Source organism: Erythrolamprus reginae, chromosome 1 (assembly GCF_031021105.1).
Source record: "Erythrolamprus reginae isolate rEryReg1 chromosome 1, rEryReg1.hap1, whole genome shotgun sequence".
Taxonomy (NCBI): Eukaryota; Metazoa; Chordata; class Lepidosauria; order Squamata; family Dipsadidae; genus Erythrolamprus; species Erythrolamprus reginae.
In genome coordinates this window covers 101859545-101931633 of record NC_091950.1, presented here as the reverse complement: position 1 = coordinate 101931633, position 72089 = coordinate 101859545, and the positions used below count along the sequence as shown (strand labels likewise).

At 38.7% G+C, this 72089-nt stretch overlaps 1 long non-coding RNA gene across 1 annotated transcript; it reads left to right on the top strand.

Annotated features, from left to right (window-relative positions):
* The first annotated feature begins 59186 nt into the window (after nt 1–59186).
* On the top strand, nt 59187–68070 carry LOC139157797 (uncharacterized). Its single transcript, XR_011557568.1, has 3 exons — nt 59187–59206; nt 64585–64636; nt 68013–68070. It is a non-coding gene; the product is annotated as an uncharacterized lncRNA (long non-coding RNA).
* Nucleotides 68071–72089: the final 4019 nt, after the last annotated feature.

Below are 72089 nucleotides of genomic sequence, written 5' to 3'. Positions count from 1 at the left end.
TCTGTATCTATTTCTATCTATCTATTTTTCTATCTAACTATTTTTCTTTCTATCTATCTATCTATCTATCTATCTATCTATCTATCTATCTATCTATCTGTATCTATTTCTATCTATCTATCTATCTATCTATCTATCTATCTATCTATCTATCTATCTATCTATCTATCTATTTTTCTATCTGTCTGTCTGTCTGTCTATCTATCTTTCTATCTATATCTATCTATCTATCTATTTCTATCTATCTATCTATCTATCTATCTATCTATCTATCTATCTATTTTTCTGTCTGTCTGTCTGTCTATCTATCTTTCTATCTATATCTATCTATCTATCTATCTATCTATCTATCTATCTATCTATCTATCTATCTATCTATCTATCTATCTGGTTTTCTATGCTGATAACCTCACAGCAGCTAATGCTGAAGCTCTTCTTTGGATACACTTATTTGTTTGTTTGTTTGTTTGTTTGTTTAATTGGATTTGTATGCAATCCCTCTCCAAGGACTCAGGGTGGCTCACAGCATATATAAAAACAGAACAATAATGTAAATCCAATTAATGATGAGAAGGAATCCAGTTTTGAAGGATTTTAACTCTTAGGTTTTAGCTTTGTTCCTGATCGAGCTACTTTTTTTACTTTTTAATTTATTGTTAATATTGTTAATTTGTTTACCCTCTTTTAAATTTACAGAGCTAGTTTACTGGTTTTCTTTAAAATAAATATTCTAAAACATGTCTCAATTAATGTAATTTTATTGTTTTCCATTTTTATAAGTTACCAGTAGCCACTGCATTTTCTAACCTCGGCTTATACTCGGGTCAATACGTTTTCCCAGTTTTTGTGGCAAAAATTGGTGCCTCGGCTTATACTCGGGTCGGCTTATACTCGAGTATATACGGTAATTAAATACTGCTTCCATCATTCCTTTTATTTCTGAGAATTGTTCTGGATCTGGTTCTGGATCTTAAGTGAGAGGTTGTGAGAAATTGAGGTAGTATTATAGTTGTGTTTTTTAAATTTTACTTATTCAAATAGAATAGAACAGAATAGAACTATTTATTGACAAAATGTGATTGGACTCAGTGTACATAAAAGAAAAGATACATTTGTCAAGAATCATGAGGTACGGCATTTAATTATTGTTGTAGGGTTCAAATAAGCAATCAGGAAACTATCAATATTAATATAAATCGTAAGGATACAAGCAACGTTACAATCATATAGTCATAAGTGGGAAGAGATGGGTGATAGGAATGATGAGAAGACTAATAATAATAGTAATGCAGCCTTAGTGAATAGTTTGACAGTGATGAGGGAATTATTTGTTTAGCAGAGTGATGGTGTTTGAAGAAAAACTGCTCTTGTGTTTAGTTGTCTTGGTGTGCCTTGCTCTATAGCATCATTTTGAGGATAGCAGTTGAAACAATTTATGTCCAGGATGCGAAATAATACAGCCACCAACCTAACCAAACAAGTGATTCTGGGCAACCCTACAACAAATCTAAATAATCAATAAATGCTCAATTGCCATTATTAATTATTAAAAATATAAACCTTAACAGTAAGAACCAGAAATAGTAGATGAAAGGATGTTAACAACAATGGAACTATCTTACTACTTCACCCTCCCTAGTTTTAAAGTTGGATATATCTACGATGGACACTATTTTTTGAATTGGCAAGGTACACAATATTCAACATTTTCAATTTTCCCCACTAAGCCAAAAACAGTGGGAAGTTCTGATTTAGACTATTAATATTATAAAAACTGTACTTTCTAATAATGAATTCGTTTTTTCTAAGGGCTTTGGGTCAGGTAGATAAATGAGTTCTCTTGTTTTAGATATGTATATGTATTTTCTATAGGGTTACTGTTAATGTATGCCCAAGGTTAAATGTTCTGGATTTCCTTCCCCCACAATTTAATGCTTGCAAAACACTCAAAGACACTATTTAGACTTTGTTCAAAAGCAATCCTTGTTGAACTTTATACTCAAATTAATAAATATGTTAGTCTGTTTCCCATTCAGATTTTTAAAAAATCAGTTACATAAATAATTGAAATGGTTAAAACTTTTCTTTGGAAAAAAAAATACCAATTTGTGCCCAAAATTTTACGTCTTGTCTAATGTTTACCTCTGGTGGGTAAATGTGATTCCTATGTGACATTTTAGTTAAAATCCTGCCAAAACCTGAATGTGATTTTGCAAAAACCTTGCAGAAAATCTCTAATCATATTCCATTCCAAGAAAGAAGTAGATAAAACACAGGATATTACATTTTACAGATTACTAAGTCCAGCAACCTCATCATCTACAGTAAGCAAGCAAGCAAACAAAGAAACAAAGGCATCAACAAACCTGGAATTGGATTGAAATAGTAGCTTTGATTTATCCTGAGATGCATGTGCATTTTTGCTTATGGACTGAATGAATGAATGTGAAGACAATACAATGAGTTTTGTTGAATAACAGTGATCAGGCTCATTTGCAGGAGAGACGGAGTAACGACACGGAAACAAGAGCTGGATTTAAACTGGGTCATTTTTATTAATAATAAAATTAGCATAATTTATTTAATTAAATTAGCATAAATTAACATACCAAACTATGACCCAAACAATGGACCTGCAGGGTCAAACAAATACTTCCGGGGCGGAAATGACGTCAGATAAACTTCCTGGGCAACTAATGGGCGTAGCTCGATGCTAGTCCAGATGAGGGACCCCTCCCTCACCTGAGACCATGCCATGCACTTGCATGAGGGGGGTCCAGCCGACTAACCCCTAACAGGGGACTTAAAGGTGTGGGACCCAAAGACAGGTTCCCCCCAACTGCTCAGGTCGCTTCCATCGCAAGCTTGGAGAGAACCTGTCAATCATCCCCAAAGATGCCCAAGGGAGAACGCGCAGTTGCTAAACCACCACCCAGTTTTCCGCCCCTAACCTGCCACGGAGCGGGGGTCAGATCTCTATCTTGGCCCCCCGACTCCCCCCTCTAGCTGCGCCAGCTCACGCAGAGACCGCTGCAGGTCCTGTAAGAAAATGGCGTTCCCCTGTTCTGATAGGTGAACGCCGTCGGCTCGGTAAAGCCACGGCCGATCTACAGTGATGAGGGGATGGGCCACTACAACCCCACCTAATTCCCTGACTATTCTGCCCAGGGCCTTATTTACTCTACGCCTGACCCAGTGAATGGCCCTAAGGGAAATGGCGTCCCTCCACACGATCCTCGGGAGGATCTCTGACCACACCACTTGCGTGTTGGGCCACACAGAGCGAAGCCGCTGCAGGTCTTCGCTCGCCTGGATGATCAATGGTAGACCCCCAAGCAGGCACAGGTCATTGCCACCGAGGTGCAAGACCAGCCATCTGGGCGCAGCAATGGGATGCTGCCCTCCCAGTCCAACCTGGGCGTGACCCCGGGAAGCCGCCCGCCCAGTACCGCTGGGTGCAGCCGTGGGATGCTGCCCCCCCAGCAACGCCGGCAGGAGTCCCTCCCACCGCATACCTCTTCGGCCCATCCAAACGACCTTGACCCACCGTCCCAATGACAACTGGGTCCCGATGGCGCTTATGGCTGCTGAGCGGCCAGCCCAAAATATCATGCTGTGGCCACACAGCAGCGCCGTCGGTTTCGTGTTGGCATGGGGACCTGGAAGAGGACACACAGAGAGGTTACCTAGCCTAAGCCCTGCCTAGAATCCTCAGCGGGCCTAACATAACCCAAATATGCCGCTGACTGCCAGCGGCCAATCTCCCGAATCCGCTGGGCCGGGAAACCAGAAAGTGCCACGCTAGTGGCAGCACCGATACAGAACGAATGCGTTCCATAGCCGGCGGGATCCATGCCTACCTGAGCCATTGCCCTGGACACTAATGCCCAAAATTGATAACAGGTCAGAGGGGTACCGTCCAGATGCTTAAAAAGGTACCCTTGCCCTGACCCACGTAAACCACAGTAATGCTGCAAGGCGGCCATCGGACACACAGACTGGTCGGCGGCCGCGCCTAGCTCAATACAAACCCCTCTGTGCAGCTGATCTGTCTTAGAATGCCTTACTACAAGGGATACCCCCCCCTGCCTAAAGGCTAGATCAGCATACTGGAAGGCACAGAGCAACGTGTCAGCTAGAGAGGAGGCCATGGCCTCACTGACCCTGAGGGCCCCAAAAAACATGACACAAGTCGCTGCCCTCAAAGGACGGGCCTCGTACAAGGAGGCACACAGACTGTCTAGAGCCTGATTTATCAGGGACAGCTGCTGAACTGTCAGGGCCTGACGAGTGTCACAAGGGGCTCCCAGTCGCTCCCTCACCCAGCCTTCCAGCATCTTCCGAATACGGAAGTCACCAGAAAAATCACTAAACCCCCCGCCTTGGACAGAAAGGCGAGGCCGGCTAACCTGGACCTAATAGTCCTAACTGAAAGGCCACGCTGCTTACGCTGGACACAAAATTCTGCCAGGTGCTCAACCGGGGCAGGCCAACTACAGGGGTAACCCCTATCTTGTCTGAAATCCCCAAACTCCTTACCTGCACGCTGGTAAGCCCGCAGGGTGCCCGGTGCTACCGAGAGGGCGATAGCCCTGGAGGCCTCGTCTCTCCACCGCTCGGGAGCTTGCCCAGGCTCCAAAGGTGGACTGGGAATGCCTCTGGCGACTCTTGGGCCCACGGGGCCAGGGTCCGGAACCTGGACAAATGACCACGGGACAAGGCGTCAGCGACCCCGTTATCTAACCCGCGGACATGCCTAGCCAAAAACAACGTGTTTAGGGACAAGGACCTGTGCACAAAATGGCGAACAAGCCGCATGACCCTGTCGCTCTTAGAGGACAGGGCGTTCACAACATGGACAACCGCAAGGTTGTCACACCAAAAATGCACAGTCTTGTCCCTAAACTGCTCACCCCAAAGCTCTAGGGCCACTATGAAGGGGAAGAGCTCCAAAAAAGTCAAATCCTTAACCAATGAAGAGGCACTCCATTCCGGAGGCCAAGCCGACCAGCACCACTGGTCACCTAACACTACCCCAAAACCACAAGTCCCTGCAGCATCGGAGCAGAGCTGCAACTCAGCTTCCAAAAGAAGCTCGTGCCTCCAAAAAGATAGCCCATTAAATTGGTCTAAGAACTCCCGCCACACGCAGAGGTCAGCCCTGACCCCTGCACATAAGCGGGTATGATGATGGGGCAAACGAAGCCCCTTCATCGCAGTATACAACCTCCTAGGAAAAGCCCTGCCCGGCACCACGACCCGGCAGGCAAAATTAAGTATCCCCACTAGTTCCTGGAGCTGCCGAAGAGTGACCTTCCTGCAGCCCAGAACCGCATCAAGCTTGTCCTTAATTTTAGTCAGTTTATCCAGGGGCAATCTAGAAGATTGCTCCTCTGAGTCCAATTCAATACCGAGGAAGATAATCTTGGTGGCGGGGCCTTCGGTCTTCTCAGAGGCTAAAGGCACCCCCAACTGAGCGCAAAGGGCTTCGAAGTCCCGCATTAGAGCAAAGCATTGCTCTGAACACGCAGGCCCCACCACCAAGAAATCATCAAGGTAGTGAACAACCGAACCCAGACCACTGCGCCTCCTGAGCGCCCACTCCAAAAGGTGCTAAAGCTCTCGAAAAGAGAGCATGAGACAGAGCAACCCATGGGTAAAGCTCTGTCCACATAAAAACCACCTTCGAAATGGAAGCCCAACAGCTCGAAGTCGTCTGGGTGTATGGGGAGGAGCCGGAATGCTGACTTAATGTCTCATTTACCCATAAGGGCTCCAACCCCACACTTCCTCACCATGGCCACGGCCGCATCAAAGGATGTGTACCGGACTGAACAAAGCTCGCCAGGAATGCAATCATTCACTGACTCCCCTTTAGAAAAAGACAAGTGGTGAATCAACCTAAATTCACCACTCGCCTTTTTGGGGACCACCCCCAATGGGGAGACTCTAAGATTCGGGAAGGGCGGTTCCGGGAAAGGCCCGAGGACCCTGCCCTTGGCCACCTCCCTCTGAATCTTCTCCCTAACAATGTCTTCATGTCCCACAACCGATCTAAGGTTGTCGGACATGAAGGCCTGCCTAACCCCCACGTAAGGGATCCTAAATCCCTTGGAGAAACCTAGCAAGAGAGCGGCCGCTCTCGAGTGAGGGTGGTAGTCAAGCAACCAACCCTCAAGGGCTTTTAAATTAATTGGGCTGGGCCCCTTTTCCCCCAGCAGGTGGGGGAGGTTTTCCTGGACCCCCACCCTTCTTTTACGCCCCCTTCTTGGGGCGGGGGCACATGGAAAAGGCATGGGTCCCCCCACAATTCCTGCATGCATGTTTATACTTGCAAAAGGGATGAAAACACGCCCCCTTTGCAGCAAACTCATGACACGCAGGGGAGGCTCCCTTCCCCGCTCCCCCCGTAGCCACCTTGGCCGGTGTGGAAGCCGCGGGCTCCTCCTCCATTAAATGACCGCTATCGGTCCTGTCGCACCCTTCCTTGCCGTACATATACGTGGCCTGGAACCATAGATCCGGCACCACCATATCCCAGGGGAGGGAGGGGTCGTGAGCTATCCGCATCCTAAAGCCTTTGTCATAATGACGCCAGATAGTACCTTTATACTCAAAATGAGCCCTAGCAATTAGGTCAATGTATTTGAGCATGGAAGCGGCCCTAGCTGGCTGCCTTTGAATTACCACTGATGCGTAAGTCAGAAAAGCGTACAGCCATGAGCTGAAACACTTGGTGACTTTAGTCTTTTTAGGCTTCTCCCCGGGCACTACGTCCTTCTCCTCCCTGTTCAATAGGGAGAAGAGGTCCACATGCTCCCCCCTCCAAATCGCCTCCTTCACCGACGGGTGGAGGTGGTACCCTAAGGGAGTGGCAGGTAGCCCACATGGGATGGCCCCAGCCTTGATGCTGGCGAACGGGTCCCACACGGTGGAGGCCCCCGTTCCCAGCACCCCTATCCCCGGAGGATACACCAAAGGGGGCGGGGGTATAATAGCGGGCACTGGAGGGATCCAACCCCCCGCCCCAGGCCCCGGTGGGAAAACTACCCCCGGCGCTACTGCCGGCAGAGCCGGCAGGGACCAAACCTGACCGCATGTGCCTGAAGTGGACCACTCCCCAAACCAGGCGGGTTAAACCCCGGACCCTGTACGGGGAGGAGCGATGTGGTGGACAATTTCGGTACTGCCTCACCTGCCCCATATGGGGTTGAAGACATCCACGGGGGGGCCATCCGAGCGGGGCCCTGCAATGCTGCCATCTGCCCTGACTGGGCCATCTGCCCAGACTGGGCCATCTGCCCGGTCTGGGCCATCTGCCCAGTCTGGGCCATCTGCCCGGCCTGGGCTACCTCCTCTTCCGGATCCCTTCCCCAGGCCGCCGATGCAGCCGGGGGGAGCCCGCCCAGGCCCGATCCGGACTGCCAATGCTCCAATTCGTCCAACCTCTCCAGGACCCTGGCCCAAGAAAGAGAGGGAGAAACATCGGGGTGAGGGGCTGTGGGCATAAATCCCACCACCCCCTCTGATGGGACCACCCCAGGGGGCCCCCCCATGCTGGCCAGAGCCCGGGCCGAAGGCCTAAGGGCCCTCCTAGGCCACACCGCTGGTTGGGCCGGAGGGGCCCTGGCTTGCCTCTTCTTTGGGGCCATCCCACCTGCTGCTAAATGCAATAATGCTAAGTTAAGCACTCCAACCCCCAATCCCCAGCACTAAGGCCACAGGGAGAGGCCCAAGTGGCAAAATGAGCGAGCAACGCCCCCAGGAGGAGAAGAACCCCTAATACGGGCCCCCCAAACAGCTGCAGGTGGCACCAGAGGCCGGACGCCCCCCCCCGGGCAGAGCCCTACAATGCCCCCTCCCAGCAGGGAACGCCCGAGTTCACCACTCCCCCTTGAGCCCGAGGGGGACCAAGCGACCACCAGTGCCGCCGCGCTCCACCGCTCTCCGCCGCCGCCGCAAGCTCCGCAAGGATCTCCAAGGCCTTTTCACCAGACAAAACACGCCACAAAATGGCGGCCGCTACACGAGGCCGCTCCGAAAATGGCGTCCGCGAGCAGAACTCAGCCGAGTGTCTGCTCAGGGCAAATGGTCCGGGCGAAAAGGCTGAGCCTGGGCCTACACGCCCCTAAATAGGGCCGGCAAGCCCCGCCCGGACCTATCAGCAGTCAGGCCTTGTTGGCCCGACTCTCGGGCGAAGTCTCGCCTTGCGAGACTTTGCCCGAGCACCAAGATGGCAGCCGCCAGGGGTCCGGTGTCTTCCCGGCCCTCCTGCAAATGCTGCCAGCGGGTAAGTCCGCCGGCGCTATTTTATCCAGGTATATATGCATAGTGCCTCTCTGTTTTTTATGTGTTGTGTCCAACACAATTATGTGTTATGTCCAATTATGGACACAATTATGTCCTGAATTATATATTTTTCTCTCAATAAGATGTAGAATGAAGAAAATATGCCAATGAATAATGTTTGATAAACTGTTCTCTCTCTCTCTCGTACTTACTTTCTGTTTCCCTTGTATAGCAGCATGTTTACTGGCCCACTTGATTTTGTAATTAGCACTGTGTATGAGCCCCAAATATTCCACTTGATATCTGTAAGTATCAAGTTTTTAAGTAGCACCTTTTAGGGCTTATTGTGAGAAGAATTTCAAAAACTAAGCAAATAGCCTCCTACTAATATTTTACTGTGACTGAAAACTGCACAAAATAACAGTTTTTCTTGAACTCTAATCCTAATTTCTTTATTTTAACTTTATTTTAAATGAATTCATTATTTTAAATGAATATTCTTCTACTTCCCAAGTGTAATTCTGGCCCTGGGCTCAAGCTGCTGCTACTCAATGCCAGGTCGGTAGTAAATAAAGCTCTCCTCATCCGGGATCTGATCCTGGATGAGGAGGCCGACCTGGCATGTGTTACTGAAACCTGGCTGGGCCCAGAGGGAGGAGTCCCTCTCTCTGAAATTTGCCCAGCCGGGTTTCAGATATGGCATCAGCCTCGACCCCAGGGAAGGGGGGGAGGAGTGGCTATTACAGCCAGGGAGAGCCTTGGCTTGCGTAGACTCGTTGCTCCAGAGATTGCGGGTTGCGAGTCCCTCTTGGTGAAGTTGGACTTAGGGGTCCAGGTGGGCTTGTTTCTCACGTACCTGCCTCCCAGCTGCGTGTCACAAGCCCTGCCTGTGCTACTCAAGGAGGTAGCCGGGTTGGCGGTGGGGTTCCCCAGACTTATTGTCTTGGGGGACATTAACCTGCCATCGCTTGGTGAAACCTCTGGACTGGCACAGGAGTTCATGGCCACCATGACAGCCATGGACCTGACCCAAGTAGTACAGGGTCCGACTCACGAGGGGGGGGCATGCACCCGACATGGTATTCCTCTCTGAGCAACTGAGTAATGGTCTGAGACTAAGGGGCTTAGAAGTTTGCCTTTGTCATGGTCGGACCATTTTCTACTGTGGCTTGACTTCCTGGCTCCAATCCTTCCCCGCAGGGAGGCGGAACCAATTAAGCTGTTCCGCCCCAGACGCCTGATGGATCCAGAGGGCTTTCAGAAGGAGCTTGGAGTTATTCCAGATACACTCGTACACAGTTCGGCAGGGTCTCTGGCGGAGGCCTGGAACAAGGCTGCAGCGGAGGCTCTTGACCGAATTGTGCCGTTGCGACCTCTCCGCGGCACTAGACCCCATAGAGCTCCATGGTTCAACGAGGAGCTCCGGGAGTTGAAATGCCAGAAGAGACGTCTAGAGAAGCAATGGAGGAAGAGTAAGTCCGAATCAGATTGAAAACTTGTAAGAGCACATGTTAAGACTTACAAAGTGGTGCTCAAGGTGGCAAGATGCACGTATCATTCTGCCTTGATTGCATCAGCGGAATCCCGCCTGGCCGCTCTGTTTAGGGTGACCCGCTCCCTTCTTAATCAGGGGGGTGTTGGGGAGCCCTTGCAGAGTAGTGCCGAGGATTTTAACACGTTTTTCGCTGATAAAATCGCTCGGATCCGAGCGGACCTCGACTCTAATTGGAATACAGAGTCGACTGACAATGAGTCAGTTGAGGTGACTGGGGCACGTACTTGTCCACCTGTCTGGGAAGAGTTTGATCTGGTGACACCTGATGAAGTGGACAAGGCCATTGGAGCTGTGAGTTCCGCCACCTGTTTACCGGATCCGTGTCCCTCCTGGCTGGTTTCAGCCAGCAGGGAGATGACACGGAGCTGGGTCCAGGAGATTGTCAACGCTTCTTTGGGGAGGGGGTCCTTCCTGGATCCCTACAAGGAGGCACTTGTGTGCCCCCTCCTCAAGAAGCCTTCCCTGGACCCAGCCATTCTCAATAACTATCGACGAGTCTCCAACCTTCCCTTTATGGGGAAGGTCCTTGGAAGAAGCCGATTATATAGGTCCTCAGCAGTCAGGATTCAGGCCCAGCTACAGCACAGAAACTGCTTTGGTCACGTTGATGGATGATCTCTGGCGGCTTATCCTCTGTCCTGGTGCTTCTTGACCTCTCAGCGGCTTTCGATACCATCGACCATGGTATCCTTCTGCGCCGGCGGAGGGGTTGGGAGTGGGAGGCACTGTCCTTCAGTGGTTCTCTTCCTACCTCTCTGGTCGGTCGCAGTCGGTGTTAGTGGGGGGTCAGAGGTTGACCTCTAGGTTACTCCCTTGTGGGGTGCCTCAGGTGGTCCTCTCCCCCCTACTATTTAATATCTACATGAAACCGCTGGGTGAGATCATCCAAGGGCATGGGGTGAGGTATCATCATTATGCAGATGATACCCAGCTTTACATCTCCACCCCTTGTCCAGTCAACAAAGCAGTGGAAGTGATGTGCCGGTGCCTGGAGGCTGCTGGGGTCTGGATGGGTGTCAACAGACTCAAGCTCAACCCGGATAAGACGGAGTGGCTGTGGGTTTTGCCTCCCAAGGACAATTCCATCTGTCCGTCCATCACCCTGGGGGGGGGAGTCACTAACCCCCTCAGAGAGGGTTCGCATCTTGGGCATCCTCCTCGATCCACAGCTCAAATTAGAGAAACATCTTTCAGCTGTGGCAAGGGGGGCGTTTGCCCAGGTTTGCCTGGTGCACCAGTTGCGGCCCTATTTGGACCGGGAGTCACTGCTCACAGTCACTCATGCCCTCATCACCTCGAGGCTCGACTACTGTAATGCTTTCTACATGGGGCTACCTTTGAAAAGTGTTCGGAAACTTCAGATCGTGCAGAATGCAGCTGCGAGAGCTATCATGGGCTCTCCTAAATATGCCCATGTCACACCAACACTCCGCAGTCTGCATTGGTTGCCGATCAGTTTCTGGTCACAATTCAAGTGTTGGTTATGACCTATAAAGCCCTTCATGGCACTGGACCAGAATATCTCCGGGACCGCCTTCTGCCGCACGAATCCCAGCGACCGGTTAGGTCCCACAGAGTTGGCCTTCTCCGGGTCCCGTCAACTAAACAATGTCGTTTGGTGGGACCCAGGGGAAGAGCCTTCTCTGTGGCGGCCCTGACCCTTTGGAACCAACTCCCCCCAGATATCAGAGTTGCCCCCACCCTCCTAGCCTTTCGTAAGCTCCTAAAAACCCACCTCTGTCATCAGGCATGGGGGAATTGACATGTTCCCTCCCCCTAGGCTTATAAAATTTATGCATGGTACGCTCGTATGTATGATTGGTTTTAATTTGTGGTGTTTTTTAAATTAACTTAAATATTAGATTTGTTTTATATTGTATTGTTATTGCTGTGAGCCGCCCCGAGTCTGCAGAGAGGGGCGGCATACAAATCTGATTAAACTTAAACTTAAACTTCCCTTCCCTTTGCTTTATTAAGCCTTCTCACATCCCCTTCTTCTGAATCAATTAAGAGAGAAGGTTCAAGAGGTGGGTTGCTGCCGGTCTGGACTGGTTCTTTAGAACCAGTAATGGAAATTTGGCACCGTTCACCAAACAGGCAGTGATAACCGGCGGTCCATCCTCCTGAACTAGTCCTGTGATCACCATGAATTGTAAAAAGAAACCCTATGTGCATGCGTGAGCGAAGCTAGTGCATGCAAAACATGCACTTCCAACATGATTTGAACTGGCAGGGAAGATAAGTACAACCTACCCCTGTACAGAAAGATGTATTTCACTTCCATCAGCATATAGTCACCAATGAATACATACCAATAAGAACTTCTTTGCCATATGAAATAATAATGAGAAGACATACCAAGAAGCTCAGAAAGGCACACCCAAAAGTCCAGAATGAAACTATTCAGGTAGTTATCATCAACCACTATAATCTAGATCTTCCCATGAAGTTTAAAAATCCTTCTATAGAATTATTGGCTTCAACTTCTTCCACAAGTCTTTGTGAACGTTCTTACTATGTCATCTTCATCATGTTTATTGTTTAACTAATATTTTGTCCAGCTTATTGCTTAACTAATACTGGTATTTTCTCCAGCTTATTGCTTAATTAATATTTTCTCCAGCTCATTTTTATAGCTTAACTAATATTTTCTTCCCCAACTATTGGTGGGGAAGAAAAACTAGGGTTTTTTAACCAGTCCCTCTTCCTTAATCCTTGTTGTTTCATTGGACTTGCTTTTGCAATGAGAGGGAATAATCAATCTGTGTGAAGGGAGATCAAAAATGTGTCTTTCAGATTGATCTGCAGGAGGTGGAACAAGGCCGTAAAGGCTAGGTCTCACAATAGAGGTCAAGTTCTAGATAACATCCAAACTAAATCAGAGGCTGAGTAAAAGTACTCCTGAAAGTAACAATTTATTTCTGGAACCATCCTGACACCTCCACAGGGAAACCTGAATCTGAGTTTCCCACTCAGTCAAAAGTTCACATCTCTTGTCCCCCACCCACAAATTTGTAATGTTGTCCACTCAAATTGTGCCAGCATGGCAAAGCCTTCCTCTACTTGGGTGGGCATAGGATGTCCTTGAACCACTTGAAAGAATGGTTTGTGGCTGCATCTGTTCCCTCATAAAAATCACCCTTCCCAAGTTCCCATAAACATCAGGCCTTCTTTAGATAGTGTGGCAAGCCATTAATTTCTCACCAAGTTCTGCACCGGCTTGACAAGAGGAGTATTCTGTGGAGTCAGGTAGTGAGACAATGCAAAATTTACTGTGGAACCACATCTCAATTTAAAAACTCTTCTGAAGGCTTGTAGAATTGGTAGGGAGAAAGAACATTGGTTATGATAACAATATTTGTCAAATGTTTAGTACTTATATAACATCTGAATGTATGTCACTAGATAAGCATTTAAGATGCTTTTCATTTTTAAAGTAGAAGCCAATGGAAATGGGAGCAACAGGAATGGAAATATGCAATGTGTTTGAGAGGAATCTTTCCTCTCACTGACTGTAGTAGCTTTGGAGAAGAGATGATTTTATAACTGCTCAGAATCTTTTCCCCACATGGCTGTATTCCCAATCATATCTGGGATTCATGTTTTTTTCCTGTTGACAGAACAATCATGGTACATGCTTCCTTTTGAGAAAGTAAATGAATATGTTAGTGTGTTCAAAAGTAATCTGGCACCTAATTCAATGCTGCAGTCTTCAAGGAGAATTCTAACTTCAAAAGCATTGAGCAGTGATGGTGAACATATGGCACGGGTGCCACAGGTGGCACGTGAAGCCATCTCTGCTGGCATGCAAGTCGTTGCCCTAGCTCAGCTCTAATATGCATGTGTGTGCTGGCTAGATGATTTTTGGCTCACACAGAGGCTCTGGGATGGCGTTTTTGGCTTCCAGAGATGCTCCAGGGGGTGGGCAGGGCATTTTTACTGTCTCCCAGCTCCAGGGATGCCTTTGGAGCCTGGGGAGGGTGAAACACAAGCCTACTGGGCCCACCAGAAGTTGGGAAACAGGCCACTTCCTGCCTCCAGAGGGCCTCCAGGAGGTGGGGGGAACTGTTTTCGCCCTCCCCAGGCATTGAATTATGGGCACTCATGCATGCGTGATAGTTCACACCCACACCATCACTGGCATAGAGAGTAGTTTTCCCTAAGGAATGTTATCTTTGAAATATTAGCATTTATTTTTCCAATGGCAGTGAGTCAATGTCATGTGAGGATAATGTAAAGGAAACCCTATAAACCAATAACTGTCTATTGAGTATGTGCACAGTACTCTTAATGAATGATACATTTGCATGCATTCAATTTGACATCTAGTTGGTAATAATGAAATTGAATTCAGTTATATTTAACTAAACATCTGATTGCCCTTGAATTGGTATTTTGTATAATTTCTGAGATCTGCTACAACCAGTTTCTTCTCTATGCTTCCCTATGTAAATTAAGCATCACATCACTGACTTCATATGTGAATGATATTTTGACTCTTAAGAATCATTTGATAATCCAATGCTACACATGCATATGTTCTGTCGGGCTCTCTGGTAGAATCCTCTCGAAAATTCACAGGTACAAATTTCAGACACACACATGTTTGAAAATTCAAAACAGTGTTCTTTATAATGAAAATTCAAATAAACTAAGCACTCTTTTTGTATAGCAAAGAGCACTCGTCTCCAAACAAACTGGTAGTTTGTACAAGTCCCTTATCAGTTCTGAGATACTTAGCTTGCAGCTGTGAGGCAATTCACAGTCCTTCTTTCAGGAAGTGAAACACACTTTGCTCTGCTTTAGTTTCAAAGCGGGGAAAAATCAATACACAAAGGTCAAAGTCAGCAAGACAGGCACGAAACACAATGATCAGATAATCCTCCACAATGGCCAAACCCACACGCTGCTATTTATAGCAGCCTCACTAATTGCCACAGCCCCACCTAACCACAGGTGGCCTCATTTTCTTTTATAATAATCTCTCAGTTGTTGCTGCCTATGCATGGCTCTCCGAATGTGTGGCTGTATCATTAACTCTTGTTCTGAATCCAAGGAGGATCTAGATAATTGATCTCCTTCTGAGCTGTCTGCCACACTCTCCTCCTCCCTGTCACTCATGTCTTCTTGGCCAGAGGAGCCTTCATCAGCAGATTCCACCATGAGCAAAACAGGCCTGTGGATGTCTCCCCCACATCCAATGCCTTGGGGCAGGAGCTGGGCCAGAGCTAACCACAACATGTATACATGCAAGCAAGCAGCAATGTGTTTTTTGATAGAAAAGAAAGTTATTTGAAGGTTCTTGCCTTCGTATTGGAATGGAGAGCAGCTGAGTCTTCTGCAGGCAGAGAAATGCAATGCATCTGAGGATGAGATGAGTGGGTAGATATTTTAGTGATCCATGACTAATATACTCATACCAAAATTTGACTCAGATCATGAGGAACGGCAATAGCCTATCTGGTATAGCTTTTCATGCCACACAAGGGAAAACCAGAAGCACTGAGGTAGTTCATAAATATGGACAGGGGGATGATTAATGTACAACAAAGGAAAAATATATAACCAGAAGAAGAAAAAGAAAATCCTTGAGTCATTTTGAAATGACAAGGCAAATTCAAAAACACATCAATCTCATTTTTCAAGCACTGTGGGATTGAGAAAGAAAAACAAAATGGAATAGTGTTTTCATTTTTGTTTTTTTGAGACAACAGAGTAGAGAGGATTAGAAAGTGGAGGCTAGGTTTTGGCACCTGGTGATTAAAAACTCCCTAGCAACCTCATTCTATGGTTCCCACGCTTGTTCTGGAGAAGGTCTGGTAATCAGTGTAGCCAATAAGATAGATTTCTAGCTTTGTGAAGAAAGCAATGAGGGGAAGTGAGCCCTGAATCAATTCAGAAATCTACTGCCATGTGTGTCACTGTTATACTAAGTGATTAGAGGGAGCAGAGAAAAATTTTGTACTTTCAGATTTCATAGATATTTTGAATTGCTTGAATAACTCTCTATTCTTTGATTTCTGCATCTCTAAAATGAAGTAAATATCAGCTATCTGCCATTTTAGAGTACACTTCAACTAAGTTAATTCACCCTGAAAGAAATCTTTGGGAGTGTTGACTGAATAGGGCTTAATAAGTACTGAATAAATTGACTTTCCATGTACATTAGTCATGGATGCAGAATAAAGCACCTTTGAATTTAGTGTCATTACACTGTTGTTTACTTAAGCAGCCTGTTGTCTCAGCGATTTTTGCAGCCTTTCCTTATATGCATCCCATTGCTTTAATTAGACCATTAATATGAGCCCAAGGAAGAACTTGTGCAAATGAAGTTTAACGTGGCCAAAATAGGATGATTTAGAAACAAACAGAAAAATGATATATTGGTTTTTATTTTTAGAGCTGTGTAGCACTTCAGATTGAATATCCATTTTTAAAATATTTCAAGATTCATGGTACTACGAATGCAGCATCTGTCTAAAATTCTTAAAGCAATTGTACTTTGCCCAGGATAAATCCCAGGTTAAGATATGGCTGCTTCAAGGTGTTGGAGACAGGTGCTTATGTTCCTATATCTGCATACTCCTAAATACTTTGGAGAGAACAAATTTCAATGTTGATATTTTATAATCCCCTTTAGAGAAACTAAATAAATATGTTAGTGTGTTCAAAAGTAATCTGGTACTTATTTCAATGCTGCAATCTTCAAGGAGAGTTCTAATTTTAAAGCATAGAGAGTGGTCATCCCTAGGAAATGTTAGTTTTAAAATATTGGCATTTATTTTTTTCATGATGATACAATGTGGTTTGAGTGTAATGCAAGACTCACAGAGATTTAAGCAAACCCTGTGACTATTAGTTGTATATGTATACTGAGTGAATGATGCTTTTAATAATTTAACAAAGAACATTTATTTGTATTTATGTTATATGGATGTTTGTTTATATCTTTATAAAGATTGCTTCATTTTAAATTTCTTGGAGTGTTTGAATGCATAAGGGTGATATCATCCAAGGGCATGGGGTGAGGTATCATCAGTATGCAGATGATACCCAGCTTTACATCTGCACCCCTTGCCCAGTCAGTGAAGCAGTGGAAGTGATGTGCTGGTGTCTGGAGGCTGTTGCGGTCTGGATGGGTGTCAACAGACTCAAATTCAACCCTGATAAGACAGAGTGGATGTGGGTTTTGCCTCCCAAGGGCAATTCCATCTGTCCGTCCATTTCCCTGGGGGGAATCATTAACTCCCTCAGAGAGGGTCCTCAACTTGGGTGTCCTCCTCTATCCACAGCTCACATTAGAGAAACATCTTTCAACTGTGGCGAGGGGGGCGTTTGCTCAGGTCTGCCTGGTGCACCAGTTGCGGCCCTATTTGGACCGGGGGTCACTGCTCACAGTCACTCATGCCCTCATCACCTCGAGGCTCGACTACTGTAACACTCTCTATATGGGGCTACCTTTGAAAAGTGTTCGGAAACTTCAGATCATGCAGAATGCAGCTGCGAGAGCTATCATGGGCTTTTCTGAATATGCCCATGTCACACCAACACTCTGCAGTCTGCATTGGTTGTTGATCGGTTTCCAGTCACAATTGAAAGTGTTGCTTATGACCTATAAAGCCCTTCATGGCATTGGACCAGAATACCTCTGGGACCGCCTTCTGCCGCACGAATCCCAGCGACCAGTTAGGTCCCACAGAGTTGGCCTTCTCTGGGTCCCGTCGACTAAATAATGTCGTTTGGCAGGACCCAGGGGAAGAACCTTCTCTGTGGTGGTCCCAGGCATCTGGAAACAACTCCCCCCAGATATCAGAGTTGCCCCCACACTCCTTGCCTTTCGTAAGCTCCTTAAAACCCACCTCTGTTGTCAGGCATGGGGGAATTGAAATATTCCCTTCCCCTAGGCTTATAAAAAATTTATGCATGGTATGTCTGAATGTATAATTGGTCTCTTAAATTGGGGGTTCTTTTTAAAATTAACTTAAATATTAGATTTGTTTATATTGTTTTATTGCTGTTGTTAGCCGCCCCGAGTCTGCGGAGAGGGGCGCCATACAAATTTGATAAATAAATAGATAGATAGATAGATAGATAGATAGATAGATAGATGGATGGATGGATGGATGGATGGATGGATGGATGGATGGATGGATGGATGGATGGATGGATGGATGGATGGATAGACAGACAGACAGACAGACAGACAGACAGACAGACAGACAGACAGACAAACAAATAATCCCCTTTAGAGAAACTAAATAAATATGTTGGTGTGTTCAAAAGTAATCTGGTACTTATTTCAATGCTGCAATCTTCAAGGAGAGTTTTAGTTTTAAAGCATAGAGAGTGGTCTTCCCTAGGGAATGTTATTTTTAAAATATTGGCATTTATTTTTTTCATGATGATACAATGTGGTTTGAGTGTAATGCAAAACTCACAGAGATTTAAGCAAACCCTGTGACTATTTGTTGTGTATGTATACTGAGTGAACAATGCTTTTAATAATTTAACAAAGAACATTTATTTGTATTTATGTTATATGGATGTTTGTTTATATCTTTATAAAGGTTTCTTCATTTTAAATTTCTTGGAAAATACAGATTGGAGTGTTTGAATGCATAAGGTAAATTCCACTAGCACATACAGTATGTACTAGGTACTCTAGGGAGCAGTGCTCATCTCAAAGCCGAAGATCCAGTGCTGTCTGAAGATGTCTCCATAGTCATGTGGCCAGCATGACTAAATGCCGAAGGTGGACAGACTGCTGTTACCTTCCCACCAGAGATGGTCCTTAGGGATTTGAAGCACTGAACTGCTGATCTCTCAATCGATAAGCTTGGCACCTTAGCCATTGAGCCACCACATCCCTCTTTTTGAATGCATGCTGTAATGCTAATAGAAAATGGCTGCTGTGAGAAAGACTTGCCCATTCACAAACTGGCTGCCAAAGAGGCAATCAGTTAAAAAGCCGTTAAGAAGGCAAAATTGGTTCAGTTGCTTCCTTCCTCTCTTTATATCACCAAAGTTATTAATTTCCAAACTTCATCTTTGGGCATTCTTTTAACAAACTGCTGGGAATATATTAAAACAAAACAGTGAGTTGCATATTCTGGCATTGGAATAGCCAAACAGACAGAATCATCTTTTCTCCTCAGGATATTGTAACATTTACGGGTATTTCTCTAGGCTTGTTTGTTTACATAATAAACCTAACCATGTGGGGAAGTTCATTATCATCCAGGTCTTTTTTCTGCCCTCCCTTTCCGAAAGGTTAGGCTGATGTTCACTAATCATTGCACATAAAATAATATAGTGGCAATAAGAAAGTAGTAGCTATCTACTTCCTTCTAAAAATAAAGCAACGTCAACAAACAGTAGGACTTCTTCAGGCAAAAGACATTCATCAACTGTCTTGGAATTGATTTCATTACTAATACTCTTTTCCATCTTAATTTCAAGTAGCACTACACAGATCAGCTGCTGTTGTAACAACTAACAACTTCATCTTTTTCATTCTTAGTTCCCCTAATAGGGGCAGGGGAGGTTTCCTGTGTAGATGTCAGAATCTTAGGCAATTCATTTGCTATTCCATCTGCTGGCCCAAATGCTAAAAACAGCAAACAAGCCTGAACTAGAGTTTGTGTATGCCAAAATATGTTAGTGGCTTTCATCAACATAATGTTCCCTTGAACAGCAGGTTGGACATTTGGTGGGAAGCCTCAAGGATTCTAATTCTACAATTTGTTGGCTAGTAATGCTAAGCTAGTAATGCTATCACTGTGTGCTAGTAAGTTCAGTTCTGGATGACTCTTTCAGAAAATGTTCTAGAACAGTGTCTCAGCCCTCAGCAGTCCTAACATTTGTAATAATTTGCTGCAAACAGGAATCTGGCAAACACATCATTTGCTGCAAACAAAAAGCTGGTAAAATCCAAAAAAATTAGGCATGAGATGACTTCGCTTCCTGTATGATAGAGTTGTTTGGTTTTTTTTTAAACTGACAGGACTAGCTAATCAATGAATAACAATATCCTTAAAAAGAACACCACTGCTTGAAGTTTGATGCAAACATTTCAGAGAATGTTACCATCAACACTGGCACAGAAATTCTTTTTAATCTTTATATGCATGATGGTCCAGATTGTAGAAATATATTACAAATGATCCAGATGTCTGGCATCAGTATACTGCAGTTGACCTATATTACTTTCAGTTACATGAAGCCAAACGTTGCTGCTGGTGGAAGATAAAGCTATCTGAGGGAGTCAATATTTAGGCGTCACATTTTTAAATAGAGATTTTCTTGACCACCTGCAGCCAATAAAATGGATGATGACATTTTCCCTTGTGGGAGATCATTAGCCTGCCTGTGTAACATGCCATATAAATCAGATTAAACAAAACTTGTATATAGAAAACTACAGCTTCACTTTTCATTTGTGTTTACATTTGGGCATTTATTAATCTTTCCTCTCCCCCCTTCTTTTGTATTATTGGTTCTTAACATTTTAGCCAGCAATGATGAGTAGAAAAATCTTAGACTGTCTAGCCAGCTGATAAAATAACTTCTTTAAACCCTGTTCTTCTGAGAATAGCATGCAGAGCACAAGGGGGCTATCCTTTCTAGTTTAACTAAAAGACATGGGAGTGATCTGCTTGTGGAGGAAGGATTTACATTTTATTATTATTATTATTATTATTATTATTATTATTATTATTATTATTATTATTATTATTATGTCAGTGCAACACAGCAAACGAGATCACCATGCTGGATTTCGTATTTCATCACCAGTCGGGCGCTTCCCAAGCACCTAGGACTGCATGATGTAGCGGCGAATTATGTTTGCTGATCCCAGTAAAGCAGCCTTTTGCAATTGACATATGGAGATTTTGTCAATTCCGATGGTTTTCAAATGTCCGCTGAGATCCTTTGGTACTGCACCCAGCGTGCCAAGTACCACTGGGACCACTTTCACTGGCTTATGCCAGAGTCGTTGCAGCTCGATTTTTAGATCTTTGTATTTCACTAATTTCTCTAGCTTAATTATTTATTATTATTATTATTATTATTATTATTATTATTATTATTATTATTTAGATTTGCATGCCGCCCTTCTCCGAAAACTGCCAGATTGTGTACTGTATGAGTATGGAATATACATGAGCCTCAGTGACACAGTGGTTAGAGGACCCAGATTTTATTTATTTATTAATTGGACTTGTATGCCGCCCGTCTATTGTTGGAGGCAATATGCTTGGTCTCTGTAAACCGCTTAGAGAGGGCTGTAAAGCACTGTGAAGCAGTATATAAATCTAAATGCTATTGCTATTGCTATCAGTCAGTCTTGTTTAATTGGAATGGCTTCAATTTGAGTGGGTTATAGTCCTTGCAAAATGAATGGATGAAGGAATGAAGAAATACATTATAAAGATGGATTTATGATATCTCTGATATTACGATATCTACTGTATTTTTTGGAGTATTAGACACACCTTAGTTTTTTTGGGAAGAAAATAGGGGAAAGAGTCTGCTTACCAGGTATTCCTCTGGCTAGCATCCTTAATCTGGTCAGCTTCAGCACACTATTTTATCCCCGTTAGGGCTTTAAAAAAACTTTATTCAGAGAGAGTAACAATGAAAGAGCTTGCAAGCCGATAAGAGCTGGGAACATTGTTAGCACCTGGTTAGGGCTGGGAAGAAACTTAATTGGAGCAAGTTAAAGCAATGAAGAAAAATCCTGCAAAGATTTAGGACTTGGAAAACATTCTTTTCAGAGAGAAACTATGAAAGAGCCTGCAAGATAAGAGCTAGAAAGATCATTAGCGCCTAGTTAGGATTGAAGAAAAAAGCTACACTCAAGAGTATAAGACTCACCCAAATTATCAGCTTCTTTTAGGGAGGAAAAGATGCGTCTTATACTCCAAAAATACAGTATGTATGAATTGGGAAGGCTAAAGTCCTAAGGGATTCTGAATCCTCCCTCTGCAGATATGTGACCAATAGAAGAATATAGAGATGGGTATTATTATAGATGTTAATATTCTTTTCTTTCTAATATTCTTTCTTTCTTTCTTTCTTTCTTTCTTTCTTTCTGTCACCACCATCATCAGACCTCAATAATATACTTTCAGGCATATTCTAGCTTGTCAATGTCTTTTAAAATACAGCACTCATGACTGGACAAAGTATAATTAAACAACATGGAATAGAAAAAAGACAGACAAAACCTAATATAGCTAGCCCACTTTTGTCAATACTGCTCAAGAAAATGTCTGCTTTTTCATAACATTGTTTCTATGGAAAAATATTGAATTGTCCTCATGCAATTTTTAAAATCTCTGGACATTTAAGTATGTATGTTGTTGCTTTGGCTTCATTTTCCCATCTTACTCCATCTCAGGTTCATTGTGTTATTGCCTTTCTAGCAAAATCAATGTGCAGCTGACTTATGCCAGGATCTAGATTTGATTGGCTTCTCTCTCTCTGTGATGTTTTTGCCAATGGATAATTGGCAGGCTTTACTTACCTTCTGCACTAGTAGTTCCATCCTTTTGCTTTCCTCTCTTTCCTTACATCATTGAGCATAAGGAAACTTGGGACCTGCTCCCTTGCTTCACCATGTTCAAACAAAAGTATTGCCAGACCCAGTTAATGTAACAAATTTGGCTCAAGGAAAGGTGGCATTAAAGGTTTAAGCAAGAACAAAGTGCGATCTCTAGAACAGTTCTCTCAGGAAGTAAATCAGTACTTTCTCAGAGCTCAAAGTGATCATCTAATTTGATTAGCAAAGTAGGATTTTTGGAATAATTAGCCAACCTATTTGAAAATTATTAAGATAGATAATGAATAGTTGTGTATTAAAATTGGAACACAGAATCAGGATTGCACGGTACTTTGAGCTTCAGTAATGTTGATAAAGAACACAGAGCATAGAACACAGTAATACTCTGAATTATGTGCTGAAATAAAATTGTTCAAGATTATTCAATGTTTCAATTTGTGCTTTATGTTTAAATGCTTATTTTAATCTCCTATGTATTTATGTATGATGTGTATGTGTGTGGGGGGGGCATGGGTGTGTGTGTATACTTAACACACACCTATTTTCATGGAGGTGGTAAGGATCTGCAAAATTATTAGAATCCTTATGACTGTATTTGTGTTTTTCAACAGTTGTGCTTGCATATTTTATTTTAATCGTCTGTTTTGCTCAGTGATACAATGTTGTTTTCTTAAGTTAGGAGAGGTCAACTTCAAAGCAACATGTAACCCTAACTCCTCAATTATGAACCTTAGAAAAACCTTCCCCTCCTTCTCCTATATGCAGATTATAAAATAAGTGCTTAAAACTAGCTAGAATAGTCTGGAAGTTTATTCTAGGCTACATGTCTGGGTTTACTCCAGAGGTAATTGGACCTGGTTCCAGTTAGGAAATCTGTCTCCATGAATTGCTGACTTACATATTGTGACAAAATGTAGAAGGAAAACATTATCTGCTGCCTGTCACATGATGAACCAGACATAAATACAGGCTATCCTTGCAGGTGATAAGTTGAGTCTTGGAAATAACTGATAAGGGTTTTCACAGTGAAAGAGAGGTAACTCAACACAAGGAAAGTGGGAATAGCTAAGTAGTTGGCAGAAAAAAGTAGAACTGTAGTTGGAGTAACAGTGACATAAATAAGAGAAAAGGCTAGCCAGCCAAGATGGAATTAGTCATGAGTGTCTGAAAGGATGCAGGTTGCAGGAAAATTTAAGATTACTGATAAGAAATTGCCACTGGCATGTGCTAGAGAAATGTCACAACATGAGATTTGTCTGCCTTACAGAGATATACAGAAGGAGAAAAGAAACCAAAGTCACTAGAAAAACCGGTGTTATAAAGAGGACCTCTGAGAATCCATCATGGTTATATATCATCTATTTTTAATCGATGTGACTGTTCTCATATAGGATCCACCTAGACTGAAGGTGGTTAAACAACAACAACACCCTCAAAAAAAAGGGGGCAAAACATGGCATGAAGGATAACTGAAGTTCTTGGAATATGGAAGCTGATACCAATTTGGTTTAGCCAAATTTATCTGTTTACCTGAATTTCTATAATGCTTGAGTTAGCTGAAAGGTGTGGTGGTTTTAATTCCACTGGCTCCATGGCTGACCTTATTCTGTTTCAAGTGAGTTTAGTAAGTGGTAGTGTCTTTAAGTTTTGAAATTAAATAAATTAATGAAAGTAATTGATGGATTTAAAGCTTCTTTTCACCACCCATTGAACTTCATATGTCAGTATGAAAAACAGCTATGAATCAATATATTTAATGTTAGGAAAGAGATTTTAAGAAGAGTAGGTTGATGCTTAGATTTAATCACCTTTTGTCAACATGGAAGACCAGTCTAAGAAACCAATGGCATATACATCAGGACTATTTTATTATAACAGCTACACTGTATCCAGTGATGGGCTACCAAATTTTTTACTACCATACTGTGGGCATGGCTTATGCATTTTGTTTCAACATCTTTCAGTACAAATTGGGTGCTCTGGGATGGAGCTCCAAATTTTGCTATTGATACTGCGTACCTGACCATACCCGTAGGACCCCATCACTGAATGTATGGTATATGGGAAAAAGAGGCAAAGCAATACTTAAAGACTATTTTAATATTGCAAGTCTAAATGTGCTTAACTTTACTTTCATGTTAACTAGGGAGGGGAGGGGCCTGACTGAGATTTTTACTCAAACTAATATCTCAAATCCAGGCTGAAACCTATCTTACCTGATCATTACTAGAGTTATGATTGCGCAGTAGTTAGAATGCAATATTGTAGGGTGATTCTACTGACTGCCAGCAGTTTGATTCTCACTTACTCAAAGATGACTCAGTCTTCCATTCTTCTGAGGTCTGTAAAATGAGGGCCCAGATTGTTGGGGGCCATATGATGACTTTGAACCCCACTTACAGTGGGCTATAAAACACTGTGGAGCAATTTATAAGCCTAAGTGCTACTGCTGTTGCTTTGCTCTTCCGCTTATTGTGCTGTCCCTCCTCCCTTTCACACACATACACACACACACACACACACACCTGTAATTTAGTGAGTTTATTAATATTCCCCTTTACTCAAAATCCCAGGACTGTCCCAATTAAGAACATCCATGAGCAGATCAATGCCAGTCCACAGAGCAATGGCCAAAGAGCCCACAAGGCATTTGAAAGTTTTCCTATCAAAATAAATCCACCAGGCAAGCTTAAATCTAATACAAGAGAGTTCATGAGACAAGAAAAGTCAGTTTCTAAGCTAGATCATTGCCAAGGCACAATATCAATCAAAAGTGACTCAGGAATCCCAATGCCAGAAAACACACAGCTAGGAAACAAACACGTTGTTCCTAGCAACACCTCCATCTGTCTGATGAGCTAAATATCCAGCTTTCAGTGCAGCCCATCAAGAAGGGTGGGGCAAGTAGTCTGGCTGACCTTCTCATGCCTTTTCTCTACCCTGTATGTTCTTGGATCAGTGCAGAAGGCAGTTCTTCTTCCTCTTCACTGGCCAGCAGCAGATGTACATGTTCCCCACATGGAGTCTTAGCCAAATCAGACAACTGCTTGGAGCCATCGATCTACTCAGCTCCTGGCCTGCTTGAAACTGGTTCATCCTTTCCTTAATTGACATCTAGAAAGTATCTGGGGAAGTGTCTGGGGAGTCAACACACTTATCCTTTAAGGCAAGTTACATCTTTCAAGACATCCAAATGACAAGTTACTGGCAAAAACTATTTCATGATAATAACATGCCACTTGTAAGCATGGCATTAATGCGTTCCTAGAAGAGTGCTAAACTTATAATAATAGTCAGATTCATACATCCCTTGTATGGTGAAGGTGTATGGAATGAAACCAGATGGATGTCTCCTAATAGGTCACATTTTCTTCCTCACTTGTGAAGTGTTAAAAGAATACAGACATGGGAGAGGGAGACAAAAGAAAGTAAGATGTGATCAATAAATAGTGCAAAGAAATAACCAAAAGCACATGGAAATGAATGCAAAAGGATAGATTTTCCTCTATCAGTCATGCTTTACCAGGTAGATGTTTCTGTGGAAGTCAGATGCCAATCTTTTCTATAGTCCTGCCTGCAGGAGGCTAATAGACCCTCTAGAAGCTGGACAAATAATTAGCAATTAAACATGTCACAACATGTTCATGGTATCAATGTGTTAGCAAAAGAATCAAAGAAACATCCCAAGACTGCTTTAATGTACTTAACTATTTGGAAGTGATGATATGAAAGTAATGTCATAAGGACATGTTCTTTAGAAATAGTTAGCGAGACATAAGGATTGGAACTATGTTACAGGTGTAGAATTTGCTCAAGTTGGTCTACTTCTGAGCAATGTTCAGAGACGGAAGAGGAAAATACATCAAAAGGCAACTCTTTTACCCAAGGCTTCTGAGTGAAATAATCTAAGTAAATGGTTTATTGAAGATTATTCAGTTGTAGAACACATTTCTGTATAGAAAAAGGGAGACAAAACTGGTGAAAGATAAAAGACAGCAATTTATAATTCAGCTCTGGAAAAGGAGGGACAGAGACTCAAAATGACCCCACATAGCCTTTATGATATAAGAGAGAGCATAAGGAATCTCTGTTAGACTTTCATTATATTGTACAACAAGAAAAGAGAATTCCAATAGTCCCTATTGTGTATGTATATTGACCTGGCCTTCTTTGACAATCTGGATATCACAGAAAAGTGGCAAATAGCAATAACAACACACTATCAGAAAAGTCTTATTCTTTTATCTTTTGGGGAGTCCTATAAAGAAGACCAGACTAAAAAGCAGACACCATGAAAACCTAAAACTACATTTTTAGAACAGTTACAGTAACAATTTGAAAATTTGAGTGTACTTCTCTCCCTTGTTCTTTCATCTTCAAATAAATTAAGATGTGTCTCTATGCAAAGGCTATCATAGGTATTTTCATAAAATATGTCTTGATACAAACTCAAGACTTTTTTGTCTGATTGTTGCTTGGTAATGGATCTTCTTCTTGTCCTTCAAGACAATTCTTTATGTTAACTACACACACAAAAAATCACTTGAAAATGAGTTTATATGGCTGGTTGTAGTAATGTATTTTTATGCAAAACCCTATATAACTTAGTCATGGCTGTTGGAAAGGACAATTGGAGGAATGAATGTCACACATCTCATGATGTCATCACATAGTTTCTAACATAACCTGTGTTATGGATTTGTTTCCCTGATATTATAAACTTCTGCAATTAGGTTTCATGTTATATAATGATCTTTAATAAAGTTTCATATTTAATCTGTGCCTTTCAATGTACTCCATTGAATATAGGAGGCTGTCAGGATCTGAATGGATGCCAACAGGCTCAAGCTCAATCCAGTGGGTACTGTCTCACAAGGACACGTCAATCTGTCTGTCATTTAACCTGAGGGGGGAATTACTGACCCCGTCAGAGAGGGTCCACAACTTGGGCATCCTCCTCGATCCACAGCTGACTTTAGAACACCATCTTTTGGCTGTGGCGAGGAGGGTGTTTGCCTAGTGCACCAATTGCGGCCCTATTTGGACAGGGAGTCTTTGCTCATGGTCACTCATGCCCTTATCACCTCAAGCAATGCTCTCTACATGCGTCTACCATTGAAGAGTGTTCAGAAACTTCAAATCATCCAAAATGCAGCCGCACAAGTGGTTATAGGCCTTCCAAGGCATACCCATATTTCACCATCACTCCGCGGACTGCACTGGCTGCCAATTAGTTTCCAGTCACAATTCAAAGTGTTGGTTATGGCCTACAAAGCCCTACATGGCATTGGACCAGATTACCTCTGAGACCGCCTTCTGCTGCACGAATCCCAGCATCCAGTCAGGTCCCACAGAGTTGGTGTCCTCAGGGTCCCATCAACCAGACAATGTCGGTTGGTGAGATCTAGGGGAAGAGCCTTCTTTGTGGGGGGGCCGGTCCTCTGGAATCAGCTCCCCCCGGTGATTTGCACTGCCTCCCCTCCTTGCCTTCCGAAAAAGTTTAAAGACTCATCTATGTCGCCAGGCCTGGGGTCATTAGATCTTACCCCCTGACCAATGAGTGTTTTAGTATGTTTCACAGAGTGAATGGTAATGAATGCTTTTAATCATCTTAGAACTTTTAGGGTTTTTAATTATATTAATTGGATCTAGATATACTCTTATGTTTTCTTTGATATGTTGTGAGGTGCCCCGAGTCCGCAGAGAGGGACGGCATACAAATCCAATAAATAAATAAATATGTAGCATTCAATTGCTATTTTACCATTATTATATTAAAACCATTGAGTATGATGAACATTCATTTGTATTTACTTTCTTTATTCAGAAAGCATAGTGTTTCACCTGAAATGACTTTTGGTACTAAAGTCAACTGATGTTACTACCACCACCTGACAAAACTTTGATAAAAATTGTCTGATTAATGGATGTTCTGAACTGTTTGGCAAAACCACCAAGACAAACTGTAGTGCCAGTACTCCTCAGAATTGAGGGAGCAACATAATCAAGCCAAGATGCCAAGATCAGCTTTATAGCGAGAGTTCTTCCAGTGATGGATGTGCTGCTGTCTTTTGCCTTGGGAAATCCAGTACTACAGAGAAAGGCGATGCAGACTAAGCTGCAGAAACTGTAAATATCTATGTTATCTTCAACAAAAGAAAAAGCAAAGAAAACTGGCAGGGTCTGGCATACTAAATATATTATACCAATGACATAAAAATGGTAGGGAGGGAGGGACGGAGGTTAGGATGACACCTGAAATACAATGTCTTTCAATTGTATATCACTTTTAGTTCAAAACACGAATCTTTTTATTTCAAAGGGTTCTGTGCCTATTTTGTCACAAAACAAATGCCTTAGAATAATTTGTTTGAAGAAGACAACACCAAGATAAATTTTCTATACATTCTTGCCTAGACACTTGTTGGGCAAAGCCTTTTTCTGTTCTTTTTAATTAATTACTGTAAATATATATCTCCATGTTTATTCTACATGAGAAGCAATCTGAATTATTCTGAGTGGGGACCTGAAATATAAGGTTTAAATTATTACAATTTCATTGATTTTTCCTGTTCTATCTTGTGTCAAATTTCCTAATCTCAACAAAAATGAACCATGATGATTGGGGAAAAAACAAGATAGAAGTTCATGTTTTTGGTAAAGTTCAGACATCATGGCTTTGATTTTTGCAGGTAGGTGAAAACCCTTCAGGATGGTTCTAAATTTTGTCCAGAAAAATCAATAAAGATATACTGTATTGAAAAAAAAGTATGGTGCAGAATCTTGGGGACCTTTTGGACCTACAGCACGTATAGGAAATAGGCAGCTCTGGTCAAGGGAGACTTTGTTCAGTTCTCTCTGATGTGTCAGTTACGCCTTTTTCTGGATCCAGCCCTTCGTACATTCATTGTCATCCCTATTGTAAAGAGCTATAACTTTATAATGGTATATGAGAAGGATCTTGATGGACAAATGGAAAAGATGCTGTCTAGGAAATTATCAGACAGGACAACAGGCAGCCTTCTCAGTCAGAAAAAAATAGGAAGGACATGCCTCATTTGTTTAAGCATTCTACTGGAGCAACTTTGCCTATCTCTTACCATTACAATCTATAGTAGGTATGTAATTCTATTTTGTATATTATAGTATCTCTCAATGCTTAGAGCTTGATCAAGTCCTCTTCCTATTCCTCTCCATTAAAGTTAAGAGCAGATGCTAAATAAAGCAAAACCAAGCAAAGCTGGATGAACATCAATCAACAAGTTAAAAACTGGAAGTTAAAAATTAAAAATTACAGAAAAAAGTTAAAAGTTAAGAAAGTTAAAAAGAAATGCTTATTGGAGACAGAGATGAGGTTTGTCACTGTCTTACACCATATTGGGAAGAACAAACAAAAATTCATATGTAAAAAGCTAGTTTTGATATTTGCTATGATGGTATCATAATTATTTTGCCTTAGAAAAATTTAGAAGAAAAATGAAAAAAGTTTCCTATTGTCTGTAAGCTCTCCTAGATTTTAAAGTGCTAATAGATGCACAAAGCAATTATAATTATTTTCATATCAACGTTAATCTGATCAGCAGTGCATTTGCACAGAATTATGTGCGATTTAGCTTATTCATATCCACTTTTTTTGCATTTATTTTATGTTTTTTTCTCTCTCTTCTTGGTTAATGCCTGCTGAAAGTAAATTAAGGACTAAAAGGTTTTTAAATGATGGTAAATGAAGACAAATAACACTTCCTTTGCCAGTTCTTGTTCAAACTAACAGGGCTTTGTAAAATATTAAATGTTCTGTAACTATATTAAGGATTTCTCCCCCTCTGGTATTTGTGCAAACAACTTCCTAACATGTTGAAATGACTGAAAGGTTATTGATTTCAGTATGTCACTTACAAAAATATCAAAGCAATTATCTCTGCGAAATTCTCAATGTATGCTTGTCCTCCTTTAGAAATAGCAGGCTGTTGGTTGAGGTGGGAGGCAAAGTGGATTTTACTCAAACATGCAAAAAAGTTTGAATGTGATCATAGCACCAGAAATACTTTGCATGTACCTAACACCTTTCATATTTTCAAAGCATTTCTCACATACACGATGTCCTATAAAACTTGCCTTTTATATTTAATATCAGACTGCTGATTTATCTAGCATAGTCAACATTCAAAGCTAGGGATGTATATATACAGTAAAACTATGATTCAACTTTAGTGAAAGAAAATTAAGACATGCTGGAATTCCCTGTTTGTCTAATTTGCTTATTTTCTTCATAAACAGATTTTGCATGCATCAAATGTCAAACAAGATTATTATTATTATTATTATTATTATTATTATTATTATTATTATTATTATTATTATTATTATTATTATTATTTATTGGATTTGTATGCCGCCCCTCTCCGCAGACTCAGGGCGGCTAACAACAGCAGTAAAACAGTACAACAAAATCCAATGCTAAAAAACCAGTTAAAAACCCATTATATAAAAACCAATCATACATACAAACATACCATACATAAAATTGTGAAGGCCTAGGGGGAAAGTGTATCTTAGTTCCTCCATGCCTGGCAGCAGAGGTGGGTTTTAAGTAGCTTACGAAAGGCAAGGAGGGTGGGGGCAATTCTAATCTCTGGGGGGAGTTGGTTCCAGAGGGTCGGGGCCGCCACAGAGAAGGCTCTTCCTCTGGGTCCCGCCAAGCGACATTGTTTGGTTGACGGGACCTGGACAAGACCCACTCTGTGGGACCTAACGGGTCGCTGGGATTCGTGCGGCAGAAGGCGGTCCCTGAGATATTCTGGCCACGTGCCATGAAGGCCTTTATAGTCATAACCAACACTTTGAATTGTGACCGGAAACTGATCGGCAACCAATGCAGACTGCGGAGTGTTGGAGTAACATGGGCATATTTGGGAAAGCCCATGATTGCTCTCGCAGCTGCATTCTGCACGATCTGAAGTTTCCGAACACTTTTCAAAGGTAGCCCCATGTAGAGAGCGTTACAGTAGTCGAACCTTGAGGTGATGAGGGCATGAGTGACTGTGAGTAGTGACTCCCGGTCCAAATAGGGTCGCAACTGGTGCACCAGGTGAACCTGGGCGAACGCCCCCCTCGCCACAGCTGAAAGGTGTTTCTCTAGTGTGAGCTGTGGATCGAGGAGGACGCCCAAGTTGCGAACCCTCTCTGAGGGGGTCAATGTTAGTGTATATATCGATTCAATCCTCTTTTTCTGATTATTCACATATTTTTAACATTATTACAACTTATTAATACACGCAAAGAACAGAGATGAGGTATATCTATTTAATACACTCTTATTGTCAAAGTTTGGACCAACAAACCCAACCAAAGTAAGCACTCTTAATGCAAAACTTTATTGACTACATAATTTTGGCACCAATGAGGGAGAAACTAGATCTGACCCTTCCCTGTCCAAAGTCCAAGTTCAGGTTCTCCCTCCCTCCAATTAAGGCATCTCACATTGTCCAATTAAGTCTTCTAGTATTGTTGTGAGGAAGTCTTTCTGGTTCTGCCAAAACATCCTTGCTTCTCACACCTGGCATTTTGTTTTATAAAGTATCTTTATTGATTTCCAGAAATAAAAAAAGAAAAAAAAAGAAAGAAAAAAAAAAGTAAAAGAATAAGGAGTAAAAGCAGTATTTCTCACATGTTTTGTTCTAGTTTAACAGATCTTAATCCATTTCTATTACCTTTCTGATACATTTCTTTATATTTTGTATATTTACATTTAATTATCATAAATAAATTTTACTAATTGATATAGAAAGAGATACATTGGGAAAAAAAAGAGTAATAAAAGTCATATTTCCCAAGGTAATTATTATCCTTCTTTTGTATACTGATACTTTGTATTGTTACATTTTCTGCCTTTGTTTCGAATCCATTCGTGCCATTTTTCCCAAATTCGTTTAGATTTTTTACTTTCAATCCCCTTAATTGATCACACCTGGCATTTTGATGTCAAAAACCTAAGTTCTCTCTCCCCCTTCCCTTTTCCCCATAGTTTGTTGGTAAACTGAAAAGTGATAATAGCTGTAAAAGCAAAACGCAGCTTTTGAACTTGACACCTGTTTTGTAAGAGTTTCTTGGCTCGTAACTTACTGGCTCATCCTGTTACTACATATGCACTAAATCTGTATTGTTTTCAATAGCCATCATGTATCATTAGTATAAATTGTAAAAACTAAAAAAAGCTTCTCATGTAATTATGAATGAATCTCAACATTAACCTTGGAGAAATCTGAGTTTCAAGGTATGTTGCCAAATAATAATCCATGTTAAACTCTTCTCTTTCTTGCTCCATGACTCTTCTTCTCATAGAGCAAGAAAGTTCAGCTTAACCTTACCTGTCTTTGATCCCTCAAAAGTACCTCTTTGGGTAGTGTGTTAACACATTTAATTTTAGAAGGTATTATATTCCACCAACTGTGTTTCATTAGTATTTGAACACACATAATTATTACAGTAAACATATCTCGTAAGGCAAATGAATTAGCAGAACTGAAAATTCTCCTTTTTCCTGAAATTAAATGCTTTCTGGTATAAACTTTTTAGACCAACATCATTTTATGAAATTAGTCGCAATTTCTTTTATTTTTGTGCAAGCAAGCTTTGATGGCAAGCCTTTCCTGATTTAATTATTCAATTGTCTGTCCCCATATACTTATCAGCTTTTACAATCAAAATGCTGCATCCTGCTGTAAGTCATCCCTATAGTTTCATTACATTTTAGCCATCCCAGCCAAACACAAATATAATTGGTGCAATCTGTTCCTCATAAATATATTTCAGATCCAACTGACAATGTACTTTAACTCTTTCTCTTGCTTGTAAATCTAACTATAAATAATCAGTTTACTCTTTTTGACAACTAAGGTTTACAAAGATTTTAAATAGCTAAGCAAACAAATGAATGAGAAACAAACAAACCCAAGAGATCATAGGACAAATCATTCAGAATTCTCACTCAAGTAACATATGTCTGGGTTAGATTATCAATTGAACTTGGATCTTTCTTAAATTCCATGCAAGTTATTTGGAAGACAGTTTAAAATGTCAAACATAAATAAAGCACATATGGTGTTTATAACACATCTGATATGTGTAACCTAAGGTTAAAAAGGCTTGTGCCATGGTTTAATCTATGAGACTGTATTGTTTTTATTGCTAGAGATGGAGACAGCCACCTTTCTGACATTTAAGCATATGCTGATTTTTAAAAAAAATTTCCTTGTCTATGCAGAAGGAAAGTGTGCACACACCTATAAGTGTATTCTAAATCTTTTATCCCGAAACAAACATTAAGCAAGCAGTGTCTAAAAAGATCTACATTTCAAGGTTGCCTTCTATTTCTCCAGCTCCTCTGTGGTGGTGGTGCGGGGGGGGGGGGGGGAGTCATGTTGAAAATGTTATTGAATTCATTTTTCCAGCTAATCGTTGTCCTAAATAAGCAGCTTTGACAGCAATATTGTTACAAAGCTGTTCATTCTAATTTCTAAGAGTGATGATGTACCAATTAAAATTAATCCATCTTCTAAAATGATCTCTGTTTTGGATTCCTTTTATCCTGAGGAAGGCACTGCATGAATCAGTAATTACTAAGCATTGCTCAGCTTAGTCAGCATTGCTCATTTAACTTTTATTTTCTGTGGAGATTAATAGTCATCCTTGGGATCCCAGATGCTTTCTATCCATCAAAGGGATGCCAGTGGCTCTCGTGGAAGACCAAGAAAGGACTTATGTGAGTGGTCTTCAAGAGCTTACATGGGAAAATAAATAAATAAATAAATAAATAAATAAATAAAGAAAGAAAGAAAGAAAGAAAGAAAGAAAGAAAGAAAGAAAGAAAGAAAGAAAGAAAGAATACCGCTGGTGGTCTTCATCCCCCGGCGCGTTTTGCGGGAGGGCCGGGAAACACGGCCATAGGCGTAGCCGCCATCTTGAAGAGGGGCCGAGATCTCGCGAGACTTTGCGAGATCTCGGCCAAATTCGGGTGGCTTGGGCCTACCCGATGACGAGTCCGGGGAGGAGCCTGCCAGCCCTATAAAAAGGCTGGCAAGCTCGAAATCCTCCTTTTGCTCCGGACTCGTCAGAAAGCGAACACCCGGCTGGGGCTTCGCTTTCTTCAGCGGCCATCTTAGTGGCCTCGTGGCGTCGGCCATTTTACAGGGAGCCTCATCGGAGGCTTCCTTTTTGGTTTGGAGTCGGGGGCGGAGAGTCTTAGGATTCCTCCTCGGGACCGAGGAGGAAATTTCCCTGGCTTTGTCTCCCCTTTAGTGGGGAGAAAAGAAGAAATAAAGGAAGAAAGGAAGAAAGAAAGAAAGGAAAGAAAGAAAGAAAATGAAAGAAAGAAATGAAAGAAAGATAGAAAAAAAAGAAAGAAAGAAAGAAAGAAAGAAAGAAAGAAAGAACCTAGGTACTTTTCATCAAGCCTGTCCTGAGCAATTTTCAAATGCATCTTATGAGAGACAGTCTAATAACATAAGCTTTAATTTATTTTCTAGTAACATTTAGATCAGTTGGCTAATTAGATCTGAGGATGATCCCAGGCTAAATATTAATTCTATCCACTCTCATTTGTAATTCTTCCTCTAGAAAGACTGTCTTCCTCTTTGAAATCCAAGCAAAAATCTGATGATTTTTGCCAATGTTGCCTCTGAATGGCTGGCGAGTGCTGCCTGCAAAAAGAACCATCAGAAAACTCAAACTTTGAAAAGCATTTGGAGGTCTGTCAGGTTTTATACTCATAATTGGTATTCAAGCAAAGAGATTTCATTTGATCCAGAGTTCTATCCTCTCTGCCATCCCACAATGCATTTGCATGGGAATTAGTCTCAGATTGGAAATGCACTGAGGAATTATCACATGGTGGAAGAAAAAATGCCCTGTTCTTTTCCACTTAATTTAAGATTCAACAAATTATTACTCAGTGATTTACGCTATCAGAAGCACATTACCTCATTTTGAACATGTTACTGATCTCATTGTGAGAGCTTAGAGTAAATTGCCTTGAGATCACTTTATTTCTGTCCTTTATTTCTTCATTTTACTTCCTCTTGTGCAGGCACTCTATTCCTTGATGACATAAAAGGGATTTAAGCATACAATAGTTCAGTTTGTGTGTTACTGTCTTCTTCAAATATGTATGAGGATATCGACTAAAATACTTTCATGATATCTGATATGGCATTGAATATAGCACGAATCAAGTTAAATTCTATCCTAGTTGAAATACTGTGGAATAATTAACTTGCTTTATTTATATCATAATGACTGAATACATAAATTCCTCTACTAAAATACAACTCTAATGTTGTTAAGAAAAGTTGAGAGTGCAAACGTATCCATGCTTGTTGAGAAGTAATATTATCTGTTTAGATATAAGCTAGATAATTACATGATGTATCTCAATCATACAATAGAAGAATTAAATAGAAGTGCATAAATTCAAATCTTTGTCTTAAAAAAACCCTTTTAAATAAGTGATCAGTTAAATTGTAAAATTAGATACATAATAGTTGGTAATTGATTAATCAATAGTTGTATAATTGTTGTTAAATCAACTTTTAATGTATTATATGAAGTGCTCCTAATTATATATATTTGAATCTAAGAATAGCTTTGATGTTCTACAGTAAAACTGACCAAATCTTTGTCTCACAGTTAATTGTCAAATGTCCCAAATCAAATGTTTCTAGATCCATTGGTAAAACAGATTAATATTTCAAATTATAATAAATTTCATATCAAAAAGCTGTTATTTCACAAAATGTAACTAGTAATTTATGCATTGGTTCTTTGTGCTACTGATGGTCAGCAGTAAATTGCTCTTACTCAGCTTATTAGATTTTTATGGGTTGCTATGAACCAAGAAAATATATACTGTGAAGTAATGATTAATAATACCATTTTAAACCATAAATTTATTTCTTTGAATAAAATTAAATTTCCTTCAACAGGGGGAAAAAGACACTCTATATACTTTTCATAGAGATTATAGAATAGTTATATCAAATATATATACACAAACTGTTTCAAAATTAAAATAAATTAAATACAGTAAGAATAGGAATTACTCCTAGGTAATTGAGATAGGATTATTTATTTATTTATTTTATTTATTTATTGGATTTATATGCTTTCCCCTCCATGGACTTACAATATTTTAATAAAAATACAATAGATAAAACATTATAGGCAATGAGGTAATAACTTAAAAAAATTTCTTAAAACTAAACATTTAAAATCAAAAAGTCACACCTACCCTCACACCAGATACATTCATTAGGCAGTGGCTGAGGTCTAATGACCCCAAGCCTGGCAGCATAAATGTGTTTTCAAATTCTTATGGAAGGCAAGGAGGGTGGGGGCAGTGCGAATCTCTGGGGGGAGTTGATTCCAGAGGGCCGGGCCCCCCACAGAGAAGGCTCTTCCCCTAGGCCCTACCAGCTGGAATTGTCCAGTTGATGGGATGCTGAGGAGACCAACTCTGTGGGACCTCACCAGTCGCTGGGATTCGTACGACAAAAGGTGGAATTAGAGATAATCTGGTCCTATGCCATGTAGGGCTTTATCGGTCATAACCAACACCTTGAATTGTGTTCGGAAACCAATAGGCCAATGCAGTCTGCAGAGTGATGGAGAGATGTGGGCATATTTTGGAAAGCCCAAAACTGCTTGCGTGGCTGCATTGGACGATTTGAAGTTTCCGAACACTCTTCAAAGGTAGCCCCATGTAAAGAGCATTGCAGTAGTCAAACCTCAAGGTGATAAGGGCATGAGTGACCATGAGCAAAGACTCCCTGTCCAACTAGGTCCGCAACTGGTGCACCAGGCGAACCTGGGCAAACGCCTCCCTCGCCAGAGCCGAACGATTTTCTAAAGTTAGCTGTGGGTCGAGGAGGATGCCCAAGTTGCAGACCCTCTTTGAGGGGGTCAATAATCCCCCCCCAGGGTAATGGACGCCATTACCCCCAGGGTAATGGACCCATAGCCACTCTGTCTTGTCTGGATTGAGCTTGAGCCTGTTGACACCCATCCAGACCCCGACAGCCTCCAGGCACCAGCACATCACTTCCACTGCTTCACTGAGTGGACACGGGGTAGAAATGTACAGTTGAGTATCATCAGCGTACTGGTGGTAACTCACCCCTCACATTCTTATAAACAGTGTTAATAACTGGAAGTTTAATGTGAAATATTAGGTAGATACAGTTCTGTGGATTCTGCTCTCCTCAACCAAAGTCAAAGGTGAATTAACTTAAAACACTGCTACAGAATTTTCCAATTTTTACTTATCTGATATATGAAGCCATCAGAATTGCTTAATTGTCTAGTATTACATGACATATACTGTATGGAGAAGAGATGCTTGCTTGCCTGTTTTTGAAGAAAAAGGAATTTATCAGCAGACTCTTAAGGGAATATTTTTCCATGAGTATTGTCTACATTAAAAAAAAACATTTTTAGTATTTAAATCATCACAGATGTGAGAAAAAATTACTAGCATTAAAATATGAAAAAAAAATATTGCAGCTGGCTGACTGCAATTTGGCAGTTCAAATCTCACCAGGCTCAAGGTTGACTCAGCTTTCCATCCTTCTGAGGTGGATAAAATGAGGAGCCAGTTTGTTGGGGTCAATATGCTGACTCTGTAAACTGCTTAGAGAATGCTGTAAAGCACTATAAAATGGTATTTCAGTCTAGGTGCTATTGCTATTTAATTTATAGATCTTATAAACATATCATTATTAAAGAACAGAAGGGAAAGGAAACATCTTTCAGTAGTTCAGGTTTTCTGTGGACTGTATAGTTCTCATCTCAGAAAAACATGTAAGCACCATCTAGACCAGGAGTCTCCAAAGTTGGCAACTTTAAGACTTGTGGACATCAATGTCCAGAATTCTCTAGCCAGCTATGTTTGAAGCTGTTTGAAGACCTATGATCTAGAAATAGACTGGGATAATTGCCATGGTTAGGATCATTACATAATATTTTCCTGTATATTTATTCTAATCTAGCCACTGCTAATAGCCCAGTAGGATGATGAGTGTCGTTTCTTTTCTTCTCCCTTCACTGAATTGGGACCATAGTTCTTAGGCAATACAATTAGTAAAGTACCTTAAAATCCCCCAAGTTGTAATTCATAATAACTATTTTCCAATATTCAGATTTATATGCATACTCGACATCTTTTGTTTCCCTTTCTGGGAACTCATCTGCTATTATCCAAGTCAAAAAATAGAATGTGGAACCACAAATATGCATTTATAGTTAAAATAGTATTTGAATCCACAACTCTTTGTTCAGAACCTAACAATTCCAATGTAAATGAAAACTGGATTCCTTTTCTGCTCTGAGTACCCTAGGTGATGTGGAACAACAAAAATATATCTGTTTTCTGTTTATGAACATAATCAGATCAAAAATGGCAAAACAGCTTATATTTTAATGACTCGAAATTGTGGCAGGAAGCTTAGTAATAGCAAAGACTCTAACATTGTTAACTAACCTTGTTATATAGATTCTCGCTATACACCATACACTGGGAATGCAATATAATTTTATTAGTCCTTCCGTATACAGATAGTTTTCTCCAGTTATGCTGATTACTTCCAGCACATAAGTTTTATTTTTGTTTTATCTCACAGTTTCCCTTTCTTAGAAATAAAATGACAAATTGTTGCTGGAAATGAAATAATCATGTACATTTTCTTCTTTTTGTCATTATCCATCTTGTATTACAAAGCATCCTTGGGCAATTTAGCTACTTAAGCTGCATGGAAGATACAACAATGAACTTTTCTGATGGGGCATCTGCATATTTCACTTTCATTACCTTTCAACAGATAAGGGTGACATACTCATATTAGCAAATAAATTTTAGTCAAATGATTATTGCAGGAAATTGAATAAGGCAGCTGTGTTCTATTTAGAATTGGGCAAACTAACTGTAACGGACAATTTATTTGATTAACTGTTTTTCTTTCCCCCAATGTGTTTTTAAATGTAAGTTTAATGATAATTCTTTGTAAATCACTTAGATATTAATATTCAACCCATTAAGTTTGGCCTAGTTTCAACTTACATTTCTAAAGATCATAAAGGAGGAAAATAACAAATTGAAAAATAAATCCAATGATGTCATGTTTTTCTATTTCATGAAACATCCCATAAAATAAAATAAGTACCAAACCTTTAGACAGATGTTGCTTCTTGGGAAATTGGGAATCTTGTACAATCTTCAAACTTTGATTTCCATAAACCATGTAGCAATTTTACTGAAACCATGCGATGGTCAAATATTCTGGTAACAGAATCCTGGTTCGTAATGACCGTAGATGAATTTTAAACACAAATGATTGATCAATTTCAAAACCTCATATACATGACTAAAGATACAGGAAATACAGGAAAACAATTTGGTCTGGTGTGAAGCTCAAAGTGAAGGTAAAATTTAAAATATTCAACTTCCCTTCCTTCCTTCTTTCTTTCCTGCAAGGGTCCTTTCTTTGCAAGAGTAATCAAAAGTAATATCCAGAGATATCATGAAAAACAATCACTGCAAAGAATGTTTTGTTTTTAATTCCTTGGGCTTTGTGATTTCTCAATGAAAACTGTGTGCACTAGTCAGTGCTGTCTTCCCAAAAGGTAGCTATTGACCATGGAATGCTTTGAATCGGAAAAATAGAAATGCATTAGAAGACACAAAGATAGATTTAGATGGGCTAGATTAGAATTAGAGTAGGGCATGAAGATTTTGCTGGGTATGCAGCGATATACTTGGATTGATTCCAATGGGTCATCAGGGGTTTCTTTTTCTTTTCCTCTCTCCTTTTTTTTGTTTTTTTGTTAAGGAATAGGGCAAGAGGTTCTCAGGATAGGAATGCGATTATTTCACAGGATATAGACATTAGGAAGGTTTGAATCAATTTTTTTTTCTTAATTGGAATTATTGTTTCATGATTTAGACTGGGATGGAGGAGTTCAGTGGTTTATAGAAGAACTTTAAGGTTTGGTAATTTTTGATGGTGTTATACTGAGCTATTTTGGGAAGTTGGTGAGAGGAGGAGGAAAGATTCTTTTTCCTCCTTTTCCCTCTTCTCTTTTTGGTTTGATTTATCTCTTTCTTTTTTCTATTTTTTTAGTAATACTTTTCTAATTCTCCTTTTTTTTCTTTTTACATATACTTTCCTCTTTTTTTCAACACATTTTTCTTTCCTCTTTAAATTCTACTTCATTTTTTAAATTCTTACGCATTTTTTAATGATTCCTATAAAGGAATTATTACTAATTAGGTTTTACAATATGGCTAATTTGGTGAACTATTGAGATTTTAATTGGTCTTTTCTCCCTTGATTTGTATATTGGAAGGTGTTGGTGTTTTTATCTTTATATTTTTTAAATTCCTTTTATTTTTTAAAATTCCTTTTTAATGGGCATTTACTAATAAAAAAGTTAATAAATATATATGAAAATTGAAATGGAAGAGATGTGGAGAAATCTGAAATACTACAGCCTAATTAACTTGAATTTAAAATTTAAGTTTAGAATTTAAGAATTCTAAGGCATTTAAAATTTGGATTAGCTTAAAAGATGTATTAGCGAATAGCATATTAATATAATATAAGAAATCTGAGCAGCTATTTATTATCCAGATGTCAAAAGTAAAGGAGGTAGCATTGGATTTGTATATCATAATTTTTAAAATTGAATTATTGATGTACTGTATTTAAACAATATGATGTTGTTGGTACTTTACATTGTACAGTGATTGGTGAGAAAATTAAAAAAATCTGTGAAAAAAAAAGAAGACACAAAGATAGATTTAGATGGGCTAGATTAGAATGGGACATCTTTCTGATATACAATTCTATCATCTAATGGAAAGTGAGTTTCCTCACAAAATTTAGGAGCATAGAGATAGAGATAGCATAGTGTTAAATTGAAACCAAAGGACCTTTGATTCAATTCATTTCTTTGACTGTAGAACCATCAAATGGTTTGGGAGAGGTTATGGTATCTATTAGAAATGGGCTTCAGTACGTTCTGACCAATTCTAGAGACCGGTAGCAGAAATTTTGAGTAATTCAGAGAACTGGTAAATATCACCTCTGGATGGTCCTATTCTCTGCCTCCCGAATCACAGCTGATTGGGAGGAAATGGGGATTTTGCAGTAACCTTCCCCTCGAGTGGGGAAGGAAGGGAGATTTTGCAGTATCCTTTGTCTGCCACGCTCACCAAGCCACACCCACCAAGCCACATCAGATCTGAATGCCAGTTATCAATAATAGGAACTTCCATTCAGCAATCCATATAATGATCAATAAATGTTGCAATGACAGGAACATTGAAAGGAATTTGCAATGGATGTTTTGCCAAAAGGTAGAAATATAGGTTTTATAGGTTTGTACTGGAAAATCCCCAATGTGTGTATTTAACATTTATGCATGGAGTGTTTCTCCAGTCCTACATCCCTTGGCTGGGTGTAACATAAGCAAAAATGTGTCCATTTTGTGTGAATGTGTGCAATCCTTGAGATATTGGAATACACCTAATGTTTAAGCAAGTGTAAGTAATAAATTGACAGAAATTCTCTGTGTTGCATATTCCCTTGAACATTGAATTGATACATAACATTGCAAACTCCTGCACTGCCCCCCCCCATCATGACAATATGATATTAAACTGCAGTTAAATTAAAAAAATATTATTTATTTATTATTAATTTGTTTATTTATTATGTTGATTTTGGCAACAGTCCTCGGAAAGGGGCGGCATACAAATCCAATTAAACTAATAAACATAATATTTGGCATCTTTCAGAAACTTCACAGATTCCTTATTCAGTATCCTATGACTATCACTAAGTGTTGTATCTTATGATTATGATGAACGTATTTTTATGATGACTGTGATCATGATTAATCAATAATAATAATAATAACAACAACAACAACAACAACAAAACAACAACAACAACAGAGTTGTTGTTACAACAGGGACTTTGGAAGTCTTCTAGTCCAACCACCCTGCTTGGGCAGGGGACCCTACACTATTTCAGACAAATGATTATCCAACATCTTCTTAAAATCTTCCAGTGTTGGAGCATTCACAACTTCTGGAGGCAAGCTGTTCCACTGATTAATTAATTGTTCTAACTCTCAGGAAATTTCTCCTTAGTTCTAAGTTGTTTCTCTCCTTGTTTTAGTTTCCACCCATTGCTTCTTGTTCTACCCTCAGTTGCAATGGAGAATAGGCTGACTCCTTCTTCTTTGTGACAATGCCTGAGATATTGGAACACCATTATCATCTCTCTCCTGATCCTTCTTTTTATTAAACTAGCCATGTCCATTTCTTCATATGTTTTAGCCTCCAGTCCCCTAATCATCTTTGTCGCTTTCCGTTGTACTTTTTTAAAGAGTCTCAACAACATTTGCATTGTGGTGACCAAAACCGAATGCAGTATTCCAAATGTGGCTTTACAAAAACAGATTATGCTAGACTAATCTTACAGCTTCTATAACTTATTGCTTGTTTGTACACTGAGAATTTATGTACCAGAGACAAATTTCTTGTGTATCCAATCACACTTAGCTAATAGCATTACTGTGAGCTAAAATGAAGGAGCACTGCACTTCAATTCCCACTATTCCCTAACCACCAAGCTACTGGGGAACTTCTGGAAGTTGAAGTCCATACATCTTAAAGTTGCCAAGTCCAAGATATATTGTCTTAGACAAAAATATGACATCAGAAGCAGTTGCTAGACCCAAATATCCCATCGATTGAGTAATCCTGTTTGGCAGGCTATATTGCTTGAGTTTCCATTTCATTTTTGGAAGTAACACTTGTATTCTAAAATTTTCCTCCAACCTTTATTTCATTTTTATTTCTTTTGTGCCACTTGCAGCCATAGTGATCATCAAATCCTATTTAGAAACAAATTCAGGTTCATAGAGCACAAGAGGTAGAAATGTTTCATAGTTTTAAACTAAGAAATTGGGAGCCTTTGCCTGTCATCTGATGCTTGTGTTATGCTTCTTACTGAGCAAAGGTAGAAAGATTCCACATCACCTAGCAACAAGAATATTCTTGCTCCTGTTCCAGCTTATATATTTTTTAAAAAATCTAGTTGGGACAAAAAAAAAATCCTCCCAAGTTCATCAGGCCCCAATTATTTTCTGGTCAATACCCAGGAAAAATCCTAAGGTTATCCATTCTTACTGAATACCAGCAAAACCTTTAAGTAAAATAAGCATTGTTCCTTCTTTGATTCATGTATCTATTAGATATACTTTCTGTAAAGTTATATAATTTAAAGTTGTATTTAAGCTAGAGTCCATCATTGTAAATAAGTATACTTTCCATCTGATTTTGTAAGGAAATGAATGCTAGAAAGTTATTTAGCCATTTTTGTAGCGAGCAGAGTAATTGAGTCATATGATAGGTAAATCCCATCAGAACGTCACTATCAATTTCAAAAGAAGGTAAAGTTGTTTATTATATAAATCACAATTAAATAGGTAAATTGTGAGTTGAAAGCAACAGAGATTAGTTAAAAATAGCAATATTAATAGCACTTAGACTTATATACTGCTTCACAGTGTTTTACACCCCTCTCCAAATGGTTTACAGAGTTAGCATATTGCCCCCCAACAATCTGGATCCTCATTTTACCACCATTGGAAGGATAGAAGGCTGGGTCAGCCTTGTGTGGGTGAGACTCAAACTGCCAAAATCATGAATCTTGTAGGCTTAAACTCAGAACTAATTTTTCAGGCACATCTATGACTACATAGGCACAATATAAGTGGGGCAGGAGAGGGGGACAAAGAAAAAGCTCAGTTCGGTCTGTAATATAAATAAAAGAAAGTGGATCTTCATCTAATTCTCGTTCCACATTTGTACCCAGAGTCACTTGGAATTGCGTGACCAGATATATTGAAGAAATATATAAAACAAACTTAACTGGATTTTATTTTGATTTTAATTCTTTTCCTAGCTGTTTTAATGATAGGTTCCACTTAAACAAATAAATGGTTATGCAGATGTTGTAAAACTGGTTAACATCTGAAATAAATGGAATACCTCAACATGACAAAATGTCTTTTATGTATTAGGGAACAGACTTTTGTGCAAGATTTGTGTGTGTGATGACTTCTATGCAATGAAGAGCTACCAAAATTTTTACTACCCCACTGTGGGTGTGGCTTATGCAGGATGCCCTGCATTTTCTTTCAACATCTTTCAGTGCAAATTGGGTGCTCTGGGGTGGAGCTCCATTCTCACTACCCCACTGAGTCCCTCCCCACCCCCCGGGTCCGTGCAGGAGCTCACCCCTGTTTCTTTGATAACAGAATCCTATATATGATTTTGCTGTATGTGTGTCTAAATAAAACATTCCATCTGCAGCACCTAAACAAACCAAATACTCTATGCATCTCATATCAATTTAAACATATTATAAGAGTTAAATACAGCTGCCTTCCTCTTCTGAAGTAAAATAACTTATATGAAATAAACTACTAAATAAAATAAAAGCCTGAAACAATATTCTTCAAACAGAGTATGTATACTAACAAATTCCTAGGAACTGCAAGCTTTATTTTATTAAGCACTATCTTCAGTGGCTGAGTGGTACACAAGCAGCCGGGATGAAATAAAAATCTAATTTGAACTTAAATTTAATTAGTTGTACACAGTAAATATAATTATTCTCCATGCATGTTAATAATTGTCCCTTCTGCAATGTTAACAATTAAAATTCAATGCTAACTTTTGAGGAGCTTTAGTAATCAAAGTCAATACTTTGAAAACAGGGAAAGAGGGATTTTAGAAAATTTAAATATACTCCAGTTTAATATGACAATTGACACAAGGCTAGCTGGCTGGGATATCAGCAGTCTGATTTTGATTGTCTGCAAAGCCTAGATCAGTGATAACTAACCTTTTCCAGACTGAGTGCCCAAAGCACATCTGTGCCCGAACTCCCAAAATGCAATGCATGCACCTCCTGTGCATGGCTCCTGCTTCCTGCAAATGCACGTGCAACCTCCCTGTGAACCCTCTGCATGTGCCCATAGAAACATAGAAGACTGACGGCAGAAAAAGACCTCATGATCCATCTAGTCTGCCCTTATACTATTTTCTGTATTTTATCTTACAATGGATATATGTTTATCCCAGGCATGTTTAAATTCAGTTACTGTGGATTTACTAACCACGTCTGCTGGAAGTTTGTTCCAAGGATCTACTACTCTTTCAGTAAAATAATATTTTCTCACATTGCTTTTCATCTTTCCCCCAACTAACTTCAGATTGTGTCCCCTTGTCCTTGTGTTCACTTTCCTATTAAAAACACTTCCCTCCTGGACCTTATTTAACCCTTTAACATATTTAAATGTTTCAATCATGTCCCCCCTTTTCCTTCTGTCCTCCAGACTATACAGATATGCCCATGAGCTCCAGCAAGCACAGCACAGCTGCCTACACATGCCCCATCCCCCACACATGCACAACAGAGTCCCGAAAACCAGCCGGTCAACAGGATGCGCATGAGCGCCAGAGCTGTATGGGGGTGATGGTTCACATGCCATCAGAGAGAGCACTGTGTGCCACTTCTGGCAGGCATGCCATAGGTTCACCATCATGGGCCTAAATTGATGACTAAATTTTCCTGAATTCTAGATTTATTTATTTTCTTTGCTATGAAATAGTTACTGTCACAGAATTTTAAAATGAGGTTGTCCGAGGATCTATTGATACAGTTCTTCAAAGGAATTATCGAGTCTGTCAATTGTACCTCTATAAACTGTCTGGTTTGGCACAACAACCAAACAAGATAAGTATAGACTTCAATAGATAATTAGAACTGTAGAAAAAAAACCACAAATGCAACCAGCGTGCCTTTTACTGAGGACCTGTATACAGTACAAGTCAAAAAGAGGTCTGAGAAAATATGTATAGACCCTCACTTCCTGAATATAATAATAATAATAATAATAATAATAATAATAATAATAATAATAATAATTTATTAGATTTGGTATGCCGGCCCTCTCCGAAGACTCTGGGTGGCTCGCAACTATGATAAAAACAATATTATAGTGGCACAAATCTAATATTAAAAGAAATAACTAAAACCCTATCATATTAAAACCAGACAACACATACATACCAAACATAAATTATAAGGAGCCTGGGGGAAAGATGTCTCAAATCCCCCATGCCTGGCGGTATAGGTGGGTCTTGAGTAGTTTACGGAAGACAAGGAGGGTTGGAGCAGTTCAAATCTCCGGGGGGAGTTGATTCCAGGAGGGCCGGGGCCGCCACAGAGAAGGCTCTTCCCCTGGGGCCTGCCAGACGACATTGTTTAGTCGACGGGACCCGGAGAAGGCCAACTCTGTAGGACCTTATCAATCGCTGGGATTCTTGCGGTAGCAGGCGGTTCCTGAGGTACTCTGGTCCAATGCCATGTAGGACTTTAAAGGTCATAACCAACACTTTGAATTGTGACCGGAAACTGATCAGCAGCCAATAAGCTATTTCAACTTCTCCCCACTACAGGATATTGCATGCCAAATAACTAGACACATAGGGTTTTTTTCCTCATGCCATCACACTGTTAAAACCTAATACCCACAGCCCTGTCTTATACTTAAAGATATTTTCCCATGTAGTAGGGTTGTATTGCTATTATCTTTCTCATCTTCCCATTTTCTCATCTTTCTCATCTTCTCAACTTTCCTACCTTCTCCTATTAGTATTTTATGATTAATCACGTTATTTATGATTTATGATTTTTATCTTATTACTTATCACTTTCTTGTTTGTATGAGATCTTAGGCACCAGAGGCAAATTCCTTGTGTGTCCAATCATACTTAGTCAATACAGAATATTCCAATAATGTTTTTTTTTTTTACAACTGCATGGAGAGAACCCTGGTAGAATATTAACAAGATTTTCTTTTTCTTTTTTAGGTCATATCCCATTTTATTTGTTCATTTAAAAGATTTAAGACCAGCCATTTTAAGCAATAGTTAAGCAATAAAATCCCAGCAAGTTCAATTACCCTACTTCTATATTATCTATGCAACTCTAACTCAAAATATACTCTTTCATTATTATTAGTCTGAGCAGAAGAAGGGATGACAGGTACTCAGCCACACAAAAGATCAAAGGGGAAAGGAACCATTGGACAGCCTACAGACTCATGGCCCCTTATTGTTGAACAATAACATAACAATAACAATAATAACAACAACAACAACAACAATAATAATAATAATAATAATAATAATAATAATTGGGGGGGGGGTTGGACTAGGTCCCTTCCACCTCTATAAATCTGTACCTGTAACTTGATCCTTGAGATCAGGATGGTCTCCATTGTTCTGTAGTTTCAAAAAGCAGTGAAATGGTTTTAAAAAATATTTTGGAATAAATGTTTGTCATTCACTAAAAACAGTAAATTAGCATATAGAATTTAGTAGATTTTTTTATCTTGTGAATTTTCATGCTTTTATAAGTGAACCATCTAGAGTTCTCGATATAGGAAGAATACATATTGAGGAAACAATTTTATCTCCAACATACATACACATTTCTAGACATCACTTTTTTCAAATAGAAGAAAAGAGAGCAAAGAGAAATAAAGAACTTACTCTCCTTTCAAGGATTTTAATTCTAAATAACTAGTAAATAACTACTGCATTGTTAACAATACCATCAATTGTATGCTATGGTTTTAACTTTAAAAAATTCCATAACAATGCTTAGAAATTTTAGAAGTAGCATTCCTAAGTAATAACAAAGCTGCTAAGTAGTATTTATTTATCCATTCAATTATGTACATAAATATGGAGTCCACATTTACTTTTGGATGAGGCACTATGTGTATCATGTTCTATATTTCCTTAACGATAATCTTGTAGTTGTACTTGGATTGCATTTTGTTGATACTTACTTCCTAATCTTCTTAAAAAGGCTCTCTTTTCATCTGTTAGCAAAGCAGTTGGTGGCTTTCTGCTTGTTTTTAGTATGCTCATGTATACTATACAGAGTTATTTCTTAACTGTTATAGCAGTCAAAACTAAGGTCCTAAACCTGGTACTTTTGACCAGATATGATAGGACTGAATATTTATTATTTATTAATTGGACTTACATGCTGCCCCTCTCTGTGGACTCTATATTTCTCATATCTTCCAGTTCCCTAACAGTTGAGCTTCTCAATTTGGTTCTACAGTTACAGAGACATTGGTAAAATATACATGTATAGAAAGGCAGAGCAAAGCATGTGTGTTTCAACTCGTGGAAGAAGGAGGGCTGTGATGTTTCATCATAGCTGCTAGTTAAGTACTTAAGGGGTTTAAGGGGTTTTTACAGCCTACAAGGTTGTTTTGGGAAGAGTGCTCTTTGCAATACAAAAAGGGTGCTTTGTTTCTTTTGAATTTTGTGATAAAAACATTGTTTTTGAATTTTCAAGTGTGTGAATTTTTTACCCTTGAATTTTTGGGAGGCTCATACCATAGAGCCTGGCTGAACAAAGTCAGGTTTGCTTTTATAGTTTATAGCATGTCTTTGGTGATTAAGTTGCCTACATACCTGGCTTTGAATAGTACTTTGTGAGAGCATATGATTATCCTTGGTTGTAAAACTCTCAATGAAATCCTTCTTTTATATTTCTTCAGGCAAGAAAGTGATATTTTGGAAGAAAAGCTCAGTTATCACTGAGAAAGGAAACAAAATAAAAGGCAAGAGCAATTCCTTTTCTTCAGTGATGCTCTTTAGATCTCTCATGAGTGACCTCCTACAGATGTTTATCATAACAGCCAATTATTGAAGTAGATGCTGGGGACGGAAGTGGTGAACAAAGACATCTTCCAACTGCTGCTTCTGAAGCTATGCCTAGAACCCCATGGTGGTTCCTTCTAAAGCTGTCATGTCCAATATTAAACTGGGGTTTTTCCCCTCTTCCATCTCTTTTGCTTCTGGTGTTTTCCTTCTATGGGAAGCTTGATTTTTTCCTTTGAATAACTATGTTGTTACCTTAATGTTTGCTTCGTCCATAACTTTTGCTTTTTATTTTGTGCCTATACACAAAACATAGGCATGCCAGCAAGCATCAAAAGAGCTCTAACAAAGATATTGCTGCCTTTTTGCAACAACAAAGAGAAGTAACAAAAAGACAAAAAGACAGTTTGTAGACATAATGGTAAAACAAGATGCTTTGATTTAAAAGAGCATGTAAATAAATAAAAAAGTCAAAAGTTTTTAAATAACCAAAGTTTATTACTTAGAGTAAATGGAGCCATTTTTATTGGGAGGAAATAACAAGGTTTGTAGCTGCATAAAGTACTGAACATTTCTTTTAAATTAAACCAAGTTTCTACAAGATTTGTGTTTAATACAAAGTTTGAATTATTTGACTTGTCAACTGAAATTAATCACATATTCTATAAATTACTGATAATTGTTGGTTGAACTCCATCCAAATGAAAAAGAACAGAACCAACAGTTTTAAGGGAAAAAAAACTGCTGGTAAAGAAAGACAAAAGAGAAACAAACCCATAATGGGGCAGAAAGAGTTTATTTTAAACCTTACATTTTAGTACAGGAATCCCATTGTTGCTTGTTTAGATTAAATGTAATTTTAAGCATGGGGAGTTCAAAAAGATATATTGATGCAAATGCTGATGCTATCATCAGCCTCCCATGTAGACTAGGAAGAACTAAAGAGGAAACTAAACAAATCATACTAAGAGGAGCAGGCTGAATTTGTAGTCACACTAAGATCCATTTTACAATTTGTCCTTAATGATGAACAGGCAGTTAAAAATATTCTCAGCAAATAAATACATATCCTTGACCTCATCCACTTGACATTGTCTCTCCCAGATTTAAAACTCTAGCTGAAAAAAAAAGAAGATCAAGTCTTTGATGGGACCTTAGCATGCAAAGTTATGTGCAAGACCAAGGACCATTACTCTTCCTATACAAATGTCCTGTGATTGACCTGCATTTTTCAATTAACACCTGGAAGTGAGGCTGCTTAGACAAGCTAGATCTTCCTATTTAATCTTGGAAGTTGAGAGATAACAAAGTTAAACTCTAACCTCAATCAGTTAATTATTTGCCTCTTTTTCTTGTAGCAGACCCTGCTAGGCACTTAATTCTCATTAATATGTAACCTTTTGCTGACACTTAAACTAAGAAACTCTTGGGGGGGGGGAGAAAGAGGTTGAAGGGCTGTAAACAGTTGTCCAATGAAAGCAATTTCTTTGCAAGCTGTGTTTCTGATATCTTGATATTGGGGTTCAGATAGCAAATAAAGGAGGGTTCCCCCTGACAGTATGAAAATATTCAGAGATAATTTCTTAGTAATTTATCTCTAAAAGGTTTGTATTTTGGCATTTCTGGTGGCATCTTTAGTATTTGTCCTGCAAATCCTGCAAATCCTAAATTAATTATCAATGGACAAATTAGAAGCAATTAAGTACATACACCCAATCAAATTAGGCTGGTGTACTAAAACTAAGACACTTATAGTTATTAACTTACCTCCTTGCAGTTTCAGCAGTCCAACATTGCCGTCAGTCCACCTCCCAGCAATTTGACTCTTTACAGCTAGCTTCATTTTCAGTTCTAGCTTGCCTGTGCTGAATCGGCTGTGTGTTGGGAGGCTGATACTCAATTGCTTATGTTAATCAGGCTCTTGGATGTTAATCAGACTCTAGAAAGAGTGCAGTGAAGAGCAACAAAGGTGATTAGGGGACACTAAAACGTCTAGTTTAATGAAAAGAAGGACTAGGGGAGACATGCAGTGGTGGGCTCTGCCAGAATGCAAAAACTCATTGAAATCTCATCGAAATGTGCAAACCCCTCGTGAGATTTTGCTTCCTCCAGAGGTGGAAGAAGCAAAAATGTCCATGGACATGTGCTTGCATGCCAGAGCCGCGGAGCTTCATACAATTACGGTAGGTGTTCCAGCAGGAGCCCACCACTGGAAACATGATAGCATTTTTCCAATATCTCAGGTCTTGCCATAAAGAAGAGGGTAGAACAAGAAGCAGTGGGTGGAAACTAAACATGGTGAGAAGCAACTTAGAATTAAGTAGAAATTTCCTGACAGTTAGAACAATTAATCAGTAGAACAGCTTGCCTCCAGATGTTGTGAATACTCCAATACTGGAAGTTTTTAAGAGATGTTGGATAATCATTTGTCTGAAATGGTGTAGGTTTCCTGCCTAGGTAGGGGGTTGGACTAGAAGACCTCCAAGGTCTCTCCCAACTTTGTTGTTGTTGTTGTTTTGTTGTTGTTGTCATTGTTTTTGTTATTGAGAGAGAGAGAGAGAGACAGAGAGAGAGAGAGACAGAATATAAATAGTACATAGTCATTTTCCAGTCTATGGTAGAACCCACCTTTGGGTCCAAAATAAATGTGCTACTCAGAGAGATTCGGAATCTGCCTCTTTGCCATACCAGGCCTGACGTAGAGTGTGCAAGATATTTGGAGCAAAATTGTACATTCAGACTTGCAAGATTGATGTAGACCTTGTGAGATAAATCAGATAGGAATCATAGCCAGATGAGTTAATTTTACTAATGCTACGCTAACAGAATCTTGCCATTTGAAACTACAACTCCCCACCACCATCCTACCACCATCCATTATATTCCAAGAAATTTAGGAGTGTCTCTGCTGAGCCTTTTGCCCTATTCACTATATAGTGGCAGGCCATTCTATTTATTACCTGGTCATTTCCTTGCACAGTTTCCCAAGGTCTTTCCTATATGCCATTACAGATTCACACACCCTATTTGGATGTTTCTCTTCCTGGCATTTCAACTGTTGGCCATCTTTACCATAAGAAGATTTTAATCTGCCAAAAGTAGTTTGAGGTGAGTAATGCCTGCAACAATGTAAAATCATTTTAATCTCTGAACAGCTCAATACACTACATCAAGGAACTCAAGTATAATTTTTGGTACTAATCACATTCTATGATTGTAGAGCTTTTTGAGGTCATCTAGGACAAAATGAAAATTAACAGACATCTTTTCATCATGTTTCTAGATAAGAATGACTGATCATTTGGAACTAATAACTAGTATCTGAATGTGCCTTTCTCCTCTTTCCTTACAATTATTTCTTTATTCTCGTGTCATTATGTCACAGGTGGGTAAGTTTGATTGATATATAAACTCTGCTGTGGGTTGTCTAGTGGGTTGAATGGTATTAATCATATGTATTCTCCTGGATTTGTTGTTGCTTTTAAACTGAAATACTTGTTTTAGGTAAATATTATACTTTTCACTTGCTTGCAAGATTAAAATGGCTGGAAACTGTGTTGCCAGCTTTCAGGAATCATAGCCGCAAGATCCTCCGAGAGACATAAAATTGATTTGTGGGATGCTCTGTGGATAAGAACTGTTTTGTTTCTAATAAAAATAATGTTTAGATTTATATACCACTTCGCAATCCTTTACAGCCTTCTCTAAGCAGTTTATAATGTCAACATATTTTCCCCAACAATCTGAATCCCCATTTTACCAATATCAGAAGGATGGAAAATTGAATCAACCTTGAGCTGGTGACACTGGAACAGTTGACAGTTTGCAGTTACTTTGTCAAATTGCTGACAGTCAGCAATCAGCAGAATTAGCCTGCTGTACTGCATCCTAACCACTGTGCCACCATGATTCTAATAGTTGGTTAAGGAGCAATAACTATACATAATTAAGTTTTTAGGCTAATCTAAGACTTTATTATTTTTTTAACAAATTTTACTGCCTAAAAGTTGGATAAGCTGGACCTATGGAATCACTATTTGTAATGTAACTTGCTGCTGAGATTCCTTCCATTCCACATCCAAGAGGCAATGCCAGCAAAATGGATATTTATCTATGCATTTTATTTATTTATTTATTTATTTTATCCAATACACAATAATACACAATGAATGTTATAGAGGATATAGTAGAGAAGAAATACGAGATATAGGAGAGACAACTCTTGAGGCCTTCTTGGCAATGGTGTTGCAGTGGGCTTTGGCACTTAGATCTTTAGTTATTTGTATTCCAAGGTCCTTGACCGAGTGGGGATTTTCTGTGATAATTTGTTTATTCAGTTTGTATTTGAAGTTCTGATTTTTTTTGCCAATGTGTAAGGCAGAGCATTTGCTGGTTGAGATTTGGAGTTGCCATGTGTTGGGCCAGTCAGAAACTGAGTCTAGGTCTTTTTGTAGAGTAGTTGTGTTTTCAGTGGTGTTGAAGAGTTTAACATCATCTACAAAAAGCACACAGTTGCTTGTGATGAGATGGCAAAGGTCATTGATGTAGAGAATGAAGAGCGTAGGTCCATTCAATCCATTGTTATACATAAACATCTCACAGCCTTTCTCAAGTACCTTCCATCTCCCCAAATTATCACACCAAATTCCTCCTTAGGCATTTAGACAAAAGTATGTGGAATCATTCAACCATTCCAGATGATTGCTCCTAAAGTGTTGTATAGCCTCTTAAAACCATCAATGTGAGTCCAATAGGAGAATCTCATTGACAAGTTTCAAAAATAATACAAAAAGTAATAATTTAAATATTAAGAAGATCAGATTGTATTCACCACATCTGGCAATTTCTAAAGCAGAGAAGAAAGCAGGGCAACTAATAAGATTACAAACTATAGACATAAACAATGGCAATATTTTATGACTTCACATTCTTCTGTTATTTATTTCTGATAAATAATTTATATTTCATAATATATTTTCATTAAACAATGTAAACTCAGCAACAATGGAACAACAACTTTATACAATAGGACAGTCACTTACTGAATTTACAAGATTTTTTAGTAAATCTGATCACTCAAACCAGCATTCTTAGAGCAACTGCAGATTGCTTTCCAGCAAGAATTATTTCTTCCACTTATCAAACTTCAGAGTTTCAACACCCAAACTATTTTTATTATATTATATGGAGATTAGCATGCTATGTAAAAAATATCAGGTGAAGTATAAATTATACCCAGATTTATATATCTACCAACCAAGCAAAGCCAAGGAGCTTCTGTCTGCAGGTGATAGGGTCCAAATGAAGAAGAATAGGCTTCAACACAACCTTAGCAAGACTGCTTCTCATTTTAGGGCTTCAGGTTCTTGGAATTTTCAATAGCTAGTTCAGAGAAGAGTTTTACTTCCCTGATATAACCTCTGAACAATTTAAGGATCCCCCTGGCTGTTAGTTGAAGAGTAGAGGGCTACCATGGCCAGGATAACTTTGCACAACTTGATGTTGTGTGCCAATTGCACCCTTTCCTAAAACAGAGGCTCTGCCATAGTCTCTGTGATGTCCTAAATGGATTGTTTCAATGTATTTTATACAAGAATGTCCTTGAAGAACATCTCAAAACTGATGGAAAATGAAGCATTATAGGCAGTAATGCTTGATTGGTACATGTAGTTGGAGTGCTATTAAGTTAAGCTTTTCAAGACATGGAGATATATAATTTGAGAAACCACTTCTTCCCAATTGTATTTATTCACTCCATTAGAAATGTCAGGTGAGGAATGCTATGACTGCTATCTAACAGGTAGTATCCATCTGGCAGCACCCAAATAAACAAGTCCCTTTTCTCATGGCACTTGCTCTTTGGATCATCATTCCTCTGGAAGTTAAACTAGCTCTAGTCCTGGTGGTTATACATCGAAATAAATATTTTTCTTTTTTTGTTGTTGTTAGCTCTGTATATTATGTTTCTCACTTTGTTATTGAATTGCATAATCTTCATCAAAGAAATTAATTCTGGAAAGAGGACTTTGCTAATTTTGATAGGTTTTTTTGTTCGTTTGTTTTTACTTTTATCAAACATTTCAGTTCCTTGATGAATGTTAAGATTATTCATGCATGGTAAATAGTTTGTTTGCAAAATTAAAAAGAAAAAAAGAAATTTCTGCCTTCATGTATTGTACCTTTTTTATTTCCCATTTTGTAGATAAACAAAAATCCCAGTGCAATAAATAAACTTACCATCCCTATGTTTGGATTGTTCAGAGAGGGGCGGCATACAAATCTAATAAGTAAGTAAGTAAGTAAGTAAGTAAGTAAGTAAGTAAGTAAGTAAGTAAGTAAGTAAGTAAATAAATAAATAAACAAACAAACAAATAAATAAATAAATTTTAATCTATGCCAGTGGTTCTCAACCTGGGAGTCGGGACCTCCTTGGGGGTCGAATGACCATTTCACAGGGGTCGCCTAAGCCCATGGAAAAGACAAATTTCCCATGGTGTTAGGAACTAAAGCTTCTATTCTGGCACCTTGGAACGTATTTTTACAATCTGATCAATCAGCTGTTTACAGTGGGATGTCCCTCTGAACTTCCTGCCAGTCAGTTTAAAGCTCTGTTGGTAGAATTGGTGCTAAACTTATGGAAGGGCTACCAAAATTTTTACCATCATACTGTGGGTGTAGCTTACGCAGGATGCTCTGCATTTTCTTTCAACACCTTTCAGGGCAAATTGGGTGCTCTGGGGTGGAGCTCCATTTTCATTACCCCACTGCATCCCCCCCCATTCAAGCAGTAGCCCACCCCTGGTTAGGGATCACCACAACATGAAGAATTGTATTAAGGGGTCATGGCATTAGCAAGGTTGAGAACCACTGATCTATGCTAATTTTACACACAATCCACACAGCCAGATCCTATTTACAGTCTTTCCACAGTTAAAGAGATAAAACTATATTCCTGGAATAATGTTTCTGTATGAAACCCCTCCTGTATGTGCTGGTAACTGATACCATCAATGGAATGCCAAGCACTGTGTTCATCAAAGGAATTAGAAAGTCACAGCTATGAATTCAGTACCAACTAGGAGAAGGAACTTCTAACTGAGAAGTCTCAGAAGATGAATGGCATAAAACCACCATGTTCGGGTCTGTGAGATCCAAAATCAAAGTTTGAGACCCTGTAAAAAATTTTCCCTGCATATCTGAACCTTGAAATGTCATGACTTTGCATCATTTCAGGGGTTCTCTCTATGAGATTTTTTGGGGGGAGATGGGGGGCTTCTTTCTTGCTGAAAAAAAAGTCCCTAATGTTCTGTTCCCGGGTCACCCTGACCCGGACCGAAAATTCTTTATTTGAAGTGCTTGTGTTTGGTCAATTTGAAACTTTTTTTCACTTGGAAAGTAGTCTGAACATTTCTGCACACAATGATATGAAAATTGAACTGAAAAAATAATGCTTATTGGCTTATTTTGATCATAAAAGGCAGGCCCCCTCTTTGTGTGAACCTTTTTTCAATTTATAGATAGTTTAGTCTGCAAAATGCGTTCAATTTTACTAAGGTTGGTGTGGGATTGGTAGTTTGAACATTTCTGAACATAAGAAAAATATAAATGAACTGAAAAAAATGATGCTTATTGTTTTTTTAAAATCAGAAATAAGGCCTCCCTCCACCCCGGCTGCTTGCAACCACTTTCACTTTAAATTTTTTTTGGACTCCAAATCCGAAATATTTTTAATATCTTAGGCATTGATTTACTCAATTTAACATTGCTGATCATCATAAAAATATTTTTTGGGGGGCTAACTTTTTTCTGGGCAAAAGTTTACCTACACTTGTGCTGTTCCTGGGTCTATTTGACCCGAAAAAAAGAAATATTTTAGGTACTTAACTTTGGTCTTTTTGAAAACCTTTTTTCACTGGGAAACTAGTTGGAACTTTTCTGAATGTAATGATATGAAAATTGAATTGAGAAAATTGATGCTTATATTTTTTTATTTTGATCAAAAAGGCCCCCCATTTTGTCAGCATTTTGTGTCAGTTTATATTTTTTTAGGCTACAAATCTCTAAGGAATTTTCCCCAAAAAGTTTTGATATACTAAATTGAACATTCCTGATCATAAGAAAAATAGAAATGAACTAAAAAAAATTATGCTTATTTGTTTATTTTGGTCACAAAAGGGCCACCCCCCTTGGTCTTGCTGTGTGCCATTATTTTCACTTTTTATATATATTTGGCTAGAAATATTTGGAATATCCTTTTGAAAAGCAAGCACATGATAGCCAGACAACTAATTTTATGAAAGAAATCCATTTTACTAAAAACAAGAATGTAATTTTGAAATTAACAACATAATTTTTATATAAATTGAAATAATTGAAAACAGTGTGGGGGGGGAGACTTTTATGTGCAAAATAGCAAATAAGCATAATTTTTTTCAGTTCAATTTTCATATCATTATGTTCAGAAATGTTCACGCTACCAATCCCACACCAACTTTAGTAAAATAAAACGCATTTTGCAAGCAAAACTATCTATAAATTGAAAAAGAATTCACAAAATGGGGGAGGGCGCATTTTATCAGCAAAATAAACCAATAAGCATTACTTTTTTCATTTAAATTTTCATTTCAATGTGTGCATAAATGTTCAAACTTGTTTCCAAGTAAAAAAAGCCTTTCAAAAGACCAAATATAAGTATCTAAAATGTACAATTTGTGGTCTGGGTCAAATAGACCCGTGAACAGAACATTGGGGTGTGTTTTTTAGCAGAACACCAGGGTTAAGTGGCCCCACCAAAACTAAAATCAACTACCACATTATGATAAGCTTTCAGAAAGTCAGACATTCGGAATGTTGAAAATCAAATGTCAAAATTCAAACTTGATGTTCTATCAAGAATAAAGCAATCCTGTTTGTAATATTTCTCTTACTTTGTTCTGATATTCTCTTCTGTATCTGAGGAGGCCCACAAACATTTATCATTAAAAACAATTTTAACTTTTTTCTGAAAAACAAGGTGGAAGAAGCCTCTTCTAGAAAAATATTTCAGCATATTTGTGGTCAAATTCTCTGTTGGAAAATTTAAAAAAATCTATAGGTGAATTGCTTTTAGATTCCATGCAATGCTAAAGTTCATACATTCCAGATTGGAAATTAAATGTCCTTTATGCATTCACAAGTAAGCAGAGAATACGAAACATTGGTCAAGAATATTTAGGACATTGGATGTACTAAATGTGTGTATGTCCATTGGTCATACATACAAATACATTTCTCAATTTCTACTCCTTAAAAAGACACCAAAGAACATTTCTGTACAAGAACCTTTTTAATCTGACCGGGGACGGGAATTCAGAACCTCACCAATGAAGAGCAGATGGATTTTTCAAGGTCAGCCTTTCAGGTTTGCATTTTGAAAAAAAGAGGTTCACCAAGGCAACATCTTAATGAATTCACTCAATCATGAGTGAGTTTTGCTTATTCAGTTTCTAAAATTCTGTATTCTAGACCTTGTTCCTCAAAATTAAATATAATCATATCTTATATTAATCTGGTTGTGCTCCATTGTTAAAGGTTTGACAGATTTCCAAACCTTAGAAAGAACTGATGTAAAACAATGTCCTGAAGGTAGATTCCTGAGTAGCTATTTCTTTTCCTCTCTTCCGAGCTACAGTATTAAATAGTCACATGCAGACACACCAATCTCTTTGAAACCTGCCAGGAAAGTGGAAGAGAAGGTAAAAAAGCTTTTCATGGATAAAAGTGGATTGTTTTCATCTCCTTGAGCTATCCATTGGGAACACTTCTGAAGACAAGAAGCCTGCTAAATACTGGCATGAGTCACTTTGCCACTGTCTACTGTTAAACTAAAATTGACTTTAATGTTACTGAATAAATGATTTTTCTACTGAAAAGCACAACATATTTTTGGTTCAATTACAGGATGTTCAGTCCTTCAGTGCTGAGAAAGAACTCGGACAAGGTATGTAAACTGGATTAATGATTATATACTGGAACAATGTTAATTTTCCAATTCCAAACTTTATAAAATGTAACTGGGTCATCTGTCACACAGAAACAAATACGAGTGCAAACTGTTTGGAGTTAGAATGCAGAATAATGTCAAAAGAAATGTGCTCTAATTTCATAAACAAAGTTTAATAATTTAAAGAGGAATAGTTATTGCAGTTAAACAATGAATATGCCCTATATCAATATAATATTTGTTGTTATCATAGCTAAATTTAAAACTGCTGTATATCACAATTCCTTGCAGATTTTAAAAAATATTGTAATGATACTTTCATTTTCTGTTGTATAACACAGATATTAATTTTATTGCATTTGACTCATTACCACTTCTGAGTCTTTCCAAGTTCATTCAAAATTAAAAAATATTTAAAAGTAATGTCTCCTGGCACATAAAGTTACCCGACCTTAAAATTCCTAGCTGAGACACTCAGCATGGGTACCTCCAAGTTCTAGTTGCAGAAGAACAATAACAACAATTGCATAGAAGCATATGTTTGGCTACTGCAAGAATAAAATGCAAAACTAATATAGACTTTGATCAATCAACACTATTCTAATTTAAAGATTGTACCTAGGTAAAATGCCCATGGAAATGACAAAGGAAAGATGATTTCACTTAAGTATTCCTTGTATCTAGCATAAGTAATACAAGAATATTGCTGAACTGATATATGCTGATCTATGACCATAATAAAATTTGATTTGATATTGCTAAACTAATTGGGAATAATGTCATTAAACAATTTAGATGCAATTGGCAAACTGTTAAAGACTTTCATAATATTATATATACAATATAAGCCTATAAGAAAGACGTTAATACAATAACAGCAAAAATTGAAATCATTAGTTCACCGATGCCATTAATATAATCTCAAAATATCAACTTCTCATATTCTTGATATCACAGCTAATTATCTGACCAAAATTGCAATATAATCATTATAATTATCAATTACTAAGAAGTTGTCATCACTGAAATTGCCTAGCGATCGTCTAAGTGATAGGCCATTATTATTGCTCTGATATAGAAAGCCATAGTTTAACTGTGCCATGTGAATCAGAAGTGTCTCTTCTGATTGGTTTTTTTTTTCAAAGAGAGATCTAGATTAAATTAGCCTTTGTAGGAACTGGATAAGAAAGGCACAATGTCTCTCAATATTTGTTTGTTTGTTTGTTTGTTTGTTTGTTTGTTTGTTTGTTTGTTTGTTGTCTGTCTGTCTGTCTGTCTATCTATTTATCAAACATGTATAGGATAGTAGTAGTTTGTATAAATATAACCTTAGTAAAAAGTAATGATAAAAGGGGACAATAGGACAGTAGGACAGGAACGCTAGGCAAGTGGTGCACCTATGCACATTCCTTACATGCTTCTTAGAAACAGGGAGAGGCTGACTGTATAACTTTTGGGGGTTTTGGGAAGAAACCACAGAGTCAGGAAGTGCATTCCAGGCATTGATCACTCTATTGCTGAAATCGTATTTTCTGCAGTTGAGTTTGGAGTTGTTTACATTTAGTTTGAATCTGTTACGTGCTTATGTATTGGTGTGGTTGAAGGTGAAAATGTCGTTAACAGGAAGGACATTTTGGTATATGATTTTATGAACTACTTTTAGATCAGATCAGAGGCGATGTATATGAGGTATTTCACAGCAAAGTGTATCTTTGTCGATCATTTGGATTTTTTGAATATGGCTTTGGCCAGGCCACTGTAACAGACCAGGGGAGGTCCACGGAGGCCAAACAAAGAATTGGTGGGCCACATTCAGCTTCCAAGGCTCCATTTCAGCCTGCAATGGGCTGGGGGAGGTTTCTGGACAGCCGAACAGAGATTCTGAGGATAGATCTGCCCCTCAGTAGCTCCTTTTCATCCAGCAGAGTGCCAAGTGAGGCGTTCTGAGGCACAAAGGTGCAGGACTAATGTTGCAGAGCCTCTGCAGTTGTCCATAAGGGTGAACAACTGCTGTGGTGCTGCAAGATTTGAAGTTTGGGTCTTGTTCGGAAATGCTGGGGGCGCTGATTCAGTACCTTCAAACATTCACTAAGGGAACACTCATAACCTGGGGATTACTGGTAATGAATCTATTGAACTCAGTGAACAGTGAAATTACATATTCATATTGATAACCCCAGTGAAAATTGATGATTGTCAACCCTTACTAGTAACACGATTCTCATCTTGATAATTATAAATATTTATAGGCATTTTATCAATGCTGGCAAGTCCTGCTATTATATATATACATTTCCCCCCTTTTTTACATACATATTAAGTTTATTTAAAATACATGCATGTGATTATTTTAAATTAATTTAAATCTATTATTTATTGGTTTCTTATATACTGTGCTAATTGCCAGATGCATCATAATAACACCACATGGAGCAATTCTCATCCTAACACTACAATAAATAGCAGTAGTATTGAAATATAGAAATATATTGAAAGTTGTGATTCACCAAAGCATCTTTGATACAGCATGTCAGGCAGACTTCAATGCTAAAGACTTCCTTTCTACAAACCTTTTAAGTCTATGAACTGTTCAAATCTGGTTTGCTCAGCACATAGTAGAGGGGCCCACTTTAATGTTTTATCCTCAGTAGTATTAGATAGGAAGTTTTATCGACTCCCATACAGATAAATTGTTCCTATAGTCAAAATAAACTTGAGACTTGATGCAAATATTACTTCACTCTGCTTTCTAGGAGAATTTGGTAAGCTTGTATTGGTATTCCACCCTTGGAAAAAAATCTAATTTTCCAAAATTGAGTTGTAGTTTATTTCTGTTCTCAAACAGGAATCCTGCAATTACAGAGTTTCAATTTTTTACTTGCAACTGTTATCATAAAAAGGGTTAAGTATCTTCATCTTTAGATGATGAGACTGCATAGTCTTGTTATTTCATGTTCATTTTATCTTCTTTTTTGGTTGCTATATTTTCTTTTTTTCTCTCTTATGATTTTAACTAGTAGGTCTATGTGGTGGTTTTATTGCTTTTATTGCATTTGAGCCTGCTTTTATGTGTTGTTCTTTATTGTTGTAGCTTTTTTTTCTGGTCACTGATCCATAACTAAATACAATTTAATATAGAAATAAAGACATATCAAGGATAATATAAAAGGTTCTCATTTTCACCTAATAAAAGATTTCATGGAACCATTCCAACCATTCCATGAAGGCACTAAATTGTCAGTTATATATGGAGCTATTGAACTAAAATTTCAGTTCAGATTAACCCATGAACGGCCTTGGGTCTAACCCATTCCTATTGGAACGGTACTTCTAAAATAACTTATTTAACCATCATGAGATTGCCAAACAATTTTATTCCTACTATTCCAGTGCAGGAAGTTCTGATATTAGTGGATTTCTAAGAAAGAATTAAAAGAAATACTCCTGGGACAAAGACCTCTGATATCTCCTCCAGCTCTATGTTTCTATGTTCTATGAACTATGAATAGTAAAGAGGATGTTTAGTTTTTAGGAATCCTTAAAAATCAACTACATAATTGGTTGCTCTGTCTCTTGCTGCTTGTTCTGCAATAGAGATATGAATGAGTGTAAGGTCAGCTCTGAAGATCAGCTCAGCTCTTGATTTCTCTGTGAAAATGACTATCTTGGCAACTATATGAATGGGCTTTGATCAGTGAAGGGCTACCAAAATTTTTACTATTACACTGTAGGCATGGCGTATAGAGGACACCCTGCATTTTCTTTCACCATCTTTCAGTGCAAATTGGGTGCTCTGGGGTGGAGCTCCATTTTTGCTACTTCACTGCATTCCTCCCCAGGCTTTGATGCTGACTTGTGCTGTTTTGTTTAAATTTCCAGTCTTAGAGCCTGAATTTTCCTGCTTAGCTTTTTCAAGATCAGCCAAAATAAGATATGTGCTACCACTTTCTATGAATGTGTTGGCCTTGCAGGGTAAACCATAAACAGGGGTGCCAAACTTGTATCGTCGTGGTGGCATCACATGATGTATCACAAATTTCCCACCTTCACTAAACTGGATCTGAGCATGGCCAGTGCCTGATGCATTCAGGCTGCAGGCCTTGAGTTTGACAGCCTGTTATGTAATGATCACAACCTGTTAAACTACCTCTACTTCATTGTAAAGCTACCCTGACAGAAACTTGCAAGTGTGAAAGTTAAATTATTCCTCACCCACCCACATCCTTCACTGCCCAAGAAACTAGAGAGTGTCCCTTCTCTGAGCCTTTTTCCTTGTCCACTATCTAGCTGAGGGTTATGCTGTTCTCTTTCCTTGACATTGTCTTTTCGCCCAATGTCTCAAGGTCTTTCCTACATACCATTACAGAATAATTAAATAATTAACTTGTTCAGGAAGTGCATAATATTGACAATGTATTCTCTGCTGAAAGAATGAACAAAATGGAGAGAAGGAAATATTTGTGTTGAGTGAAAAGGTTTCCCTACTTTTCTTAGATCCATGCCATCCAATTATGTACAGATCTTTGGAATACAGATTAGTCAGATCACAATGTTAATCAGATCACAATGAACAAAGTGTTGGGAGGCTAAAAGCCACTTATATTATTTATTAATCTATTTGTCAAGGACAAAAACAAATAGAAAGCAACTCTTTAAAAAAATCAGTCTGTTAAACTAGGAGGGCATGGTATTAATGATATTGGCTAATAACACTTTTTATTATAACTGAATCTGAATTGCAAGAGAGTCAGGTATGTAGACTGTCAATTTTCACTGCTATTAACTGATAACTTCCCTTTTCTTTTCTACTTGAAATATGTTATGGGATAGAAAAGGTGGATAGACAAAAATTCTTTTCTCTGTCACACAATACTAGGACAAGGGGGCACTCCCTAAAGCTCATAGGTAAGAAAATGAGGACAAATCAAGGGAAATATTTCTTCACCCAGAGGGTTATTGGTTTATGGAATTCACTTCCAGAAGAGATCGTGATAGCTGTCAGCCTTGATAGGATGACAGGATTAGACAGATTCATGGATGCCAAGTGTATCGGTGGTTATTGAAACGGATGTCCATGTGCTCCCTCTATGTTGCTTGAGGCAGGCAGGATTCCCTTGAGGATTTGTTGTGGGTCAGGAGAAAGGGAGGGTCTTGCGTTCTCTTTCTGCTCAAGATCCCCATGGACAATTGGTGGGCCACTGTTTGACGCAGAATGCTGGACTCGATTGGCTTTGGCCTGAATCAGCATGACTCTTCTTATGGTCCTATGTTCAAATGTTTTGGTAAGATTCATTTCATTGTTCCATCTGTACAATTGTGTCTTATTCTCAGAGGCAAGGTTTCTCAGAAATATTTTGCAATTATCTTCTTTGTAGAACTAAGAGAAAGTAACTGGCTCAAAGTCACCCAGCTGGCTTTGTGCCTAAGGTAAGACTAGAACTTATATTCTCCTGATTTCCCATTTGATTCCCTTAACCACCACACCAAACTCATTATCTTTGATAAGAATAACAACGACTAAAGACATTTTGCGGAATCTGAAGAAGTGCATATGTCTAGAAAATAAAAATTTAGCACTTCCCTTCCTGCTTTACAGTAGTGATGATTACTGAAGTATAATTTTATGAGATGCCTGTCATTGGTTTTATTCATTTTGTATTTTTCTGTCCTGTTAATCATTGTCATAGTCCCCATTTGTCTTTCATGTAGCTTTCACAAATGTAAATCAACCCAAGGACTGTATGGACTTCAGAAGAGTAAATCCCAGAAATAGAAAATTTCATTCCACATCATAAATTAACTGTCACATATTGTGACATTTTTGTAAAATCCATTAGCATGGACAGGGTTGAAGTGACAATCACAACTAAGATGCAATAAGTACATAAAAAACCCCCAAATAAGCCAAGTGTTCTAAACTGAATTAGAAACCCAATGTGTCTTCACAAATTCTGCTCCTGCCACTTCTGATGAATCAGTTGCTATATACATCTGTTCTATTTTCAAAACTGTAACTATTACTGTTAAAGTTCAATTAACTGTTAATCTTTTCTGCTGTTTCATATTATTTTAGGGTAAGGATAATAAATTGATAGGAGGAAGGGGAAATTTTTACACTGAACATGTTAACATCACCTAAGTCCTATCCCAAACCTTTATAAAACTGAAACACTTTGGTTCCTCAATATTTACACATTTCTGATTTTTGTAATATATGCCTATATTGACAGAATGTGGACAAAACATTTGAAAAAGTGTAGAAAGGATGGTTATATTAATTATTTTTTTTAATGTATTACTTCTTAGACTGCTATCGACAGTTGATGCTTTTTCCAATATGTGTGCAAAAGTTGTTATGGTTTTGAAAAATTACAGACAAAATGGCTACCTAATGTGGAAATAGGCTTGAGTGAACCTTAAAATTAGAAAAAGTGAAAAACTAAGTGAAGTCACCCACCCTAAAATAAGGAAAGGAACAAAAAAATATGTCTCTGCATGAACTGAAAGAATTTCAACTGCAGTAACAGGCACTATGTAGAATCTTTGTAAGAAGGCAGTATTGCAGGCTAACTCTGTCCATTGCCAAGAGTTCAATTTGACTTCATTGAAACGTCACTAGGATTCTCTGAAATTTACATGGGAAGAAACCTGAATATGCCAAGACCTACATACATACACATACACATACACATACACATACACATACACATACATACATATATACATTATTTATTTAAATAGATAGATAGACAGACAGACAGACAGACAGACAGACATATACATGCATATGTATGTATGTATGTATGTATGTAGGTAGGTAGGTAGGTAGGTAGGTAGGTAGGTATGTACGCACACATACATACACTGGGACTATAACTACTACTACTACTACCACTACTACTACTAAATTGTTCACTCCAAAAGATTTTCAGTGGCTTTTCAGATTGCTAAAATACAGGATAGAAGAACTATTTATAGAAAATGTACATGAGGTTTAAGAAAGAGAGTCAGATTGATCTGGTATTAATCTATGGAGATTTTTTTAAAAAGTCAGCAGAACCAGGATTCTTTACTAAAAAATGAGATAATGTCTGCTAAAGATAAACAAATAGGATAATACCATGTGAACTGTCATTTCAACTGTGCGGTTCTAACTTACCTCGCCACCAGTTCGCTTCCTCCTACACTGCAAGTGCAGAAGCCAAAAACAAGATGGTGGTAGCCATGGACTGGCAATGACAGAATTGGCTCTATGATATCATCATCAGTTTACTAACAGTTCTAAAGAACCAGTTAGAACTGGCAGGAACCCACCTGTGCTGTCCACCATCACAGAAGCAGAATCTCCACTCAAACAGGATGTCTCCTTACCTTCCCTTGGTCCCAGCTTTTGGAAGGTCATTAGATCCAAACTTAAATAAAGTTCTTCTGAGTGTTAAGACATTTATAAAACTAAGGTACATATACTGAGTAGATTAAATGAGTAGAACTACTCAAAAGTACATCTTTGAGAAAAAGTATCATACTGCTTAAGAATGCATAATGCAAATGATAATCCATCTGAAAGCATGAAACTCATGAAAATCTTGAACATTTTAATTTTGTGAATACCTGGCTCCAGAAAGTTGTCAACCAAGATTAGCACAATCAGACTGGCCAAGAGAAAAAAATAGGAGCTGAAGCCAATATAAAAGGATATGAAACCAAGCAGATGTTTCGGTTTTAAGAACACTGGCTTTATGTCACATTAGAAACACAGCAGGAAGCTTGGAACACGGAACTTAAAAGTGGGATTGCATTTTCAAAGGAAGAGAATAAAATTGATTGGAGTTTTTGGGTGGGACACTGTTGAATGAATAACTTTTTTCTTTTTTGATTGTGTTCATGTTAGTCAGCAGGAGAGCTCATTGATTACTCAATTTTAGCTCTCAGCACCAGTTATGATGTATGTAAACTGATTTTGATACTGCTTCTGGAAATGATGCTTTGGGTCAGGGTTTCTAAGGATGTAAAATTACAATTCTTTTGGACTAGACGGAGGAGTGAAAGGAATATTTCTTTCTCCAACTATTTATTTGTATATGTGCCATTAACATATACTATTTGTTAGGAAAATGTTTTCCTCCCTAGAAAAACTTGAGTCCCATATGGAGAAAGGAAATGTTAATAAATGAGATAAAATGTCATTACTCTCCTATATCTCCTATACCTTTCTTCTATTCCTATATCTCTTCTTCTATTCTTTCATTGATATGTTCTATTACTATATCTTCTTTTCTATTATTTCTTGGATATATTTTACTATGAGTATCTCCTCTATAACCTTCATCATGTATTTTACTATGTGTATATAGATATATACCCACTAAAACCCTCATTGTGTATTGGACAAAATAAATAAATAAAATAAATAAAAATAAAATAATAATTAGCCCTCATATTTAAGTACCACTCCAGAAGTAGCAAATTAAAAATTCAAAATATTGATTTTCTGTCTGAAAAAAAAATGTAGGATTTACAGTAAGCTCTCCACACCCCAAAGTAAGAAGGGATATCTGCTATAACTATTATGTAAGGCATATAAAATAAATAGGAATTTCTCTAATAGCAGACAATGTTTTTATTTATTTATTTATTTTATTTTATTTGTCATACAAATATAGTATTATATCGTAGTATGTTTAACATAATATAAGTACAAAGTAGAGATAGAAAAGATTTAAAAAGACATTTGGACAGGAATGTTGTTGTTGTTTATGTAACATTATTTCACTTTTGCTTCATTTTTACATTTCTTTCCTAGTCATCACTGATATCCTAGGAAAAAAAGAAACAGAAATAAGTCTGGCATTTTTTTAAAGCATTATTGCTACAACAGATGGATGAGTTTCCACATGAGATTCTGACCTTCATTTTTTTAAAAAATGGATTTCTTTTGCATTACAACGGTGACCTTTTGTGACTTCAAGCAATTCAGATAATCTACCCAAGTTCTCTATGGAAGAAGCTTTCCTTCAGAAGATTAAAATGGGGTGAGGTTGGAGAGCAGGCTTCCTAGAAATGATTTCTAAAAGATTGAGATGATAAGATCCTGTTCTTCAACTTCCTGCCAGATTCTATTATGTTTATATCAGTCAAGTGTATTGAAACCCATCTACAAAACTTCTTTTAGTGGATTGGTTAAAATAGCTTCCTAAATAGATGGATTGATTTATCAAAATGTTTATAAATCTTACTGAAATCAATGGACATGTACAGTAACATTAGTCTGTGAAATGTAGCTGTATTGTTTTCTGAAATCACTTGAAACAGTCATGTGAATTCTGGAAAATGCATAGATTGTTTATAAAGTGCCAGGAGTAGAATTTGTGCCTCTATAGACTCCAAAATATGACTTAACACAGCCTTATTAAATAGATATCTAATTGCTTTTTAAATTTGATTCAATATATGGGTAATTGTAGACCTTGCATTAAGAAATTACATTAAGTTGCAGCCAGTACGACTGGGATCCGGTGGCGGAAATTGAGATGCCCATGCACCTCCATGCCCCGGATGTGTGCACATACATGCACACATGAGATTTGGTTTCTGTGCATGCAAAGCAAGCTAAATCTCATGCGAGGACACTCTTCTACACGAGATTTTGCCTATTTTTGGCATTTTTTTCTTCTGCACATACACGAAAGCAAAGAAATCACTAAAAATCAGCGAAACCTTGCATACGAGAGTGTCTTCACATGAGATTTCGCTTTCTGTGCATGCACAGAAGACAAATATTTACCAAAGGCCGGGCATGCACTCGCAGGATGTGTGTGCACTCACGATGATCATGGAAGGCATACTGGTAGTAAGTAAGTTGTATATAAAACTGTGTTTGCCTTGAAAAGAAGGCATGAGCTGTATTGAAGATATATAATGTTATAAGTGTATGGCTGGTGTACCATAGGGTTCCTGCTTGGGCAGGGGGTTGAACTCGATGGCCTTCATGGTCCCTTTCAACTCTAACAATAAATAAATAAATAAATAAATAAATAAATAAATAAATGAATGAATGAATGAATGAATGAATGAATGAATGAATGAATGAATGAATGCATGGATGGATGGATGGATGGATGGATGGATGGATGGATGAATACATAAATAAATAAATATGTTTGTTATTGTGGAGAAAAAAAATGAAAAAATGAAAAAAAAATAAAAGAGTTAAATCCTGAAAGGAAAAGAATCATTGCACAGAATCCAGCAATATCTTAAGCAAGCCTATTTAATAGTGCTGTAACTGAAGTCATGAGTTATTTCTGAATGCATTAACAGAGATTGAACTCTAATAATATAGAGGACTGTACCGCAATAATTCATTATAGGGATTAATTTTCTTAAGATCTTTGTTTCATAGGTTGTATGAAGTGTTCAGTAAAGTTGCTAGATAATTAGATGAATATATGTAGTTCTAGTCCATGAATCCTAATCCCACTTTAGGCATGAAAAAAAAATGACTGGGTGACTTTGAGCCAGTCACTCACTCTCCACCCAGTTCACCTCAAATTATTATTATTATTATTATTATTATTATTATTATTATTAATAATAATTAGATTTGTATGCCACCCCTCTCCGAAAACTCGGAGCAGCTCACAAGTAAAACATCATATACAAATCCAATGTTAAAACAGTTTTAAAAACCCCTATTAAAAAACAATCATACAACCCAAACATCAAGACAGGTAAGGATATCAATTCCTCCATGCCTGATGACATAGATGAGTTTTCAAAAGTTTGCGAAAGGCAAGGAGGTGGGGGGCAGTCCTAATCTCTGGGGGGAGCTGATTCCAGAGGGCCGGGGCCGCCACAGGGAAGGCTCTTCCCCTGGCTCCCATCAGACTGCATTGTTTTGTCGACGGGACCTGGAGAAGGCCAACTCTGTGGGACCTAATTGCCATTTCTGCTACATGATTGGTGATCCCAGCCGATCCAGTCACAGCCTGTCCTGATACTTAATATTTAGGCAGTAGGGAAAGCAAGTATAATGCTTGTCTACATAGCTAGAGGTATAACAAGCAGGAAGAGGGAGATTGTGATCCCCTTATATAGAGTGCTGGTGAGACCACATTTGGAATACTGTGTTCAGTTCTGGAGACCTCACCTAAAAAAAGATATTGATAAAATTGAACGGGTCCAAAGATGGGCTACAAAAATGGTGGAAGTTCTTAAGCACAAAACTTATCAGGAAAGACTTAATTAACTCAATCTGTATAGTCTGGAGGACAGAAGGAAAAGGAGGGACATGATCGAAACATTTAAATATGTTAAAGGGTTCAATAAGTTTCAGGAGGGAAATGTTTTTAATAGGAAAGTAAACAAAAGAACAAGGGGCACAATCTGAGGTTAGTTGGGGGAAAGATCAGAAGCAATGTGACAAAATATTATTTTACTGAAAGAATACTAGATGCTTGGAACAAACTTCCAGCAGACGTGGTTGGTAAATCCACAGTAACTGAATTTAAACATCTCAGGGATAAACATATATCCATCCTAAGATAAAATACAGGAAATAATATAAGGGCAGACTAGATGGACCATGAGATCTTTTTCTGCTGTTAATCTTCTATGTTTCTATGTTCCTATGTTCTGCAGTAATCAAGCCCCAAATTACTTTGCATCTCCTTCTGAATGGAGTGTATTCAATGTTTCATTCCCCCACATCAATTGGGTGATGGATCCTTGGATACCTTAATTATTAATCCGATGAAACTAATCTTAAACATCCTTGAGTCTATGCCATTTGCTAATGATAAGTCAAATGCAATAAATCCCCACTCTAATTCAAGAATAGCATGGATAGGATGGAGAAATATCCTTCCTACCCACAAGGAAGGCCAATGGAATGTGATATTTTAGCAAGCTGAAATATTTTTGCACTGGTTCCCTGTGTTCCCTTTTAAAATTTGATTTTAAAAAGGATTGGACAGTTTGACCTGCAGGTATCATGAAAAGAAAAGACTCATGGGAAACATGTTCAAGGTTATGTAGGTGAGTGAGTCTTTAATAGCATGGTCAGTGCCATTGCCTATGGCTATACTACTGCCAGTTGGCCCCATGAAGAACATGGTTATTTGTCAGGCTCAGATGAATTATATTTTATTAGTTTCAGGAAGGTTCATTTTAACAGTTAAAGGCTAGCTATCTTCCAAAGCATATTTGTTATTTGTTTTCTGATTCTACCTACTCATAAGTTATACTGTGTTTCATTAGAAATATATTTAAAACATGGTAGCCACCAAAAAAAAAGTATTCTAGTTCCCTTTCTTTTTAAAAAAATATTCCTGTGATGTCCTCAAAGTAACAAAAATAAGTACATAGCCTCTTTTTTCTGATGTAAATATTTCTTGAAACTGTTCATATGTACCGGTACTTGAAGTTTTCTATGACTCAGGAATGAATGATATTAATTTCAGCTTGAATTTTTAACCTCAGTGACCTAATTTTCATTTCTCAAATTTGAATTGGAACACAATGGTTTGATTTTTTTATTGTTCAATTGACCAAATGTTGTGATGCAGTTGTCAGCCTATAGTGTGCCAGCACGTTAAAGTCCATAAAAGAAATTAATTGTCAAAATATATAAGACAAATGTGTGAATTTAGTCTTAAACTGCTTTGGTCGCGTTGATGGATGATCTCTGGTGGGCCCAGGACAGGGGTTTATCCTCTGTCCTGGTACTTCTTGACCTCTCAGCAGCTTTTGATATCCTTCTGCGCCGGCTGGAGGGGTTGGGAGTGGGAGGCACTGTCCTTCAGTGGTTCTCCTCCTACCTCTCCGGTCAGTTGCAGTCGGTGTTAGTGGGGGGGTCAACTTCTAGGTTACTCCCTTGTGG